Here is a 60,948-nt window from a genome sequence, read left to right as displayed (position 1 = left end):
TATATAGAAAACTTTTAGAAAGATTTGTTACTTAGAAGTATTGACTTTGATGTAGGTGTGTAGCCTTTTATACGAGTATAAATGTTGTGTTGCTTTTGCTGAGACAGATTGAACAGACATAAAACATTGAGGAAACATTTTCAGAATGTCTTCATATCTCTTAACGTTTTTTTGAATCAACATATAACTTTTTAATAAAGTATTTATTCTTTATGGATCTACATATATAAAGAGAAATGCTACCACAAACAAAAGAATATTATTCCTACATTTGGATTTAAAACGTTAGACATTCATTATATCGCTTAACATGATTTGTGTACTATAATATTTATGCTGGTCTGTTTATCAAGTTGTTTAAAATAGTCTATATTGTTTGCATTTAGGATATTGTCTAAGCATAAATATCGTTTAATGCGTTATCTTAGACGGTAATTTTGATAGACAATATTTCGTTAGACACTTTGGTTAAATTTCAAAATAAAAATTATTAGACAATCTTGTCTTAACAATTGGTTCACTCATTACTAGTTGATTATATACTGAAAATGTGTTTTGAAGATCTACATTAATAAATTATATAAAATGGTGTAAATCTTACTTTAAAACTAGTTTTATAAAATTGAATTAGGTTTAAAGTCTTGATAAATTTGTCAAAGGATTGAACAACTCACTTTTAAGAGTTCTACCATACACATCAAATTTGGAAATTTAACAGCGTTTCACCACAATTTATTCACTTTTGAGAAATGGATACACCACTAATTCTAATGTATACATGGACAAAGGCACAATGCAAAAGGTACCCAGGTTGAGATTATGATTTTATTCCAATAATTAAGTGTGTTGGAAACACATTGAAGATGCAAAAATCTACTTATTTGTTGTTTCCTTGAGATGTATCAAGTGTTCCCTAATTTTGAACCTAATTAAGCAGGCACTAAAACAAACTCAGACACATAAATGTGTTGAGAGAGCCATGTGAGTCTCAACTCAAGGAATCACTTGAGGAATTTTGGCCAGTGAAGCTTTAACCTTGTCCTCTGAGAATGAGAGGTCAACCATGTTACCTTGCAAATACTTTTCATAAGCTGGCAGGTCAAAATGGCCATGTCCACACATTGCTGTCAAAATAACCTTGGCCTCCCCACTCTCTCTACAACGAATAGCTTCCCTAATGGTTGCAGCTATGGCATGAGTTGGTTCAGGAGCTGGTATCAACCCTTCAGACCTAGCAAACTGTATAGCACCTGTAACCAAAAAGACAACACTTTCATCCTATATGATCTTAATTTTGCTAAGTACGAATTTTGGATTCTCTACTGAGATTTTTTGTACTGACCTCTTTTGTGTCTTTAAAATATACTGATGTACATTGATTTTGATGTTTTAAGATGTATTAAAAATCCTTTTAACATACCAAAAGTAGCGTATTTTGATCTAACAACACAAAAAAACTCAGCAGAGAAACTTGAGTCACTAAGCAAGTTATTGTGCCAAGTGAGATGACAATGAGAATTACCTTGAAAACATTCTGTTTGTGGAATTGAAATTGCTTCCATTAAACCCAAGTCATAAATATGTGAGATCAATGGTGCCATACCATGGTAACGCAAACCTCCTAAAAATGATAAAAAATGTTAATACAAGGATATACACTAACAAATGTGATGGTAAAAAGACATCATCACATCCAGAAAAGAAAACCTATGTTGATTTTCTCCTTGGAAGTTTGTTAATACCATTAGTCCTTGAATTTGTCAACTTTCTGACAAATTAATCCTTCTGTCATGAAGTTGAACCACGCTGGGAACTAAATTTGTCTTAAAAGTTCATAGATTCATGCATTAAATTCTCATGAAGTTGACAAATTCATTCAAGGACCATATCTTAAAGGGCCAAATCAACACAAGCTACCACACTTCCAAAAATTAAATTCTAGAACGGAAAACCCTATCAGCATAACATATTATTACCAGCATGAATTGGATCTGGAACAAAGTCGTGTCCAAGTGTGTGCATTTTCATCAATGGAGTCATTCCTGCTGTATCACCATAATCATATGCATACACCCCTTTTGTTAAGGAAGGACATGCTGAAGGTTCAACTGCTCTAATAACAGGATTGATTTTCTTATTGAGCTTCTCTCTAAGGAATGGAAAACTTAGCCCTGCAAAGTTGGAGCCACCACCAGTACATCCTATAATGACATCAGGGGTTTCACCAATAGCTTCCATTTGTTTGATGCACTCTTCTCCTATAACACTCTGGTGAAGCAAAACATGGTTGAGTACACTCCCCAAACAGTACTTGGTATCAGCACTTTTAGCAGCAACTTCCACAGCTTCCGATATGGCTATTCCTAAACTCCCTGGGCTTGATGGATCCTCTCGAAGCATTCTCTGACCAGCCTCAGTGATCATAGATGGAGATGGATGTACTTTTGCACCCCATGTTTGCATCATCAACCTCCGATAAGGTTTTGAATCATAGGAAGCGCGCACTTGCCACACCTATATTTATAAACCATTCAACTAAACAACACAGTCTCATAATCTAAGCTACAATAACATCATGTGCACAATTCCATTATGTCCTTCAGAATCATTCAATTACTGCTAACTTTGTTGGCCTTGGACAAAAGTATTGAAGATAAACAAAAGATCAGAACAAGGGTCAAGCAAGAAACGACCATTGATGATTGTTTTTGGAGTGCACAACTAATTTGGTGCAGTTTCAATTACATTTTTCTTGTTAGTTCTAAACAAAGATGCATGCATGATAACACAGTTACACCAACACTACCAGGAAATTAGTAACATTTGATTGAGAAAAACCATTAGTTCAGTTAGTTGAGTTCTCAGTGCATCCAACTCATACCTCACATCCAAGGCCAAATATGCTGCAAGCAAAGGCCAATGCACTTCCCCACTGTCCAGCACCAGTTTCTGTCACAACATTCTTGACACCTTCTTGTAAATTATACCAGGCTTGTGGCACAGCAGAGTTCGGTTTGTGTGATCCCGCTGGGCTTACTCCTTCGTACTTGTAGTAAATCCTAGCAGGCGTATCAAGAAGCTTTTCCAGCCTCTTGGCTCTAAATTCATCAGAGCAGATAATCCTCAGACAATTTCTCCAAGAGAAGTGCTAGAAACATACTATTTAAAACTCGATAGATAATAAAGTTAAATATGGTTTTAGTCTTAAACACAAAATTAGAATCATCCATTTTCCAAACATTGATACATTTTGGTCTCGAAATTTAATATATTTTGATCTCAAACATTAAAAATAAATGGATATATTCCTTCTAATCTATTGATGTTAACTTTTTTTTACATGTTAAATAGTATTTTAGACATTTGAGTTGTTTACACTGTGAATATCAACATAAAACACCATATAACACTAGAAAAAAAGTTAATGCCATTGACTTAAAAAGACTATATCTATTTAAAATTTGAGATTAAAATGTATCAAAGATATAAAGTTTGAGGATTAAAATGTATCAAAATCGGTCGATTTTAAATTTTGTGTCTAAGGAACTAAAAAAAATTAACCACGATCCACAAAATTTTTGTGATTTTCAATAAATTTTAGACAATAATAGCATTTCAAATAGCTCCAAGGAAAAGCGATAGATAATCAAACCTAATGAGAGGGGTTGGGCGCCAAAGCTTGTAAACATCGAGAACTTCATCCGGTATGTCTATGAATCTGTCACTGGTTATCTCTTGTCTGATTAACTCATCAGGAAAAAGGGGTGACAAGTCATCTGGTTTGATTGGTTCAAAAGTCTGAGGATGCAACGGTGGAGGTGGCTTTATTGGAAGATCGGCAATTACATTGTACCATTGGCGGGGAATTCCGATAGATTTATCAGCATCACCCAAAGTTGCTCTCGCAGTGCAGCCACTTGAAACTCTCTTAGGGTGCATTGGCCTTACACTCAAAGCAAATCTCTGAGACCATTGCTTTCCAACTGAAGTTGACAAAAACAAGAACAAGTCATGAGCAATCCCAATTTGATTATATATACCATTTAACAATCAAATATGTAAATCTGAGTCTGACAGTGTATTATGTCTGCACTATTTTAACAATAAAATATGTTAACAGTTGTTTGTCTCCGAATTGGATTTTTTCCACCTATAATAGAAAAATATCAGTTGGGGTCCCCAAATTTTTCATCGTATAAGATCCCATAAGCACAAAAAGCCTGAAAATTCGTGGAATGAGATTTGAGTTTAACTGGTTGTAGAAAAGTAATATACTTGTCATAGAAAGCAAGAAGGAAAGTACCTTTAGAGTGGAAGCAGGGTGAAGGAGTGGAAGGTGGATTAACAGGGAAAACACAGTGAGACATCATCATCATCATCTATTTTTTTTCTCTTCAGAACATGGAAAGCTAGTTACTCAATGTTGCAGAAGTAGAACTTTTACTCTAGCGTTATATAGTACTCTCACTGTAGCATAAGATAAAAAAAACACAAACCAAAAGTTGTCGATTTTAGAATTTGAAAACGACGACTTGCGTGCCGACACGTTGACTGCGATTTTGGAAATGACTTAACTTAAATTGTGCAAACCAAAAATTTTGTTGCCTTTGTGTAAAGATATTTTTTTCCCTTTTTCATTTTCATGTTTTAACTATTTTCTTAAAATCCACCATTTTCATAATTACAATATTAAATGTTTTTCTTTTACTGAAATGGTATACTTTATCTGAATTTTTTTTATAGAAATAAATGAATCAATTTATTTTTTCTTAATTATATAATTTATTTTTAATAATATTTTATGTAACATTCCATTTATTAGCATAATACAATTAAAATAAAATTTTATTTTATGACAATGTTGAGAGACATATTATTCAAACTATATTGTATAACAGTAGAGTTATTGTAACGTGTCTAATCAAAGAAGAAAGATAAAATAATAATGCAATAAAATAAATTTATAATTTTAAAGAGGGAGATAAGGAACAAAATATGAAAAAGGTTAGACCTCCTTTGTTACTCTTCTTTCAAGCCATGTTATCAACCAAAACCCCATTTCTCAATCTTTTTTTCAATTTCTTTCTCCACTTTCATCCATTTCAAAAATTGATAGCACCTTGAATAACTAAAGTCTTAAGATCATTTTGGATCGATTCTATTTCAAAATAAAGTAATTTTATTTTATATCTTTTTTCTTTGAAATATTTTTTTTTCTTGTATGTAGATTTTTCTTTTGCACGTAACTTTCTTACACTCTAAGCAAATCTTTATATATGTATGATCATAAAATCATACTCTTACCGTTGATGAAATTTTTAGTGTATAGATAAAACAAACTTTCATTTTAAAGTTGTATAAAGAAAAACAAACAATGTTTTTAATTAGAAATGCTAACTATAGAAAATGGGAGATTGCGAGAAAGTTCAATTGAATGAAATTTTGAAGTTTTAGGCATTGTATTATGTTTTATGTTGAAACCGACTTTTGGATATTGGAATTTTGTAGCGTGAAGAAAGGCTTAAATTGTTAGCCTATAGGATTTCACTGAAGAATGAATATAAATCATGTTTTATGAGCCTTGAGTAATGGATCAATGTAAAGTAGAAAATGGTAATGAGAGGATGGGCTGTGACTAGATTTTTTTGTTTCTAAACTGCATTAGAATTGAGTTTATACGATGAAATTATATCTATAAATTTTAAATATGTATTAGAATAATAAACTTTTATGTGTTTTTACTTGTTAAGCATATTTATAAGGATTTTCTATGAAATTATTGATGGATGTAATTTGGTATGTAATATTTGGCATGTGGAAATGCATTTAAATGGATGTTGTCATTTGAATATGGACTAAGATGAATTGATAGTAGTGTTGTTGTGTTGGAGAAATTCGGAAGGATTAAAAGTGGTAGAGAACTATCCCTTGATCCTATAGAAAAAGAGTGTGAGGAAGACTTGTAATTTAAAGAACCTATGACAAAGTCAAGGAACAAACAATTGAAAGAAAAAATTTCCTTGAGACTCATGATGCTCCATGAAGATTGGAATTCAAGGGACATGGAGATCATGGATTCGACAATTATAATTATTTTTAATTTTCTTTTAATTGTAAATAATTCAATTATGTTTTTACATTTTCTAAGTTATTTTTGGGTTTGATGTTTTTGGACTTTCTTTTATGGATTTTTAAGTGGCTTAAACATTTGTGTCTATATATATGAACACCAAATACATATGTAGACACTTTTGAGTCATATTATATATATTTATATTCTTTGAGAGAGAATTCTCTTAGTTCTTGGTTTAGAATTTTGATTCTTATAAAAAATTAACATCTTTACGATGAATCTTCATTTGTTTTATCAATATACTAGATCGTGGCGTCCTCATCCCTGTCTTATTTCACATTCTTCTCTGATTTATTTTATTGCCCCTCTTCAAGATTCAAATCTAGAAGCAATCATACTTTTTCTTGTACAAGAGCATATAATCTGGTATTTAGAATAAGGTTCTAGTTTGAATATCCTCTTTTATATTATTTTTATTTCATATTAAAAAAAACATAAAACATTTCTTGAATGTTTGTGTTATATGATTTTGTTTAAATTATGCATTTCTACATTTGATTTATGGAAATTATCTATTTTTATGTGTTTTTCTATATTTTGTAGTCATAATTAACTATTTAAGTTGATCTTGCATAAGTTTTGGTGTTGAAGGCAATTTATTTAGTTTTCTTTGTTTGTGTTGAATTTCAAAATTGAAAGAAAAAAAAAAGGAAAAAAGAAAGAATAGTGGATTTAAGTCCAAAAGAAACAAATATGTACTAAAAGAAAAAAAAGAGTAAGGATCCAAGAGTAAAAAAAATGTAGAGTTCAACACAAAATTATTATGTTGCATTATTGCTTATAATTGTTAATTTATTGAATTATATTCAGTTTTTAAAGAGTCTCGGTGTAGTCTAGTTTAACTTTTTGTGGTAGTCGTATTATTTTTTCTTATTGTTTTATGCGTCTCTTAAAATTTTTTGAAGTTTTGTTTAGATTGTGCTTTTCTACATTTAATTTATGGAAGTTATCTATTTGTATGTGTTTTTCTATTAATTGTAGTCCTAATTAACTATTTAAATTGATCTTGCATAAGTTTTGGTGTTAAAGGCAATTTGTTTAGTTTTCGTTGTTTGTGTGTTGAATTTCAAAATTGAAAGAAAAAAAAGGAAAAAAGAAAGAATAGTGGATTTAAGTCCAAAGGAAACAAATATATACTAAAAGAAAAAAAGGTAAGGATCCAAGAGTAAAACAAAAAAAATGTAGATTTCAACACAATTATTATGATTCATTATTGCTTATAATTGTTAATCTATTGAATTATATTCATTGTTTTAGAGTCTCAGCGTTGTCTCATTTAACTTTTTGTGGTAGTCCTATTATTTTCTATTTTTATTGTTTTATGTGTCTCTTAAAATTTTTTGAAGTTTTGTTTAGAGATTTGTATTTTCTTTGACCTCTTGAGTCAATATTTAGATCTCATAATGTTTTTCATATTGATTTGTCACTATTGGAGTTCTTTGCCAAACATTAAAGGGAATTTGAGTGAAAAGATGTAAGAAAATACTTTAAAAAGAGAGTTTATAAGGATGATATACAACTGAAATTTATGTAAAACACTTAGAAGAGTTATGAGGTCCTAAACACACACACACACACACACACACACACACATATATATATATATATTATTACTAATATTTTCTTGCAGGACACGACTTCTTTCCAAAAAGTGATCCTCAGTCACCTAAGACTGTGACAATTATGGTAGTAATTGAGAAGTTTAACTTACAAATGACTCAAATGCAAAAACACACTCAACTGTAGTTTGAAAGACTCCAAAAGTCTAGCGCAAATGTGAGTGTGAGATTGGAGGGAGTGGAGAGAAGGAGAAGAAAACATGATGATTCATAATGATGAAGAGAAGCATGTTTTTAGACCAAGGAGGAGCCAAAAAGGAGTTTGGGAACCACATGCTTGGGATGGATAATGATGAAGAGGAGCATGGTTTTAGACCGGCGAGACCAAAGACGAGATTTAATGGAGCTATTGACCCGAAAGCCTACGTGACATGGAAATGAAGCTTAACCAAATCTTCACCTCTTATGATTATGAGGATGACGATAAGGTTCTTATGACATCCTTAAAGTTTGAAGGATATGCTATGAATTGGTGGAATACAATTACCATAGACATAACTAGAAGGGGAAGGTTGTTAATCTCTACATGGTAGCAATTAAAGGTAGTTATAAGGAAAGATTTATTTCTCCTTATTATTAAAAGAAGATCTTCAACAAATTATAAAGACTTACACAAGAAAATAAGAGTGTTGAAGAGTATGTCCAAGAAATGGAGGTCACCTTGATGAAAACTGATGTAGAAGAAACACCTATAGCTACAATGGCTAGATTCTTGAATGGATTAAATAGGGAGATTCAAGATGTAGTGTAAATACACCATTATGAGACTTTGGAGGATTTGTTTCACCAAACTACCAAAGTAGAACAATAACTCAAGAGAAGAAGCTCTCATAGGAAGTCTTTCACCTCATGAAGGGATAAGGAGAAATCTAAGAAGGAGGGAGCTACTTCTACCATTCCTAAATTTAATGAAAAAGAGTCTTTAAGCGATAAAGCAACTTTTCAATCTAATAATGATGATTCTTCACATTTTAGTTAAAAAAAATGTTTTAAATGTTTGGGTAGAGGACATATAGAAGCTAAATGTCCCAATAGGAGAACTATAATTTTAATGGAGAATGGGTAGTACATTAGTGATCATTCCATTGGGGAATCATCTAGTAGTGACGAGGAGGATATGAAGTATGAAATACCACATATGGAGATCTTTTTATGGTTAGAAGGTTGTTGGGTAGTATGAATAAGGAGGCAGATGAGATTCAAGGAAGGAATATTTTTCCATTCTAGATGTATGGTTATGGGAAATGTGTGTGCTGTCGTCATTGATGAAGGAAGATTTACAAATGTAGTCAGTAAACAAATAGTGGAGAAGTTTGGTTTAGTGACATCTATACACCATAGTCCTTATGCTTTGCAATTGTTGAATGAGGATTGAGAATTAGTGGTGGATAAGGAGGTGCACATTGCTTTCTCTATAGGTAAATATGTCGATTAGGTAGTATGTGATGTAGTACCTATTCAGGCGAGTCACTTGTTGTTGGAAAAACCTTGGCAATATGATAAAAAGATAATTCATGATGGTCTAACTAATAGTATTATTTATTGTTTAAAGAGAAAATGGTGTCCCTAACACTTTTATCTCTTAGCACGGTTTGTGAGGATCAAATTAAGATGAAGTGAAAAAAAAAGTAAGAGAGAAAATTCTAGAAAGAGGCAAGAAAAAGGAAAGTAAAAAAAATAAAGAGTGGTAAAAGCCTTTTTTTTAGAGAAAAAGAGGTAAGTAAGCATTGGTTAAAGAAGAAACCTTATATTTGCTTATGCCTAACAATACTTGTTTGTCTTTTGTGCAAGTTTCTTTGTTTTTAGGTACAAAACAACTTCTCAAGAAGTACGAGGATGTCTTCCTTAAAGACATATCTCATAGCTTACCTCCTAAAAGGGGTATTGAACACAACATGAACCTTATTCTGAATGCATCCCTTCCTAATAGGTCAACCTATAGGAGCAATCTGGAGGAGACCAGAGAAATACAAAAGCAAATGGAGCAACTCATAGAGAAAGGATGGATTAGAGAGAGCTTAAGCTCATGTGCCATGTCATTCATCCTTGTTCCTAAGAAAGATGGATCATGGAGGATGTGCATTGTTGGGCCATCAATAACATCACCATCAGGTATAAACATCGTATTCCTAAACTTAATGACTTGCTTGATGAAATGCATGGTGCTTGTTATTTCTTAAAGAAAGATTTGAAAAATGGTTATCACCAAATTAGGGTGAGAGAGGGAAATGAATGGAAGACTACTTTTAAAACTAAATTTGGTTTGTATGAATGAATGATTATGTCTTTTAGGTTGACCAATGCACCTAGTACTTTTTTTTGAGATTGATGAATCATGTTTTGAGGAATTTTATGGTAAGTTTGTTGTTGTGTATTTTAATGATATCTTGATATATAGCAAAACACACACTTGATTAACACTTAAAACACTTAAGATAAGTTTGATAAGTTCTTAGGAAGGAGAAACTATATGCCAATATGGAAAAATACATTTTTTGTACAAATGAAGTTGATTTCCTAGGGTTTGTAGTTCGCTCTAAAGGAGTGCAAATTGTTAAAGAAAATGTCAATGCCATTAAAGATTGGCCCACTCCTAAGAATGTAAGTGAGGTAAGAAGTTTTCATGGCTTGGCTAATTTTTATATGAGGTTTTTCAAGGATTTTAGTACCATAACATCCCCATTAAATGAAATTATTAAGAAAGGGATGGAATTTAACTGGGAAAGGAACAACAAGAGGTTTTTGATAGCCTCAAACATAAAATTTCACATTCACCTATCTTAGCTTTACCAAATTTTGAAAAATTTGTTGAGATAAAGTGTGATACTTCAAAAGTTGGCATAAAAGGTGTTCTCATGCAAAAAGGGTATCTTATATATTTTAGTGAAAAGTTGAAAGGAGTAGTGGAAACTATTTCACTTATGACAAGGAGCTATATGCCTTAGTAAGGGCCTTGAAAACTTCGCAATATTATTTGCTTCCTAAGGAATTTGTAATTCATAATGATCATAGATTCCTTAAATACATTAAAAGTCAAGGCAAGCTCAATAATAGACATGCCAAATGGGTATAGAATTTATTGAAAAATTTCCTTATGTTATTAAGCATAAATAAGGTAAGGAAAATGTTGTAGTTGATGCCTTATCTAGAAGACATGCCTTATTGTCCATGGTTGAAACTAAAATGTTTGGTTTTGAAGTGTATAAGGAATTTTATGATGATGATAATGATTTTGGAAAAAATTATAAAGATTGTGAAAAATGAGCTTTTAATGATTTTTATAGGCATGCCTTTCTTTTTAAGGGAACTAATGTGTGTGTTCCTAAATGGTCAATGAGAGAATTATTTGTCAAAGAAGCTCGAAGCTCATAAAGGAAGGGGGGGGGGGGGGGGGAGGGCTTAATGGGACATTTTGTGATTTAGAAGACATTGGATATTTTACATGATAATTTCTTTTGGCCTTAGATGAAACATGATGTGTTTTCCTTTTGTAATAGATGCATTACTTGTAAATGTGCTAAGTCTAAATCCATGCATCATGGAATATTTATGCCATTACCCATTCTTAAATCTCATTGGACAAATGTTTTTATAGATTTTTTTTTGGACTTCCACAGTCCAAAGGAGAAAAATATTTTGTTTTTGTTATGGTAGACAAGTTCTCCAAGATGTCTCACTTCATTCGCTTCCATAAGAGTGATGACTCTAATCATGTGGCCAATTTATTTTTCAAGCAAGTAGTGAGACTACATGGTATTCGAAGGAGCATTGCATTGGATAGATGTAAAATTTGTTAGCCATTTTTGGAAGGTATTGTGGGGTAAGTTAGGTACAAAACTTCTTTTCTCTATAACCTCTCATCCTTATACAAACTAAAGTGGTAAATCAAACTCCTTAAATGTTTTGTAAATAAAAATTTGAAAACTTATGAGAAATGGATATCTCATGTGAAATTTTCTTATAATAGGGTAGTTCATTCTATTACTTGTATGTCTCCATTTGAGGTAGTCTATGGTTTTAACCCTCTAACTCTCATAGATTTGTTGCCTTTGCCTACTATTGATTCTATGACTAACGAAGATGGTTTTGTCAAAAACTACTTTTGTTAGGAACTCACATAAGGAAGAGAAGACATAAATTGAAAAGAAGATAGAGAAACTGACTTCTAAGACTAACCAAGGAAGGAAGAAGACAAAATTTAACCCTGAAGATTAGATGTAAGAAGAAGAAGAGGTTTCCTTCCAAAAGTAAATCTAAGCTCTGCCTAGAGGAGATTACCACCGGACCCATGCTGAATGCTAAAGCTAGATTATACATTCATCAACTAAATATCATAAGAATGTTGTTTATAAAATTCAGTATTTAATTTATTTCCTGAACCTTCAATTTATAAATTGTCATAATACATGCACATGTATTACAAGTATGACATAAGTGCAAACAAAAACATTTTGTGGAGTTAACATTAAAATAAAACTTAGATAGAGTTTTCTAAATACTTTTTATCTGAACATGATCGATATAAAACATAAAACTTCAATTCTAATCCTAGAAAAAGTAACAAAAGTACTTATTTAGATCCTTACTCCCACTTGCATTTAACGTTGTGTATGTGCCTAAAGTCATATCTCAACACTAACTTCCCTTCTAGTGTCCTCAAACAAAAACTTTCCACTAACACATAGCATGCAAACCTTAGCCACTCACTCTGGTTTCTTGCCTCTTCCCTCACTCTCACCATCTTCTCTCTTCCATGACCATGGGCCCATCCTCCACCCTCCTGCACCCATCTCATGTGCTCAACAATTGCTGAACTCAAACCCACATTAGCCTTTCTCCTGTTGTATGGATCATATGCCCTAAACCAAAAGAAACCATCAGCATCACTGCTTCCATTCCTTGTAGCTTTAATGCCAGACACCATAACCATCTCTCTCTCCACACTCACATTCACAGCCACAACACCATCACCCCCTTCACTCTCTTCACTCCCACAAGAGTATACCTCTTCCCACCTTTGCTCAAGAGTCATGCTATAATACATGCACTTCTTCATCTGCTGTCTCATTCTTGTCCCATCTCTCACAAAAATGAATGGACAGTACCATTTTCCTACTGTCACAGGAGGTGAACGTTTTCTTGAGATGGGGAAGTTCAAATCTGGTAGCTGTTCCCTTAGAGAAGCATCAACTCCTAGAGCTTCACTCAGTCTGCATGACCTATATGAGCCTGAGATTTCCATTCTCCACCCTTTTTTCCTTAGGAATGAGGGGGGAATTCCATCAGGAGTTATGGACCTACCAAAGAAACCATCACTCTGGTGGCTGTGAATCTTGAAAATTTGGTACAAGTCCTTCAGATTGAAAGGCTTTGGCCTTTCATCATTCAACATGTCAGTGAAGCAACATGTCACAATGTCCCCCTCTCTTGAGCACTTGTATGCTTTCCTACAAAATCACACAATAGTTCCAACTTTGTCACTGTCAATGTTTTCACTGTACAACGGCACATGTTATCTAAGACATCAAACGTTCACTGCCCTCTGATAAATTTTACATAAACCAGCATTCTGGTTGCATCCAAGTTTGACAAAAAGGCCGAATAAGTTCAAACGAAACTCATTCATAGTCAAATACTCAAATTGCACGAGAAAAACCATCGTTTTTAATTTGGCTTTTTATCTCTTTTCTTGTTCATAATGTGAGAAAGATCATATATTTCCAAAACCACGCCTCATTACTCCTCTAAGAATAATTAAGTGACCTTAATATTACAATTCTGACTTCAGCCTGACTAATTGTAAAACTGGTATAAATAATGAAGCAATTGTTTTGATTGCATCTTAAACTCAATTCAAAATTAGTTTAGCTGTCCAAATATATATATATATACACTGAATGATACTAAATTGTTAGTGTATACTGAGTATATAGAGAGAACGAAATCATAATGCAGTGATGTATACATGGTAACATACCCTTTATGTCTGCCTTTGGCTTTGATGACATAGTAGCGGTTGGAAGATAGAGGGTGATCAGGCACAGATAGAAACCAGACCTTGGTGTTTGAAGTTTGCTGATACTCTGATGCATGAGTGATAGAGAAGATTTTGTCCTGAGGAAAAGGTAGCTTCTTCACCTTCTTATGCCTGCACAGACGCCAACAACACGTGTCTTCTGCTTCTGCTTCTTCATCTGTGATCACAAGATAACCTGAATATGGACCATCTGGTGGTGGTATTGAAAGAGTACTTGGAGATCTTCTATACATAGACAAAGGCCTAGTCACATACATCTTTCTTTTTTCTCACCTTTTCTCTCTATCCAACACTCACGACTCAACCAATGGAGAATTTATCACCATTTATCAGTTTCAGTTCCTTATGAGTGAAGATATGGAAATGAAAAACCACATTAAAGTTCAACAATGGATAACGTATCAATCATTAATTAAAGTTCATGTAAAATTTTCATATACCACATTAAGCCAGAAACAATTTGGCACCTCTATATATACTTCTATAATATTTCTGCTACTATACATTTTGAATGGTAAAGATCAAAGACAATTAAAGTGGAAAAAACAAAGAATGCTGCTTTTACTTTCATTTATTGTCCACCTTTCTTTTCTTTTTCTTTTCACAAGATCAACCATTGTTGTTTTTTCACCAAAATGTTATTATCAATACCAATGTTTGCATTATTGTTGTAGAGTTCTACATTTATAATGAATTTGGAATGTATAGTGACAGTAGCATCACTAAGATTACCATAAAGAAAAAGGTAGTGGCACTGTATTTAGCGAAGCTTCAAGAAATTAGTGGACTGTGACGACTACTAGTGGTTCTTATCTTAACTTTCCAAATCAGCTTTTCCCTACTTTAATAATATCATGCATTAGGATGAAACATATAAGAATCCTATGTCATCTTATGTTTGTACAAAACATTTGCTATATTTTACGCAATCATCTACAGTGCAAGAAGCTACAATAGCCTTTGGTAGTGTTTTCTAAAGTTGCAGGAAACAATGCTGCAATGTTTTTTAAAAGTAGCTGCTCTCTACACTTTCACACCCATTTTATTATATGCTAATACTTTTTACAAAAATAATGTATGAGTTGTGTTTTATTTGCATAAGTAGAAATTATATTGTGATTGGTTGTTAAAAGATGATTTTTGGTATAACCATCTTTATTTTCAATTGAGTTCATAATTATTTTATATGTCATTATCAGATAAGTGTTATGACTTGGAAGATTTGGATTTGAAATATGTGTCATGATGAGGCTATTTCTTAACCTCATAAACTACTCTTGGTTGAGTTAAAAAGCATTGAATTAGTTGAAATACATAAATTACTATATCCCTTGACTCAGCATTTGTCTCTTTGGATCCCTTGAAGTAAAAAGCTTAATCAACCAACTTAGCTTAAATAACTTGATTAAACACTTGTATATAAGTGGTTTAGTGATTGTTGTATAACATGCTTCTATAATTGAAGAGAAAATGAAAATAAATTATAAGTTGTTTCTATTACTATTACAAGTAATTGAAATTATGAAAAAATTTATCGAAGTAAGTTAAAAAAAATTAATGAAAAATCGTGTCCTTTTCATAATTTTGCTAAAAAATGTATACAAGTCTAAAATTATAGGCTAAAATGAGTTATATATTTCAAACCTCATTTTTATTTTTAAGTATTTAATCATTTTTTTCTTTAAATTGAGTACCTAATTAATTAAATAATTTTGTTTAGGCAAATATGTATTTATATTTCTTCTGATTTAGTTTCCTCGGATATTTATAATTTTCTTTTGATTCTTATTGAATATTATTATTTTTACCATAATAACTAATATATTTTGTATCAATTATCTATTATAATACAAGAGACTTAAAAGATTATCTGAAGTGAGACAATCTAACATAAAAGTGAGGAGTAGAACTTTCATCACGTGTAATATTAGAATAACATAAAACAGAACGATTAATTTACTATGTATCTAATTTGAAGTAAAAAAATTTTTGGTACTTATAACAAATATGGTTCATGTAGGAAAATGAAAACTTATTTAAGCCTAAATTATAAATAAATTCTTCTAATATGTATTATTTCCAATTTGCCCCTCATAATACACTCTAGTCCTTCGTTTCACCTAATAATACGTTAGGTCAGAATTTGTTACAAACCTCAATAAAACACTATTGAATTGGACTGCTTCTTCCGCACCTCTATACACTTTTTTCCTGCACCCCATAAAAAAATAATTTTGTTTTTTTCTGTATAACTCAGAAATAAAAAAACTTTCTAATTATATAATTTAAAGTTAAAAATAATTTTTGAATTATACAATTTAGAAGTTAAAACAAATTATACAATTTAAAAATTATTTTTAACTTATAAATTACATAATTGAAAAGTTTTTTGATTTCATTGTACAGTAAAAGTCAAATGACTTCTAGATTATGCAATTTGGAAACTATATATTATTTTAAGTCTTCAAGTTATTTTTAACTTGTGAATCGTGCAATGTAAAAAGCTCCGGGGTGTTGCTCCCTCCACCCCCACACATCTCTTCCTCCACCTCTCCTTTATTATTTTGCCCCTTCCTCCACCTTTCCTTTACTATTTTGCCCCTCAGTAAAATTTTATTTTTAAAATTATTGTTTTTTAATTTTATTCATTTATAACATATTTCATTGATAACCTACGTAGTTCCTTGTATGAGTAAAATATTTTTCTGCAAAGCTTGGTGATCGTGAAAAGAATTATCAAGCAATCTTCCTCTTGTTCTCGGTGCAGTACGTGGTGCAGTGCGTTTGTGGTGTAGTGTCCTTGTCGTGGTTCCTCTCCAGGTACGTAGTCATAATCCTTCCAATAATCCTAAACCCTAAACCCTTCCCATACTTCCAATAATCCTTTTAATATCCAAGCCTATAATCCTTGCATGAGACGCAAAACGTTAGTAAAATAAAAACGAAACGTAAAAGGAACACTGCCTCTGGACGGATGACATCCTTCAACGGATGTCATCCGTCCAGAGGCAGTGTTCCTTTTACGTTTCGTTATTATTTTATTTGTTTATTTTATTTACAGTAATTTATATTTAAATTTATAATTTTAAATGTTATATATGGTTAGTTTTTAAACGTAATAATTTTGTTAAAATATGAATTTGTTATAGATGATTTTTGTATCTTTAATTCTTTAATAATTTGATAATTATATAAAAAATTATTTATTACTCTATTTATATCAAATATATAATTTAATTATATTAATATTTTTATATTTGTTTGATTAATTATTAATTATGTTAATAAGGGTCATTATAATTTTGTAGGTGATTATTATTTAAAATGGATGAATATCTTCATATGGATTCTCAGATTGGTTGTAGTTTGAAATCTGATTTGTCCTCATCAATTAGCAAAGTTGTAGAGAGAGATTTAACAAATAGATTTACAACAAATGAAATATTTCATTCACGGGAGCACTTAATTCAATGGGTAAGAGGAATGGCTTTTGATTTAGGATTTGTTGTGGTAATAGTAAGATCTGACATAGCTACTGGTGTACGGGGAAGAAAAACGTATGTCATACTTGGATGTGAAAGAGGGGGAAAATATAGGAAATACAAAGCTGATGCAGTGGCTAGTGTATACGGCACTCGTAAATGTGAATGTCCGTTTAGATTAAAGGGTAAACCATGTTCAGATGGGGCCGGATGGGTGTTGAAGGTGATGTGTGGACATCACAACCATGAGTTGGCTGAAACTTTAGTGGGTCACCCTTATGCTGGCAGGTTAAATACGAGTGAGAAGTCATTACTGGTTGATATGACAAAGAGTAAAGTTACACCTGCAAATATTTTATTAACACTCAAACAAAATAATGATCGAAATGTCACAACGATTAAACAAATCTACAACGCAAGGCATGCGTATAAACGATCATTAAGAGGGTCTAGAACTGAACTACAACAACTTATGATGTTGTTGGATCGGGATAAGTACATTCACTGGAGTAGGTGTGCTGATGATTCAAAGGTTGTTACTGACTTGTTTTGGACACATCCTGATGCGGTGAAATTGTTAAACTCATTTAATGTTGTATTTATGATGGATTCCACATATAAAACAAATAGATATAGACTTCCGTTGCTTGAGATTGTGGGTATGACGTCTACAGGGTTAACCTTCTCAGCAGCATTTGCTTTCTTGTCTACTGAAAGGCAGAGTAATTTCACATGGGCTTTGGAAAAGATGAAAGGTTTATTTTTAACATCTGAGGGTGGTCCTAAAGTTATTGTGACTGACCGAGACTTGGCTTTGATGAATGCCATATCAAGTGTATTCCCTGAGTCATATCAAATGTTATGTCGGTTCCACATCCTTAAAAATGTTAAAGCTAAATGCAAAATGTTAGTTCATTCTACTGAGGTTTGGGAAGTGTTGATGGATGCATGGGAAAATGTGATGGATTGTGCTGATGAAAGCTTGTTTGCTGAGTATGTGAATGGTTTTGAATACGCAAGCAGATCATGGCCTTTGTTCTTTGAATATGTTAATCAGACTTGGATTATTCCGTACAGCACATACTTTGTAAAGTTCTGGACGAACAAAGTAATGCATTTAGGGAACACAACCACAAATAGGTATGTTGTAATGTTATTTTATTTATTTGTTTTGTAGATAAATATTTATTTGTACTTGTTGAAGTTTTTTTTTTTTGTTTCAGGGCTGAATCTGCTCATTGGAGCCTGAAGAAAGTTCTGGGCAATAGTATGGGTGATTTGTGTTCTTGTTGGGATAATATTCATAACGTCATTATCTTACAACACAACAAGATTAAGGCGTCATTTGAAAGTAGTTTGTTGCTCAGGAGTGACTATTTTAAAGGCTACATATATAGAGAACTTATTGGGCGTGTGTCTCGATATGCATTGGATCTCATTGCTAAGGAATTGAAAATAGTGCAGCAGATAGGATTGGACTCCTCAAAGTGTGGATGCGTATTGAGACGTACATTTGGTGTCCCATGTGCATGTGAATTAGCACGATATGATCCTAGGATGATCCCTATAGGTGAATTTCATATCATGTGGCGAAGATTGCATTTCTCAAATGTTTAATTAAATGAAACTAAGCCTCAGTTATCCATTAAAGATGAGTTGAAACAAGTAGAAGAACGATTCAATGAGGTTGATATTGGCGGTAAAGTCACCATCAAGCAGAAGTTACTTGAGATTGTTTGTCCTACATTGACATCAATGGTCCCTCCATTACATAAAGTCAAGACAAAGGGTGCACAAAAAAGTAAAGTTAAACGAAGTGAAAGGTCTACTATGCGGGATCCATCATATTTTGAGTATGTGGACGCCTTTCATTCAACCATAGAATCTTCATCTGTGAGAAGTAAATTACAATCAAAGCCAAAAGCAATGAAGAAAAGGAGAGTTCCAATGATAGACCAGTTTCATTCTACTACTCACCCCTTCATTGTGGACGTTGTTGATGTTGTGGTTGATGGTCACTGTGGGTATAGATGCATTGCTGCGTTGTTGGGACTCGGAGAAGATTCATGGCCCGTTGTGAGGAATGAGTTGTACAAAGAACTCAGTGCATGGCGTGATGAATATGCAAGCCTAGTAGGAGGCTATGATAGACTAGAAGAACTGAGGTCCTCTTTGTTGGTGCAGTCACTGTCCGCGGTAAGTGTTTCCCGTTTTATGTAGTTTCTTTATTACATGGTTTTTTCTAACAACTTTTATTCATAACAGGCTAACACGACCAAGTGGATGACATTACCAGACATTGGTTATGCAATTGCTAACCGATATAACGTTATCTTAGTGTGTTTGTCATACTCTCAAAATTATACTATCTTTCCACTACGTTCCACACCACCTTCTGATATCACTCAACATCGCTTAATTTGTATAGGACATGTTCATGGATGTCATTTTGTGCAGGTAAGTGCATTTTGTTATGAATTTATTTTAAAATTACTTATCACTCAATTATATTTTGTTATTTGTATAATGTAGGTTAAGCTACAAGAAGGTTGTCCGTTGCCCACGGTGAATATCATGTCCTCAACCCACTGTTATCCTGAGGCACGAGCGTGGACATCTATTTATACTAGTAGGATGCACGCATTTGAACAGTTGATGGACATAACAACATCTTATGTTGACTTAGGTGATTCATGATATTTATATTATGTATGAAGATATGTAGAAATACACTATTATATTTTGTTATTTAAGTACTTATTGTCAGTATTCATGATAATTATATTTTTATTATTCGTGATATTTATGTAGTATTTATTTATATATGATCATATTTATATTACTTGTTGTTAATTAAGTTCTTATTTTTTTCCACTTAAACATATAAATATTTGATCATCTATATAACCAATATAAAAGAACATGTAACTCAAAATGAAAACATTGAAATTATAAGAAATTATAAATTTCTATTACAAATACAAAGATAATATAAAGTCCTGTAATACATAATCAGAAAAAGGAAATATAAAGTCCTATCAATTAGAAGTCGACCGTCTACCACGCACATGCCTCTGCTCTCTCCTAGTCGTGGAATATTCGTCGATGCCTTCATTAGCAATCTGAAGCAGGTCCACTGACACCTGATGTGCAACAGTACCCTCGGTGACATGACGACACGATATCAAGGACTGTAACATTCTCGCCATTCGCCTAAATCTAGCTTGCATTATAATTATATCAAACAATTAAATAAACAAGGTGATCAAAATTTAATAATATAAGCAATGAAAAATAATATACCAGGGCGCCAGATGGTGAAGGTGGAGACGATCTACGATGGGGTCGTGCCTCCCGTGGAACATCGGGGCGTTGTCTAGGTGCAAGAGCCAGTCGCGCGTCATCTGCAGCAACAATAATATAAGGATGCGAAACCCTCCTGAACCACTGAATGTACCCATCAACACAGTCAGAAGGGGATGCTGCATGTCTGACATTACTCACAACGTGAGCTCTCAAGTGCAACCACATATGATCAATGGCCACTACATCTGCATCTGGAACCGTAGTCGGTGATCGTGGAATGTCTTGCTGAAACCCAAATTGCCTCAGCACACGCTCAGGCAAATGACGACAAAGGGTGTCACCAATCCGAATCCATCCAGAATACATACAGATGCCGAAGAATGGCCGAATGCCTCGATGCCCCTCATACGGATGCCATACAACTCCACTGTATGTCAGCGCATCCAACTGTGACCGAATCTCTGCGAGAGTGGAACTCTGTCTAGGGCTCTGCCACCTCATGGCACGTGGTGTGGTATCATCGTAAGAAGTCACCAACCGCCTCCTCCCCAAGCCAGGGAAATGTTCGTATATCCAACTCTAAAAAAATAATTATTCAATTAAATTACATCCATGTTCGAACATGGAAATAAATACATGAAATAAATGTCAAAGTTATAACTGTACCTGAAATAGAGTCAAATATTCAGCCATCTGCTTTGTGGACGCGAGACTCGCATCCCCGAGCTGCTCGTACAAATAGGCGAGTGCAGCAACACCCCAGGCATATCTGCCACACGCGTGTACGTCTCTAAATAACAATAAGTAAGACACGCGTATAGAACTGGCACTCTTATTTGCAAAAATCGTACATCCTACTAGATGCAACAAATATGCTCTAGCAGCATAGTCCCAATGCTGCGACTCACACCTCTGAACATATATCTCTCTAAGCCAGCTGAGTCTGACTTTCGGACCACGTGCGTCCTCCATCTCAGCACCTGTTGTGCCACCATCAACGCCGAGCAGTTGCACAAGGGCTGTACGAGCCTCCTCAAACTCCAACTCCTCCAAATCACACATTTGTCCCATCACGGGCAGGTGAAGTAATGTCGAGACGTCATCAAGAGTAATCGACATCTCCCCTATAGGGAGATGGAAACTACTGGTCTCAAAATGCCACCTCTCTATGAATCCGAGGAGTAACCCCTTATCAACGTAATCATAACAAATCCCTGTAAGAGGCATCAAACTGGAATTCAACACAATGTCTTGAATTCCCTCGTGGCATGGTCCTAACTTATTTACTTTTTTTCCGTGGGAGATCAACTTCAGTGTGTCCCCTCGATCCTACACATCAATATTTAATAAATTTTCTATTAAAAAAAATAATAAAATAAATTTTATTTTTGCACTCACCCGGCCTTGGGAAATAGCATAAGCTACATGCTGAACATAGTGCGTCAGCAATGAATGATCGTGTGGACCTCCAGGAAATCCAGCGACATCCTCTTGTATGTCATGAACATCTGCATGCTCCTCCTCATCGTCATCATCGTTAGGGGCCTCAAATGCATTCTCCTCTCCATGAGTCTCATACGCCTCATATGTTTGTTCCTCAACGGCTCGCTCCTCAGCTATGGGGTCATGCTGGATAGGAGCTGCCCGACTTCTACGAGCAGAAACGGTAGGTCTTCTCCGAGCTTCGCCCTGCGACGAACTCTCTCCTCGAGAACTCTCACCTCGAGAATTAAAAGATGCACCACGTGTTCTTACCATTTCTAACAATAATTTGTTTATTTAATTTCAAAAATTAAAATAAATTATTGTTTCAAATATCATTAATAAACTATAAAAAATGCAATTCAAAATAAATTAAACTAATAATAATTAATTTATTAACTTACAACAAAAATTAAATAAAAGAAACAATTAGCTAATTAATTAAAATAATATATTTAAATACATTTCCATTTAATTATTATTAAATTAATTATTATTACAAATACAAATTTACTATAAATAAAATAAATACAAATACAAATTTACTAATATTAAATAAATTAAATTGATAATATTTATTTTAAGAAATAAAAATAATTTAAATATATAAAAGTTTTCGTATCTAATTCTTAATCAATTTATTTACAAACTACAAATAAAAAAATTTATAAAATATTCAAATAATAATCTAAGTCAAAGAAAATTTAAAAACATTTAACAATAAATATATCAAATATATAAATATATATTTCAGTTATAATAATTTAAAAACAATTAAAAAAGTAAAAAAAATGCAGCAGAGCCGAAACGGATGTGGGATATCCGATTGGCCTTCAACGGATATCCCACATCCGTCGACGGAAGTCGGAAATCCGTCGAAGGCAAACGAATGTCCCACATCCGTTTTAGCCTTTCGTGCACAGTAAAATCGACAAACAGAGCACGGTGAAAGAACCAACCTGGACGCAGATCTCGCTCCTCCACGATGTTCCTCCGCACACGCTATTCCTCCGCACCAGTCTTGCTCCACACCAAACGGTCTTCTACAAAAACGAAAAACAAAGAAGAAATGGAGAAAGAAAATGGAGAAGTTGGAGACGGAAGTGAGAAGTGAGAGAGAGGTTACGGAAGTGAGAAGTGAGAGATGGAAATGAAAGGTTGGTAGATGTAGGTAGTAAATAGAAAAAAGTAAATTTAAATTAATTAAAATATTAAAATAAAAAAAGTAAAAAAATTTAACTTTAAGACATAATTGGAATTATATAAAATTGGGGAGGTGGAGGGAGAAGCATGTGGGGGTGGAGGGAGCAACGCCCAAAGCTCCGAAAGGAAAAATGAGAAGTTTATTTAGAGAGGGGTGCATGAAGAAATGTATAGAAGTGCAAAAAAGAAGTTGTCGAGACGTTTTGCACATTTTTTCCTGGATTGGGTTTGTTCCTGATATATGACTATGGTAAATTTCTAAGTGGGCTTTTTCTTTCTGAATCTCCGTTATTACTAACTACATCCTTATACAAAGAGAAAAAGATTAAATACCCTTCTTAATGGCACCATGCCATTGTTATTGTTATTATCTTTGTTGTGTCACTATTATTGCACCTCCATTCTTTAGTATAATGGAAGAAGAAGAGAGAGCTCGTTTTGAAAAAACTCGTTCATTATGAAACATTAAGGCCTTGTTCACTTGAGTAGATTTGAGGGAGAGTAATTAAGGGGATTTGAGAGGATTTGAAAATAAATTTTTTTATTGATTATTTGAGTGAATTTGGAGGTAAATGAGATTAGATTTGGAAGTAAATTTTTTTAATTTCTCACGTCAATCAAATCCTACACTAATTCTTATAAACTTTATTTCCAAATTCATTCTCACTTATCTCCAAATTGACTCAAATAAACAATAAAAAAATTTATTTTTAAATCTTCTCAAATCCCCTCAATTACTCTCCCTCAAATCCACTCAAGTGAACAAGGCCTAAATGTTTTTTGGAAACTTTGTTCTAGAAAGCTCATTCTAAAGGTATTATATATGTTCTAGAAAACTTGTTCCAACGAAGATTTCCAGAACCAGTAATTCAAAAGTTACCTTTATGAAAAGTAAAATGGCTATTTTCATAAATTATGGAGATGTAATTAGAATTTTAAAACAATTTCTTTCAACGATCAAGCACAAGCAAGGAAATGTTAATGTAGTTATTGATGCTTTGTCTATAAGATACACCTTGCTTGTAACTTTGGAATCAAAACTTTTGGAATTTGATGACATAAAGTATAAAGTAGTTCTATAACATCTCTTTAATTTCTCTTTTAAAAACAAATGTATTTGTATCCTTAGTCACTTTGGTATAAATAAAATTTGAAATATTCTGAAATAACATTTTTATTAGTCACATCATTAAAGAGACATTTCAATTGTGAAAAATGTAATATTTACAACAAAGCCAAGTCTATAATTTTATCACACAGTATAAAAGTTAAATTGTATAACAATAAATATATATATATATCTACAACACCTATATATAATTTTATCACACAGTATTTACAACACCTATATATATATATATATATATATATATATATATATATATATATATATATATATAATCCCTTTACGTATATCTAAATAATCAATTTATTGAATAAATGTAAACATTAATTCATTTTATGCAAATATAGTACGTTTATAAGTTTAACTTTTTCCTTAACATTTTTAGAAATCCAATAAAGTCATAGGTAAACTTTTTCAAATATAAATTTTTATTTTAACAACATTTTCCTTTAACAACCGTTCCTAAAATAATATAAGTAAGAATATTATTAGTAAAAATTAAATCACTTTACCTAAATTTCAAAACTGATGAATATATTAATCTTCTTGTCCCAATGTTTTCTCAATACTAAAATCGAACTTCACGATAATAATAAGATTTTTCTCTATACTTAAAAAAGAATACATATTATAAAAGAATACAACTAAAAAAAAATAAACATAAAACTCAGATCTTGGATAATGACGTAATATACATTTTTTGAATATTTTTTAGAAGTACACTTTATTTCTCATTGTCTAATTTGATTGTTTTTCTAAAAATAATAATAATATATATATATATATATATATATATATATATATATATATATATAGTATACAGATTTAAATAAGTTTCTTTATATAGTTTTTTATTAAATATTTAATAAAGAATTCATTATCTTAAGTTTTTATGTTTTATACGGTAAAATTAGGAATTTTTGTTTCTAGTTAAAGAAAGGTACATTTAAAAATAATCACTTTTAATAAGAACAACTATTAAAGTTTAATTTTCTTAGAGGGTTATATTATTTTACATATTGTTGTAAGTGATTTAACTTCTTAAAAAAAATATTATTTTAAAATTAAAACAATAAAAGTTAAATTGCATAATGATTATATTTTGAAAGGTTAAATATGTAATGAACAAATATAACAATAAAACATTAATTAGCAAAATAAATTAATGACTTTAGTAGTGATAAAATAAGGAAAAGGGGAAGTGTAAAGAGAAATTTTAAATAAGGACAAAACTTGTGAAAACCGAATATTGTAATGAAGTTTGCAAAGAAAAGAGACAAATATAATTGATTTTTCCCTTAAAAATTTAGTGTTATGAAAATTGTATATTTCTGTCCCTAGATGGACACATACAGTTTATGTGTTTTGTTTAAAATTTTCATTTTTTTATAAATTAGTCATAAAATATATTTTCATTTTAGTTTCTTAAATTTTCAGAAATTAATTCTTAAAAAAAGTGGTGGCCCATTTCAGACAGTTATTTTTTCAGGATTGATTTTTCAAAAAACAACTTAAAAACTAGAAGATAATTACGTGACTAATTTTTGCATTTCTTTTTGAAGGATAAGAAAAACAACTGTGTGAGAGACTAAAAAACACGTTTAATATTTAGAAATATTTCTTGTAAAAAAAAAAAAGAATTTGACAGAACGAACTTTTTGCAAAAGATCAAATTGTTATTAAAACATGATTATTTATTTAAATTAAAAACATGTCTTCCATTTTATGAAACAAGGAAGTTCATCCCAATTACCTTTTTTGCCTTTGCTGTGGATTCTTTCTCTGTTCTCAGATCTCACTCACTTCCTTCACCAGAGCCATAGTTCTTGACACCGTGGTTCGTCTCGCCGAGGTTCCTTCTTCTTCTGCTTCAAGCCTCTTCACAGATTTTTAATTTCACCTTTTTTTTCATATTAATCTATACTATCTATTCAAACTCTGTTCATTTTTCTCCCTACCCATAATCGTTCCTGCCCCTTGCTCTCACCTTGGGGTTTAAAGCTTGATGCTTTTCCCTCTCTTGCTTACTGGGTCGTTTTCAAATTTGCACGCCACTCCGAATTTCATTTCCCTTTTTCAATATGGATTTTGAATCTACGGTTGTTGTTTTGGCGTACATTTGCATTGGTGATAGCGTTTATAGTCATTAATAAATGGAATTTCCTGTGCCAATTTCTAGTTACAGAATTTGTTGAAATGGGGTTTTCTACCTTCATGCTTAGTACACTCCTTCTTTCAAACTATTTGATTATTGATAGTGATTTGTTAATTGTTGTCTTTTATGGTATTATGGTGTGGCAATCTATTTCTGAAATGGATCTCTCGTTGCATATCGGAATGATGTGTTTTCGTGAGAAGAGGGTTGGCTTAGTCGTGTATTGGGTTATCTTGGTGTTGATTTTATGTTCACATTATAGTTTTTTCTGATTGGTTGTTTTCTTTTTGTGGTGGCAGTGAGAATGTACAATAATATTGGATCCCAACCTGGGGTACCTCAGCCTCAAGCGAGTTTGCCACCAAATCCTTTCGGAAGTGCGTTTAATGTTGCTGGTTCAGGGCTCATTCGAGGCGGATTGGGTGCTTATGGAGGGAAGATATTAGGATCAAGCTCAGAGTATGTCCAAAGCAATGTAAGACCAAATAACATTGTTGAATTTTCGCCCAATGATACATGAGACTTGAAGTTGTTGTTCTAAATCTTTATGCGTGATTGTTTTATTCTTCATAGCTCATAGTGTAAAAGTACCATTTAGGGTCTAAATTGATATCCAAAGATAAATTGAATGATTGTGTTCATGTCCATATTTATGAAGGCCTATATTTATTTCGTAAATCTTTGGAAGACCTACATGTCTTTTGTATATTCGGAGGTAGTTGTTAATTTTATGTGGTCATTGAAGTTCAAGTTGTTTTGTTTACCCCTATCTTTGTTTGGCTTAAAATGCGTCTCATAATTAAAAAAGTGACGTAACCTCTTAAAAGAAATTCAATCCCTTTTTTCTAAGCTGTTTGTATACCATCTTAGCAATACTGATCTATCCATCCTCAGAAGCTATTGTGCACGTCTTTGGACTTTAGTGTTTGTGGTTTTCTATTTGAAGAAAATTGAAATGATCCATGGTGTATTTTAAAATCTAGTTTATAGATGGTATGGCACTTACCTCTGCTCATGACTGTATATCAATCAATTTAGGCTTGACTGATTATAGAGGGGATACCACTAATGTAGCTGAAAAATGTCATTAAATAGCTCGGTGGACCTTGATTTACAATCTATATGTGCCTCGAGTATGGATAGTCTCTCAATGTTAATACAAGATTTTCATCTTTAAATTAATATTTCAACATTGAATAACAGATAAGTCGGTATTTCTCTGACCCCCAATACTACTTCCAAGTGAATGACCATTATGTTAAGAACAAATTGAAGGTGGTTTTGTTACCATTCCTGCACAGGGTAAGCATTAATGTTTCAATTTTCTGCATTTCTCCTTAAATTTTCATTTGGTTCTCTTATTTTATCTTCATGCTGCTTATTTCTTCTTTTCTGGCTCAGGGTCATTGGACTAGAATAACTGAGCCAGTCGGGGGTAGGCTCTCTTATAAGCCCCCAATTTATGACATAAATGCACCAGACCTATATATTCCATTAATGGCATTTGGTACTTATGTCATTCTAGCTGGCCTCTCGTTGGGTCTTCATGGAAAGTAATTACTCCCCTTCTTCCTCTACCTTAATCCAATAATATAATAATGACATGTGTGTTGTCCAACTTGTTCTTCTCAAATTTAGTTAGAAATTTTGCTCCTCACTTTCCTGTTCATACATGCACTGTCGAATTACCATGGATAAAATGTTGTCAACTATATGCTATTGCCATACGATGAGAGTATGAACTTTTTTTTTGAAAAATGTTTTTATGTTGTATTTCTAACTGGAAAGTTGTTAGAACTTTATCATAAGCCGATTAACTTTTGAGCTTCTTAGATGTTACAAAGATTGCTAACTATATTCTCTTTGTTATTTTTCTTTGATCCCCTCCTCCGGTTTGAAATGGACCGTGGCTTATTAAGATGCTGTAATTGTATACAGGTTTAGTCCAGAAGCTTTGAACTTGTTATTTATCAAGGGATTGCTTGGTTGGTTTATGCAAACTGCACTACTTAAGGTGACACTACTTTCATTGGGCAGTGGGGAAGCTCCCCTTCTGGACATTATAGCATATGCTGGGTATACTTTCACTGGCATATGTTTAGCTGTTCTTGGCAGAATAATATTGGGCTACTCCTACTACTTTCTGATGCCATGGACCTGTTTATGCATGGGAGTCTTCTTGGTGAAAACAATGAAGAGAGTTCTTTTTGCTGAGGTCAGGAGTTATGACTCAAGCAGACACCACTATCTCTTGCTCTTTATTGCTTTGGTTCAGTTCCCATTGTTCACATGGCTTGGCAATATTACTGTCAATTGGCTTTTATAGGGTGATAGTTTTTACACTGTACTAGAAGCAATTCTTAGTGAAAGTTTTTGGTTGTTGATGTTGGAGCATTGTAATATATGAACGTTTTATTTTTCCATTGTTTCTACCTGTTGGTAAGTTTTCAGAAATGCATACAGGCCTTACTCACGTTCTTATTTTTATCGATTCATGGGAATTGAGACTATTCTTTTATAAAATTATGTATACCACTGAAAACAATGTGAAGCTGGAATTATGTAGTTTTGTATCCGTGTACTGTATTTACTTCTAAGTTGGTATGTCTCACGTTATAAGATATTTTTATTTTTGGCCTGCCCATCTCTTAGTTCCGCCAGTGTTAAACGCGGGACTTCATTTTTGCTCTTTATCTCTAAAACTCATTAGGAATGGATCCAAAGATTTGAGTTCTTACAAAGATAAAGTAGGGCCTTACTCCCTGGAAAGTGAGTCACTCCTTACAAAAAGCAAGTATAGTTTCATACCACTTGCAACTGCTCCTGTTGGGTGGGGGAACTATTTTATTATTTATTTTTGTGCCCATTGTTGCAGTCAGGGTCATAACGGATCACGATCCATCTTTTTAAAAACAAAAGTAAATGGAGTTTGCAACCAGAAAAAACATTTAGAATAAAAGAAAATTGTTTGCAAAACTTAATTTTAGATTCAAAAGTCCATTACGCACACAGGGAAGATATTAACATCTGATTACGTCTGTTTTAAGATGGTTGCCTTTGATTAATGTTGTGTTTGTTTGGGTGAAATATTGTTTATAAATATTGACAAAGACATATTTGAAGGTGAAATTATGTTCATATATTTGAAAGTGAGAGAAGATGAGATTTTGTGGGATAAAATAATTTTTGAATATCTTCTCAACTACACTCATTGATAGTATTATTTATGAAAATACATTTTTATCCTCAGTTTTGTTTGTTTATGCGCATGGTTAGTTACTCTTTTAGTCATGTAAAGATTTCCACAGAGCTATAAGTCTCATAACGAAATTCTCAGCTTGACTTGAGTGACTAAACAATTTTGTTTTGAATCTTTTTGACCAGATTGTGTTCAACGAGCCATTAAATATGACAAAGTTAGTTGGTATACATGGTTGGTGAGTATATAAATTTTGAGACGTGGAGAAGCTAAGTTCATTTTCTTTCGTTGTGGTGGAAAAAGTTGTGTTCTAAGTTGTTTCAGGTGAGTTATCTGTGTATGTGGTTCATGGATTCATAGTTCTGTGTTCACTGATAAGAGGTGTGTTGTCTAGTTGTGAAATATGATGCCGAGCTGTATTGCGAAGCTGTCAATATTCTATCATTCACAGTTGCCATGGTGGTGAAAATGAAGATGAACCATACTCGTGGTTGAAGATGAAGGAGAGGGAACCGATTCCCCTTTAGGTGGAATCGATTCCACTATGCAACAAGACACAAAAATGGAATTGATTACAACAAAGCTCGTAACAGATTCCAACAAGGTGTAGCCGATTTTAGCCATAGAGTAACAAATTCCATCACATAATCGATTCCAGGAACTTGGAATCGATTTCGTGAGGTGTTGTAACCCATTTCAGGAGGCTGTAATTGTAACACCCTAATATTTTAAAGGGTATTACTGATAGTTAGAGACTAAATTAATTTGATATCTCATATAAACAATCAAACTTTATTTTAATTACTCCAAAGTACAATACCAAACTTACAAACTTTAAACAATATAGTCTTCACCATTGAAATTTCAACTTATAAGTTTTACACAACATAATCTTCCCAATACAAATTTATTCTTTTTACAAAAAAATCCCTAAAAGTTTTTCCCCGCATCTCTCTCATCTCTAAGCTTTTTCAACCGCATCTGCAACATTATCTAATCACATATAACATGAGTTATATGATCATAGTACAAACAAATAAGGGTAAGCCAACCATATCATAAAATCATTAAACTTGTAATAAAAATATTATAATCATGTGTTTCTGCAATTGATAAAATATCATTATTCCGATGTCATTAATTCATCATTATCAAAATCATCTTTCTCCTTTCCATAAATCTTACAAGTGTACCATGCTTACTCATGAAGCCTTATGGTCAGACCGCTCTCTGCCTGCTTCCTTAAGCCTCACTTATATACTATGTCTTACTTTCTGAAGCCTTATGGTCAGACCCCTCTCTGCCTGCTTTTATAAAACTTACGAATCATATGTTCATGTCAAAGCCTTATGGTCAGACCACTTTCTTCCTGCTTTCATAAACCTCATGTGTTACTTTGCTCATACCAAACTCTCATGGTATAACTCGAACATACTACTCCCGGTAGTAACATCATTTCATAAGTAATGATTTCTCATATCCACCCGAACATTTCATAAAACCAACAATTCATACCCTCTTATCCATCTAACTCAATCATGTTCATTCTTTAATCATGAATTCATAATAACCCGTTTTGGTATCAATAAATTAAACATATTGCCAGATATCATGCTTCATATTATAAACTCATTTTGCCCATAACGAGTATAACTCAACGTATTTTCACCAAACAAAGATCATGGATCAACCAAAATATATCAACATATCTTAGGAAATACATATTAAAGTCTGGGCTCAATGTAATAAAATATATATGAAATTTTTACCATGATAATATTATGCATCTACAATCAACTTGTTTTATTTTATTTTCATCCTAGTATGGATTTTTCTTTATTCCAATTGGTCACCGGAGAGGACCCAGATGTCTGAACGCATCAAACTCACCTTCGACGCCAGCACATATGACTAGTCACAACTGACTGGACCAGGCCAGGGCTGCTCTATGATCAGGGACGTGCCAACTCAGGTTTTTAAGGTTCCTCTATCCTACCAACAAAGAAAGGCCCTCAATAATTAATAATTGATTTATTTAAATTATCTATCATGTTCTCTTATGCTCTAAATTTGAAATGTCAAATTCTAATGTGTTCACTTCCTCTCATAGCAACCTCAAACAATATCTGTACATCTATTTAATACCCATATATAAGCTATTTCAGAACCCTTACTTCAGACCTTCCAACAAGATCAATTTCAGCCAACAAACTCATTCAGAACAGATTAAATTCATCATGTCACAACATGTACAATTTCACAGTTTCAGTTATCATGCCCAATATAATAAAAGTCATAAAATAGTTTCACAAGAGCACACCAGTTCAACATTCATATGCAAATATTTTATAAAATAAATTCATACAAAAATAATTAGCTCCCATTACCATCAAAATAATATTAATATAAAAATTTAGGGGAATCAAGAAGTTGAATCTGGCAGAGCCGGTTAGACAACTTCTCATCATACCAAAAAGATGCAATAAAAAAAATAGATAAAACAATAAAATTTCTGGGGAAACAAGAAGTTGAATCTGGCAGAGCCGGTTAGACAACTTCTAATCCATCCAAAAATACAATATAATTAAATAACACGAACATTAACATGTCTGGGGAAACAAGAAGTTGAATCTGGCAGAGCCGGTTAGACAACTTCTAATCCTTCCAAAAATGCAATAAAATAAATAAGTAAAGCAATAAATAGTTTGGGGAAACAAGAAGTTGAATCTGGCAGAGCCGGTTAGACAACTTCTAATCCTTCCAAAATACAATAAAAATAAATAAGGAAAGCAATAAAATGTTTGGGGAAACAAGAAATTGAATCTGGCAGAGCCGGTTAGACAATTTCTAATCCTTCCAAAATAATAAAAAAATAAACAACTAATAACATACAAATGACATAACATAATCAATATCACATTTTACAACTATCACACTTGGATATCATCACAGAAGCATACTCTTATTTAAATTTCAAGATCATACAGAAACAAAATACTCCATATTCAAGATTTAAGATCAGACAAAAGCAAAATATAGCATATTCAAGACTCAAGATAATATAAAAGGAATACTCAAAGTTAGCTCCCCTTACCTCTATTCCAGACTTAGTTTCTTCTTCTCAAACCGTTCTCCGGAAACTTCCAGAATTTCCCCTCTTCAACTAGAATTTACTCCAACTCTCTTCTCTCACAATTTCTCTAGAATTTTGGTGTAAATTTTCAGCCTCCCCCCCTTGGCTATTTATAGTAAAAAAAATTTACTATTCATTCTTACTATTCATTTTTACTATTCATTTTTTTATTCATTTTACTATTACAAAAATAATTTTTTATTTGCAAATTGGTGAATTCTGATCTCAAAGCTACGTGTAACACTTATCCTTTCCAAAAATAATTTTTTTTTTACTATTCACTTTTTACTATTCACAATTTACTATTCACTAATTTTTTTTTTCTAGTATCTAACAAATATTTTCAAGGATCTTACAGTAATCGTTTTCATGGTGTTCTAACCCATTCCAAACTTCTTTTTTATGTTGATGGAGATCCATGGTGGAAGGGCAAGCTGGAGCTGACACTCGTGCACATTGTGAAATTGGGTTTGTGTGGTGGTGCTGACCTCGTGATGGAACACATGGTTCTTAACTAGTGGAGGTGGTGGAGGTTACTTGGTGGTTCTAGAGGTGAAGTTGTTTTTCATTTGGTTTTGTTTGATATGTGGTGGTCTTTGTAGGTGTTGGAGTTGTTGTGGTGGTTTGTGATAGTGTTGCTTCATTTGCATTACTTTTGCTTGTGATTATGTCTGGAGGTGGTGGATATTGTGTGTGAAGGTGTTGGATCTTGGTGCAATAGTGGTGGTAATTGTATGCACTAATGAGAGATTTGTGTTGGTAAGGTGGCAAGGTACCTACACTTGTTGGCTTAACATTTTTTGTTATTATTTTGACAAACTTATGAGCATGTTTTGTTTATGGTAGTAGATTTCAAACTCAGTTCGTGAGCCTTTAATGACCCAGTTAACTCCTTCATAGGAGAGTTGACAAATCCTTTGTCTCTTCAATAGTGACCATGATACTTTCAAAATCATCCGTTAGATTTTTCAAGATCTTTTTCGCAATCCGGTTAGGAGGCACCTCTTCTCCATTCATTCCGAGTTGGTTGGCCATCTTTTGCACTCGAACTATAAACTTAACAACTCCTTCCTTTTCATCCATCTCCATATGTTCAAACTCTCTTCTGAGAGCTTGTACTCAGACTTGCTTCACGCGATTATCTCCTTTGTATGCCACCTTCAGAATTTAACATGCTTCTTTTGCTGACTTTGCACTAGCTATTTTCTCGAATCTCGATTCATCCACTGCATTATATAGAAAGTACGAAGTCGATCTATCTTTCACCCGTGTCTTTTTTAGTGCAACAGTCTAGTACATTGTCTAATGCTCATCATCCGTGGGTTCATTGTACTCGTCCTTCACTATGTGCCATATATCTTGGGATCCAAGAAGAACCTTCATCTGCAAAGAGCAATTGTCGTAATTGATCTTTTCTGACAATTGTGACACACTCATTCCATTGACTTCCTTTGCCATCTCTCTTACAAAAAAACTCAAACACGCACTTTTTTCCTCACGATGTTTGACTTTCCTCTCTCTCCTCTCTCTCTCTCTCTCTTTTCTCTCTCGTTACTCAGAGCATAAAGCTTTGATACCACTTTGTTAAAAAAACATGATCCACACAAATAATTAGACTTTTCAATTCACTATTGTTTTTTTCATTGAACCTTACAACCTTTAAATAGATGCAAATAAGGCCTTGGACCAAATGTAAATAAGACCTTAGGCCAAATACAAATAATAAAAACTGACAATAAAATAATAACTAACTTAAAATAAAAACTACTTAATCTATTGTTATCTTATATCAATAAAATAAAATAATACTATTCTTAAATAATGGAAAATCAAAATTATGTATCCTTATTTTATTTCTATTAAAATCAAACTAAATATTATTAGACCCAATTTAATAAAATAAGATTTAACTAAAATTATTAATAAATCTTTAAAATTTAAGTTTATTTGAACATATGATATATGGCCTACAAGCTTTGATGATGACCCTGATTCCTGCAATGGCTGCTTGGCGTATCTCTTTGATGAAGATCTCAGAAACCAATCTCTACCTGCTACTTTATTTTGTATGTACTTTTAATTATTATATTTTATGTAATTTAATTATATTATTTTGTTTTTAGAACTTATTGATACATATTGATATATTTTTATTTTATTTTTAGAAACCAAAGTGATGTAGTTTTTTATGAGAAGACAAAACTAGGTGTTCACACCTCATATAAGTTCAACCGGAAACCAATGAAAAACTGCACCTTGTGACAAGTTCCAGTTATGTGTATACCAAGTACAGTTTAACTATATCCTACTAACCAATATATTGACATATTTGACCAATGTAGTAGTTCTGCGAGGGGGATCATATCCTAAGTAGAACGTCAACAATAACAAAAAGTATCTCAAGTAGAAACAGGTACAAAATCTGGAAAAGTTTATAGTAATATAAGTAATATGCACAAGTCTCAGTTGAGGGTACAAGAATCCCAAATGTACAACACATGATTTAGATAGCGAATTTGAAGTTACATTGTTTAGACAATGTATTTCCATTCTTATTTAGATCTCTTTCCTGCCCTGAGACCATTGTTAAAGGAGACAGAAGGAAGTTCTGAGGTGCCTTTGTTTCCATGGCAAGCCTCCATCTTAGGACATTCTGTAATGGTTATGTCATGGCAGGATGGCAGCTCAAAATGGTAAGTGCTTGAACAGAAACATCTAAGGCTTGGAAGCCGGTAAAGGGTTAGCCATTGCAATGCCTGGAATATAATCTTAACCTTGTTTGGTTCTTCTGATAGTTTCTCATCTCTAGTGATGATCTCTTCCATCAACTCACATTCATGTACTGAAAGCTCTTGGAGTTGTGAAAGGCTTATGGCCATCTCAGGAGAAAGCACATTTTTCAAACTATGACAATGCTGAATCTTTAGCTTTTTAAGGTTCATAAAGCTCAAGATTCGACCATCATATTTCCATATGTGCATCAGTTTAGGAAGATCATACAGATGCAGTTCCTGCAGATCAAAATTGTATGGTGTTGTGGTACCCCCTTCATCTTCATTTCCATCCACTTCCTCTGATTCAAATATCTCGACCAGTGAACCACAATCATGCAACTTGAGTTGTTTTAGATGCTGGAACCTATGCAGCATGTTGGATGGAATACAATACAACAGATTTTCACTACCTTGAACAACCAATTCTGTATCACTTCTTAAGTAAGGCTGCAGCTGTTGACCATGCTCAATGCATGAGATTGTCTCCGATGTTTGCTGTGCAACCTGCAATATTTATGCATGTCAATAGAGACTCAAGTAATGCTACATTTGATAAATCTTAGTAGTTCTGAAAGAAAAGCAAAATTCTTATCATGTCATTATGCTTTTATATTAGTAATCACATCAATTGTTGTGATTACATATGGACAATGTATGTACCTTCAAACTCTCATTAGCATGATAGATGGTCATATTAAGGTCTCCCATTATGTCAACATACTCATATGAACCTTTATATATATGGGGAAGCTTTGCTGCGGTTACTGATCCATAGCAGAAGGTAGTCATCTTGGGACATTTTTCAATTATCATTTCTTCACATGAGGGAAGATCAATATTGAAATTTCCCGAGGAGAAACATTTGAGGTTGGGAACATAACGAAGCTCCAGCTTGTTCAAAAGTGGAAATACAATCATAGCATTATTTGATCCTTCTGATTCCTCATCTTCCTTGGTAGTTATTTCCTCCATCATGTGGCAACTATGAACTCGTAGGTGCCTGAGTTGTACTAGACTTCTGGCTATCGATGGAGGGAACAAATTACACAAGTTGCCACAGTGTTGCACATTTAGTATTCTTAGCTTCTGGAATCCCAAAACTCCATCATAATTTTTCCACAGGTTGATCAGTTTTGGTAGACAATACAAATTCAATGCTTCTAGCTTGTAATGTACCATGGCATGCATTTGCTTTGCATCCACACCATGTGATTCAAAGATCTCAACCAGTGAACCACAATTTTTTATAGTGAGTTCCTTTAGATTTTGAAATATGTGTATTACGTTGGAGGGAACTAGTTTTAGCAGCCTTTGAAAACTTTCAACTGTCAAGTGTTTTTCATGGGTGAAGTATCTTTGTATGCATGTATCCTGCTTGATCCATCCAAGTGTCTCTGATGTTTGAAAAGCCAACTGAAAATCATATTCATCAGTAAATGAAACAATAGGCCATGGCTTCAAAAGACAATTATCCAATTTAATCATTGTTAAAAGATGATGAACTGATATAATGGAGGAATGACATTAAAACTGATATAACAGAAAGATCACATTAAGTAAAAAGATAAATAGAAAAAAGAAAAAAAAAGAGATAGGGAATGAGAATGTTACTGACAAGTCCTTTGCAAAGTGGTACAGTAGCATTCAAATCTCCCATCCACATGTTCTTGGTTATACTTCCAATTTCCATGGTGACTGTTTCCAACTTTGGAGTGTATAAAGGGTCATGAGAGAATGTCTGCATCATGTGGCAATTTTTGATCAATACTTGATGCAATGATGGAAAATCAAAGCCATAGGAACTCTGACAGAAGGCCTTGAGTTTTGGTAGGTTTTCAAGTTTCAGACGTTGCAAGCTGTGGAACACTATCTTAATCACATTCCCTTGTGTTTCTTCTGCAGACACTATTTCCTCTATCTCCCTACAACCAGATATATCTAGCTCTACCAAACGCACAAAGCTAGTTGATGTTGAAGGAGAGAACAAATTTCTAACTTTGTTGCAGCTAGTTATTGCCAGATATGTTAGATTAGGAAAAATAAAGCCATTTATCAGTGGATCAACTCTCATGATTCTCATTTCTTCATTACTTGTTGCCTGCAAAAGGATAAAAAGTGAACTCAAAATCCAAAAATCTCATACTTTTTGCTTCAAGCACACTGCTTCTTGGTTGAAATGAGTACCACATATATCTATTTTCATGTTTAAAATATATAAAAAAGGATGATATCTCTGAATTCAGATAACTTTATTGTCTATCCTTATATTACTTAGATATATAACCATATCTATCTACGCAGTTAAAAAGAAATATTATTTTATATCACAATAATAAAATATAAAATATTCAATTAAATGCAAATCTAACAGAATAAACTCATATCTATAAATGTATAAAAATATATTTGCTAATAGTTTATAAACAGTCTGAGGTGTATAAAAGTATTTGTAAAATTATTTTATGAGTTATAACTTAAATAAACGACTTTAATTACTTTTTTAAATTTGTAACTTACTTAGTTTTATTTCATTACTATTTTATATATTTTAATATGTTTTTAAATATTTTTAATTGTTTTACTCATTATTACTTATTTTTTAATTTTACAGAAGAAATATATTTATTTTGATTTTTACATTATTTTTAGTATTTATTACATTAATTTTTTAATATTTTTTGTAGTTTAAATTAAAAAAGATTTACCATTACAAACAACTGATATTTTAAAGTTTTTCTACATAAACTCAAATGAACTCAACCTTTTGAGCTATGCATAATTGTTACTCTGACAATAATTTTATGAGCAAAACTTGGCAATTGTCAGCAATATATTACATACCTCATGGTTTTGATAGCCACTACCATGGATGTTCTCAATGGATGGTGATTCTGATGTACAATGTCTCAGACAAAAGCTTACAGCATTTGGTAGATGGCTCAGTGTAAGAGATTGCAGTTGAGCAAATGAAGCAATTATGGTATCTATTTTCTCCCCTATTTCACCAACAACAACTTCTAGAACTCCACAGTGAGATATGCTGATTCTCTTCAAAGATGACCACTCTAAGGCACATGCCTCTTGGGAAGAGGTAGCATGGTCACTAGATGAAGAATTTTCAAATACTTTGACAGAACTTGATTGAGGAAGAAATAGAGTTAAACTGTCTTCTCCATCTCTTTGGACTAGTTGCTTTATGACCTTACAGTTTGACATTTTTACCTCTTGCAATTTCACTAGGAGCTTTGCTATGGAATATGAGAACAGATATCTCAACTTGTGACAAGAATCTATAGTTAAGACAGTGAGGTTGTTGAATGCAGTGATTTCTACAGAACTTTTAGGTGTTTGTGCAAGTATCAACTTCACTAAACAATTGGTATTAGAGGCATCAGAAAGTTGGTTTTGTTTGAGAAGGAACATGACTTCTAGTGAATCCCATCCTTTTACTTGCATTTGTTCCAAAATTGGAATGGAGGATACTGTTTCTGCTTTGGAATATGTATTGCTGACAGAAGGGACTTTCTCTGTTGATGAAGCCTGCAATGAAAAATGATGGTTAGCTTATTCATTGCAGGCTTAAGAAAGTAAAAATTGTGTGGGTAAGGAATTAAAAAGGTAAAAATTACTTACCTTAAACTTCAAGTTGGAAAATACATGTGGGGTGCAGCCAAGGCAACACTGAAGAAACTTTGGTGAATCCTCTTTAAAAGTACCATTTGCAACATCACATCTTGTTGAACAACTTGATGAGCCATTGAAATTCTCTTGCCTTGCCACAGTTTGAGTAAACATGGAAGATGTCACAAGCTGAGGGCATCCATCAATGCATACAAATCTCAAAGATGGCCACATTACTTCATAGGAATCTGAAATAATACTCATAAGGTTTGGAAGATCAATAAGTGTTAGAGATTCTAATTGACCAAACACAAGGGTTTCCACATTCTTTTCTTCATCATCACCATTTAGGTTTTCTTCTTTTCCAACAATTTTCTCCATGGAATGGCAGCTGTGTATGACCATTTTTTGAAGCTGAGTAAGTGCCCTTGCAATGTTGGGAGTTAGAAGAAACCCTAAGGAATCACATTTTTTCACTTTGATTGATTTCACATTCTGAAAGCCTTGAATGTAGCTTGGAACATTACCCCAAATGTGTCTTAACTTACTGAGCCAAGATATCTCTATTTCTTTCAACTGAGGAAATAAGAAAGCCATTGATTCACCATGAAATTGTGATTTTTGCAGATCAAACACCATATCTAGCGAAGAACATGCATGTAAGAAGAGTTTTTCCAACTTCGGGAACAGTTGCATACAGTTAGATTCGAAAAGAGAAGCAATTGGCATAATTTGATCAACACATTTTGAACTAAGCAATTGACCATCTTCAATTAATTGTTCACTGGATTCATGAATCTGCACACAAATAATTGAATTAGACTTCTGAAGATTACAAAATACATAGTTTGCATAAATTCCTTGTTTTTCAAAATATATAATAACGACTGATTAATCATTTTTGGTAGTTGATGAAATACTAATTTAATTTTTACCAAAACATTATTCTTATTATGAACACTAATATTTTAAAAAATAATAAAAAGAAAACGACAAATACTTTTGTACCAATTGTGATTTTTGTTATGTCTTTTTTCCTTTCAACTAAGCGGTATTTATAGATACAACAAAAACATTTAAGAGTCAATTCTAATTAATTTGATTAAAATAAAATAAATGTAAAATATCATTTATCTATAAATAATATTTATCTTTAAAATTAATATTACATAAAAATATTAGTAACAGCAGGTTTTATTTTATTTTACTTTTAAATTATACTAATATTTCTAATATATGTAGAGTAGATTAACTATTTCAATAAATTTTATAAATTTAATAACCATGACTTAATCTAAAATTTATTTAGTTTCTTGATCATTTTATTAACTCCAAAAATAACCATATTTAATCTCTTCTTATTTCAATCTTTGTGTACTGTTCTTATTTCCTTTAGTTAATTGAGATGATTTTGAATTAATTATATATGCAGTTATTAAAACAGCATATGATTCGAAAATTTTACCAAGCCTTGATAAAATTAATCATTAAACCATGCAATTAATATAAAAGATATATGTTTAAATATTTTAATACATTTTTTTTGAAAATAAAGTTATATTCTGGCAGTTACAACCTCTGGTCCTATATATAATTACAAATTACGTAATTCATCAAGATCAATAAAACTAATTCTAAATAGGTAAATTTTGATTAATATTGTAAAAACTTTAACATTTATTCCAAATACCTATAATTATTAAATGGTTTAAGAAGTGATTATATTTAATGACATTATTTGTGATTCAAGATTTGTTTTTTCAATCAACGAGTGGATTACTGCTCATAGACCAACTAATTATGCTTTTTTTTATGGAAAATGAGATATATACTAATAATACATTTCACAATATTCACGTAGGAAAGGAAATTGGTATTAATAACTTAGACATCCAGTCTATACTTTTTGGTAGCTAGGATCATCTTAAGGAATGGAGCTAGAATAAAAGGGTTTTGTTTTAAAATAAATAGTGTAATATTAGTGGAATTAGTAAATAAGATGTTTTGTCAAAATATGGTGAGAAAATATCAAAAAATAATAATGAACAATAATAAGTTATGGTGTATTGGTTTCATAATTGGTATCTATGCGTTTTTTTATTACATTAATATAATCATTTGAACTATTTTTTAATTTTAATTGTAATTACTTTTCATTTAGTTTTGGTTATATTTATATATTAAAGTTCATTCTTAATTTTTAATATATCATGCATATTTATTCTTGGTTAGTTTTTGATGGTAATGTTTAGAAGGAAGTTAGAGCTTTTACGAACATTAAGATGGTTAGGTCAAAATTGATTTTTTTTATTCCTTACGAGCCAAAACAAGTCTTACTTAATTCATAAGTTATACAAATTTGAATTAGGTTAAAATGACTTACATTTAACTCACTTATATTTTAAAATAAATTTAATAATTTTTTTACCCTGAAAAGAAATCTTAAGTTTTTTTTTCTTTCTTTACATTTCTTTACCATTTCTTTGTTTCACATCTTCCATAATGACAACTACATTGTTGACTCCATAAGAATTCTAAGAAGACTAATTCTTCTCTCACACAATATTGTTCCCTCCAATTTTATCCCATCTTAGCTTCTAGAGGCTAGCCACGACTCATTCATTCTCTGACTCCATGATCATCACTGTCTCAAGACTGATCCTTCCATGATCTTCGCTTCATCATATGCCTCCCTCTGCACTTGTTTCTCTTGCTCTTTCTCTAACCTCCTTGGTGAGTAGTTTTTGGTCTTGTCATAAGTGATTATATGGAGACTTGTTTTTGGTATCGAGATCTAGACTTTGAGTCTATCTTATTACATCTCCATCATCTTTTATTCAGTTCTTCGCCACTCCTTTGCGTTCCTCCACACCCTCCTCCATGTTCCCCCTTCGTAACTCTATATTTCCTTTTCTTTTTCACTTACTACTACACTATGCTTTAACATTTCCTGTTGTGTTACTTGGTTCATCTGTGTCACGATGGGTAGTCAACCCACTTAATCCAACAACCCATGGTGGATTGAGTTGAATTGTAAAATATTTTGGCTCATGATAAATTTCCAATATAAGTTAATTTTGATATTAATTTGACACTTATCTTGTTTTGATTTTGTTAAATATATGTAGAAATCATCCCAATTTGACTTGTTTTACAAATTTTAACGATTATAGAGAGTTAAAGGAGAAAAATAAGGAAAATGGAGGAAATATAGGAAATTCTAGGCAAAACTAACTTTGGCACGATTGAAAATCTTGAGGCTTGATCCATTCGAGCAAACTCACCTTGGAGGGAAACCTTAAGCACTGGACCTGAGGCTAAGCCATGAAGACTCCTTCTCAAAGAAGTTATCTCAGGGGCTACAACACTAAAAGCATGAGGCTTGATTACAAAGGAAACCTACTTGGTAGGAAACCTCTACAGTTGGAGCCATTCTTTCACCACTGAAGTCACGCCTTGGAAAGTTTATAAAAACAAAGTTGCTCCTTTATTTTAAGAGACTTATGAATAAAACTTAGAGAGAAACTTTTTAGAAAGTTTCTCAAACACTCTTCTTTATACTTTAAAGAATACTTTTAGAGGTTTAGGAGATGATGAATCTTCCTTGGATTGTATTCTTTTCATCCATTATGAGGATCTAAATCTCCTAAAGTGTTGAAGGAAAGATGTAACTATTTGAAACTCTCTTGTAGTTAGCATTGTTTTATTTAAGAAAGTATGCTTTTAATTACATGTTTGAATTGGTTTATGCTTGGTGTTGGATGAACTGATCACTCATCTTATTTCACTGGCTTGGGATTGAGTAAGAACTAGTTCCAAGTTATGGTTTAACTAATTCTCTTCTTTCTTTTAGATGCTAAAAATAGATCTAAAGCTCTAGTTGGTTATAAAATCCTGGTCTTAATGCAAGTGATCCATTCAAGCAATCACTGAAAAATCATACTGAAATTTTGTGATCTAGGCTCTAGGTTCCAGAGACGAACCTAGAGTTACATTCAAAGAGAACTCCCAAAACATGATTAAGTGCATCTTTATAATTAATAATTGAACCTTTACAAGAGAGGGACAATGTGGTGAAATCTAGTTTCAACACGACTTTATCATCTTAAAGTCAATCGATTTCAATTACAAACTGTTTTACAACGCATTTTATAGATAAAATAGCTCTATTTTAGTACATGAATTTTGTTTCCATACTCTCTATGCACCTCTTTACTATTTTATTCAAGGTCAAGCTAATTTAGAACAATGTATTTTTTACCAAATTCTTGTGGATACCACACTTGTTTACTACAAACTACCCAATTACTTGCTGAAAAAATTGATTGCTTTGGAATACAAACAACTCACTATAAAGTGAGTAGGGTTGAGATCACTTATTTTAATCAAAGTCGTGGTGAGATCACTTTGACACCCCTAAATTATGGGTAGCTTGAATGAGGTTCTAGAGAAAAACATAAAATAAGTTATGAGCATTACGATGAGTGCATAAAAAAGAGAGAAGAAAAAGAGAAATAATATATATTTTTAAGCAAAGTCTAACAAAGAGTATTATAAAAGAAAATATTTTTACTCATAAAATTAGTTTATTATTTTATTTACATTTTATTTCATAGACTTATAAATCATAGTATTTATTTCTTTGAATAATTAGTTAAATAATGTTTGTATTTAGGTGATACTTACACAATCATTTGGAACTAAAATTCATTGTAGAATTTTTGTGTTGAGGAGTACAAACATAAGCAAGTTTTACTTGCCAACAAGAAGAAAAGTTAGATTCAAATTCTAATTCAAAATCAATAAAGCCTTTCATATTGAAATGAAAAAGCATAAAAAGTGTGACACAAACATTGGAAAAAAATGAGAATAATCTTGGTCATTCATCTAGATTTAAAAAAAAAAAATTTGAACTTTCCTTCTTTTTTCTTTTGCAACTTTTGGCTAACCCTTAGAAGTTCCTAGAATTAGATTTGCATTTGATTTATAATTCATTTTATTGTAAATTGAATAAAGAACTTTGGATGGTTACTCCTACTAACATAAATATCCTCTCCTTGTGTTTAACTTTTCAATATGAAAATTTGAGACATTTTAGAAACTTGTGAGAATGTCAATTTTCTAAATTCTTATCCTTTGTTTGGTTGAATTGGATTTAAGTTAAACTTTTTATAGTTTAATATGTTTTCTTATTCTTTTTGTGATATCATTTGATTCAAGTTTTTCATGAATTGATTCATGATTTAAGAAAAAAAAAATGAGATTCTAACTTTCGTTAGATTCGTGATTCATATGCTTGTATCTTCTTATACATACATGACTCTCATAAACTTAAGCTACATATTTATATGTAGCATAAGAAAGGACCTAAAAAAAAGAATTAATCAAAATTTGAAAACTTAAGCTACATAATTTTGGTTAACTTATGTAAGGTCATAAAGGAAAGAATGATGTGTTTTGTCATTAAGCTACTTAGCTTTTTAGCATCTTAAACCAAAATTAAAGAGTAAAAGAATAAGTTTTATGTGTACTTAAAAAGTACATTTCTTTAAAACTTATCTAAAGTCCACTATGGAAAAGACTCGATCCTTATAAAAAGAAAACTTTGAAACCTTATTTTCATAAACTTAGAAGGAAAACTTTGAAACCTCATTTTCATAAACTTAGACACTTAAACACTGGAGATAATAAAAACTCTTCTTCTTTTAAGCATTCTTCCTATGTGAATATGAGTAGCTAAAACTTTCCTTTCATTGAGATTTAACTGGACATATTATCATGTAATTGTTATCTTAATATTTATTAATTTTATTGATTATTGTTTTTATTTCACCTTTAATGTTTGTGTTGTTATAATAAAATCCATCTTGGGAACTAAATAGAAATTCATCAAAGAAGTATCAACTTAAGCTAAGACTAGGATTTAAACAATCCATCTTGTCATGATTTACAAGCAAACAATGTTTTTTTTTTCAATAAAGTTAAACAATGTTAGAAGTTTATATGTAAACTTCCTTATTTATCATTATTTTTGTATATTAATAAAATAAGTTATATATTATTTAAAATGATTTATAAAAAGCATTCTAAAATAATGAGAAACATAGAATATTAAGATTTTTATAAGATATAAAACGTTGACATGAAAGTTTACGAAATTTACATAGTAATTCTCATTGCTGATAAATTGCTTAAAATTCTAATGTTTATAATAATTATCTTTAAAATAATTATATCTACCATTAATATCATTCAAACACTCACTAAAAAGGGTGATATGAAATTTAACATAAATGTATGGTATACACATGTATATATAAAGAGAGAGAGAAAGAATATCAAACTTACTTGGATTGTCGAGGAACAATGCTCACGAATAACATTTGTATATCCAATCAAGTTTGGCAATTCTTGCAACTTCAATTCTACTAAATTGGAAAACTCAATCAATGACTTCTCGTCATACTTATTGTTACTTGAGATGATGCATTCTATTCCATAGCTTTCAACCACATGCAAACATTGAAGTGTAGCCAAACTAATTGTTCTTGGAAACAATGTGAAGACCGTCTTCAACTTGTTACAATATTCTATTTTAAGGTTTGTAAGGGTTCCAAGGCATTGAGATGAAGTGATGGATTTAACCTTTGCAAAGTCACTTGTTTGACTCATGTAACTAGACACATTGAATATCCCTTTTAAATCATCTAAATTACTTAAAGAAATTGATATAAGTTGAGGAAAGATAAAACCATCAACTACATCTACAATATATTCAAGGTTGTTGCAAAACTCAATACTTAGATGTTTCAAAAATGGAAAACCCCTGTCATTTAACTCCAATATGACACTTTTCATGTTTTTTATAGCAACCAAATTAAGAATTTCAACCTTTTCAAGTAATTGTTGAACTGTCACACTCCTCTTGATATATTTGTAATATACATTATTCAACTTCAAAATATTTGGATGCAAGTATCCTTTTCGAACAATGCCATGAGAAAGAGTAGAAGAATCTCCCAAATAAACCCAAAATCTCTCAATACTTTTGAAGAACAAATCTATGGGTAAATCTTCATTTGTCAAAATTATAATCTCTATGACCTTCAGATGATGAGATAAAGATTGTAACTCAAAAAGAATGTGATTAGTTTCCTTATAAGAAAGACTTCGCACTCTAATATAGAGCTCTTCTAGTTTAGATAAGCTTGCAAAGACATTAGTAGATATTTGAATGAGATCATTGCATTCAGTCAAATCTAATAACCTTAGTGAACTTAGTTGTCCAATTTCTTCTGGCAATTCTTTGATATTTGAGTTAGAAAAACTAAGAATCTCAAGCCTTTTGAGTTTCTTACCAATTATAGATATGTCACTTACAAGACAATCTTCTAGTAGTAGAGTGTGGATGTTGTCTAAAGCTTCAAATACTAAAGCCGTTGAATGAATGTGCACATTTTGTAGACTAAGCACCATAAGCTTATTCACACATTGGAAGAAATTATCGGGAACCAAACCCTTCTTCTTTGATGCTATTTGCAAAAGCTTAAGCTTTGGACAATTTAACACTTTAGGATGTTCTTTTGCTTCTTTGGAGATAAGTGAAATCGCACTGCTATGATAACATGTTTCTCTTTTAGATTGTTCCATTTGATATCCATCACATTGTATCATAAAATCATATTCTTCTGTAGATACAACTGATATGATAACATCGCGTATAACATCATGCATTTTGACACACTCTTCCACATTACCATCTAACAACATGAAACGCCTCTTAAGTTTATCAACAATGGTGTGCACTCTATTTCTAACTTTCCACAATGCATTAATATTATTAAACAATTGCAAACCCATTCCATGCCGGAGTAGAACCTCTATAGGAATGTCAAAATCTTCTGGAAATAAGCAACAAAGGAAAAGAACATATTTTTCTTCTGCACTATCTAAAAAATTGTAACTTAGCTTGATGCTTGAATATACACAAGCTTGCATTTCTAAAAGGAAAGGGATGGAAGATCTTTTTAATTGATCTAATGCATCTTCCCATACATGTTTTTCTTTATTTGCTAATGCTTTTGCCATTGTAACAATGGCAATTGGCAACCCCCCACATTCATTTGAAACCTCTTTTGCTATGTGAAGAATATCAAGCTTGGTTGAAAGATTTCTACTAACTATATCATGAAAAAGGTCCCAACTTTCATTTGGAGACAAAATAGAAACCGTGAAATTCTTTTGACTTCCCATCTTATAACAAACATCTTCATTTCTTGATGTAAACAAAATTTTACAATTCTTATGATGTTCATTGGAAGGAATTCCAATAGACTCAAAATCAAAGTTTACCCAAACATCATCAAGAACTATTAAAATATTATCAACACCTTTCAATCTTTCATGTAGTTGACATGCTTTCCCTTGAATAGTCTCCTTTTCAAATCTTAAGCCTAAAGCATCCGCAATTTGACCTTGAATTTTCACATAATCAAGATTTTGAGAAACCACTACCATTACAACTTCATCAAATAGCTTGCATACTTCTAAAATTTTAATTACTTCTTTCACAAGTGTTGTCTTTCCCACACCACCCATTCCACATATACTTAAGATTTTAAAATCTTCATCTTTCAATGTCTCCAAAACCTCTGTAATAATTGATTTTCTGCTTGGAAAACTTTTGATAACATTTGAGAAGGTGGATCCAAGTTTTGGTGTTGGTAGAGAGTATGATATGATGTCAAATTTCTCTTCATTTAATTTTGTAACACTCATTATCAATATTTTTGCTTTCTTACTTAATGAATACCTTGACACCAAATTTGGAGACCATATATCAAGACATTCATTGTTTTCTACTTGAAAATCATTAATTTTTTCTATTTCATCTATTATTCTTTCCACTTTGAAGAGCCAATCTTGTACAATTGATACAATTTGACGTCCATTTCTTCTATCTTCATCAACCACACCTTGCACTCCTTGCTTTCTACCTTCCAATGTTTTGAGTTCTCTTTTAAGATCTTTTATATTTTTCTTATAGTGAACTAGATATCCAAATTGATTTCCAATTGGTGCAACTAAGGATTCTCCAAGTTTTGTCAGTGTTCCTGTCGCTAATGCAATAAGACACTGCATTTTTGCTTTCAAAGTGTTTGTATTTGAATATCTGTATAATGTTATAATGGAAGAGAACATGGCCAAATTAAAATTTATCAAATCAGAAGAAAAAAGATTTTTATTTGTAAGATATGACAAAATATAAATGAATATAGACACTTTCTATAGTAACCTTTAATACTCAATAATAAAAGAACTTTGATACAAAATTTGTGTTTAAAGTGAAGCATAAGGTGACGTGTGTCACCTCATTTGTTTTTATACAAATTTAGATTATATAATTTAAAATTTATTATTCTATATCTACCATATTTATAAGTTTATACTTTACTTTCATCTCGTTTTGTTTGGAGAGAAAAATGAAAAAAAAGATATATATTTTAGAATTAAATTAAAACAAATTCATCGATAAATATATCTTTATGTATTAAGTATAGGTAAATAATAAAACATATTATATAAAATTTGATTATTAAAAAAAATCATATAAGGAATGTTTTTATCATCGATTAATTTTGCACCACAATCAAACCAGATAGAGAATTATTGATCGAACTATTTGATCTGATGTTATCTTGTCTAGTAATAAAGAAAAAAAAAGAACAAAGAAAAATATAAGAAAAGTTAAAAGAAAATATGGAAATTAAAGGAAAACGACAACTATAGACTATATAGCTCCTAAAAAAATTAGGGGAGAGAGAACTATAGACTATAGCTCGCAGTCTTATCATTATAATCTAATATAATAGATGAATACTAAGCAAATTCTCGAAAAACTTACCTTAAGTAAAGCTTTTTACTTAGATTAAACCAAATCCAAAACAGTGTATATTTGATCTCAAAGTGGTGGTGGTTATAGTACTGATAACTGGCCAAAAGGAAACAGGAAAATGAATAAGATAAAGAAATAAAGCATGAACAACATTAGTAATCAAAATGAAAAAAAGAAAAAACATGAACAAATACTTACATAGATCTTTGAACTGCCTGGTTTGTAACTGTCTGTGTCTCAACTTCTACATATATAAACAATCTGAACAGACCCAAGAAGGCATTGAAGAATTTCCCAGAACATTCACAAAGTCAAAAGCTGAGAAAACTATAAATGGTTGTTTCTTTATGAAAGCGAGTAACGCATAGTCGACAGATTGAATATTTAAATACGTGAAGATTGCTTGGAAAGAAAGTTTGGAGAAGATATAACGCAACCTTCAAGTCATAGTTTTAAAAAAATCCAATAAGTTTAGAATGTTAGTCCAAGCGTTAATGCCACAGGATAGGACCAGTATATATATATTTAATGTATCATTTAATAAATAGATGGTCTTCGCTTTTAATTTTTTTTATATTCATTTTTAAATAGTACGAGACCTTTCATAGTATTTGAATAAGTATTTAATTGAGACTAAGAAATAAGAGTTGAATAATTTTTTCCTCTACTATTTGATGCGTTCTTTCATCGCTTTTTTATTCTAAGGTATAAAAGATGTATATAAGTTTTATTTTCTTTTAACTTTTGAGTAATACGAAATTCTTTAATATAAAAGAAACTAAACTTATAGTTTTAAGTTCAATTATCTATCACTATGAAGAACATATTGTTGTAAAAGCTGACATTTGCTTTTGAAAGTGCAATCATCTATTTTGGCCAGCATGCAGGACCATGGTTGAATATTTTAGCAGTCTTGATTTGATTTCCTAGTCATTAATACATATTAGTGCATGACCAAACACATCTTTGAATAAAATGAGAGTAGTGTTTAGGAATTTAAAGTCAAACACTTGTTTCTATAGAACTAAAATTGAATTCAATTGGTTGCATAAGTAAATGGCTAGTATTATATATGATTTGTCTTGCTTCTGGTGTTCACTATGTTCTATTATCTACTTTATATATTGTAGTAGTATCAACGTGTTAAATATAACTAATCTAAAATTAACTTTTACTTCCTATTTTGAGCTTCAGGCTCATTATTATGCTTCTTGTTATGTTTTTTGTTTTGTTGCTTGTTGATCAAACCTTAACTGATTTATGTTGTGGACAGGTGGTGGTGGTGAAGAATGTCATAAGATTGTGTTCAACCAAGCCCAACAGGGAAGATAACATTATTTTGGTGAAGGTGATTAATCATGTGAAATACAATGTTAACATGGATGAAGTTGATCATGTCATGGATGAAGTTGAATTCTTAGATTGGATAACACATTTTAAAGAGTTTGAAGGTGATGTTAATCACAATAAGATTTTTCTCTTAAATATTTCTTTTTCCATCAGTGTTTTTCTTTATATTTACATTATAATTGTTATTGAATATACTTTATCTTAAATCATCAATAAAATTAATTTTAATTTATGTATTTTACAAATTTATATATTTTGTTTTTTATTATAAAAAACATATTTTATTAAATTAAGAAATTATAAATATAGATGAGTAATTATAAATAAAAAATATTTCAAACCTCTATCAAATAATAATCATTAATAAAAGAGAAAAAAAACTTTCGCAATATAAATTTAATATTAAAAGTCTCTGAAAATTGATTGTAGTGATTCTAAACATAAAGATTTAAAAAACTCCTACAAATTAATTTATAGAGAATAAAAATCTTCATCAATTAAAAAAAAACAGAAAACTTCCATTAAATAACAGATTAGTTTTTTAATACTTGAAAAATATATTTTTAGACTTAAATTATTAAGACTTTGTTTCGATTTTATTAAAAGAAAAAATACGTAGATCGAAGGATGCAAGAGCTAATTTGAGCCCTTCTCTGGTTAAAATACCAATCAGCATTAGTATAGTTAAAAATTTCTTGTTCTAAGAAATTAACTAGTTGAAGAAACTTTTCGTTGGTTTAACAAGGTAAGATAAGTTAGTTGTTCTAAACCCTAACATATCGATATAGTAAGAAAAATAATATGAATAACACCACTTAAATTAAGTTTATAGCCACACTACACAGAAATTATGTCATATATTGTTGTTTATATTGTTGTAAGATGGTTCAATGATTTTCTTTATTTTTGTTTTAGACTTAGTCATAATGTATGAAGAAAAGAAAAAAAACCAAGATAGGTGGATACAGGTAGAAATTAATAAAGAAGACCCATTGACTTGCAAAAGAGACAAAATTAATGCAAGAGAAACTTCGTGGAGAATAATGTTGAAGGAACTGGGAAGATACAATGTACAGCACTTGAGCATCTGACTGATGGATCAAGGTTTAGTATATTCCTCCTTTTATATGTATGTAGAGTTTAATATGATAATTTTTTATTATATACTCATTCAAAATCATCTTTGAATTTGTTTCTCTTTCCATATGATAGAAAGAAAATGGTGTATGCCATAAAGTACACGGAGATTCTTCTTATCAAAGTATCCATTTTGAGTGAAAAACATATTGACAACTTAAATATTTTACTTTCATGATAAAATAACCAAGTAAAATCTAAGTAGAGAGCTATGTCTGACCAATAATTTAAACATTATGGTTACTAAATTGAATTTTAAAATTTGAAATAAGTGATTAAATTGTTCTATAATCAAATTAGGAATCAATTTTAGATGATTTGTTAAATCAAAAGTGTGAAGATCTACAAAATGGTATTTTAACATGAAGACTTAGAAAATGATATTTTAAAAATGATAGTGAATTAAAAATAATGAGACTCTATTATTTTAATATTAAAAGGTTTTAATATAAAAATGAATAGTTATAAACGAGTTTCATTATTTTAAAACACATCATCTCTCTAGAAACTACTTTTCTAGAGTCTTCTGCCTTCTCTCTAAGGGTTCTTGCATCCTCTTCATTTGTTTGAAGATTAGAGACCGCCTATGTGATCCTTGTGGTGATATCTTCAATTTTATTTGATCAATTTCTCAAATAAAGTAAGTCAGTTTTTTTATCAGTTTTTTAGTTCACGTTCTTCAATGCATGTGAGGTTTCCCTTGCTTGTATGGGTTGAGTTTTCTCTTAGGTTTTCTACTGATCAATAGTTCTAATAGTATACTCTGATAATGTTTTTGTGGCATGTACATGTTGTTGTTTGATCTCTTTGAGCTCAGGAGCAAAATAAGGTTGTCTAGAGTCCGTTGGAGTTTCTAACAAGTAAGGAAAACTAATTTGTTTTTCATACATATAATAGGAAGATTTTAAATTTGTTATTTGGTGTGCATTAGATTACATGATAAGTTGTATGTGTTGAATTGATAAAAAGCAATTGTGTATGATTCATGATTTGTCTTGAGATTGTATGAATATATGAATGTTGTGCAAGTATTTAAACAAAAATAAAAATAATCACATGTGTGTTATAAAAACAAGTTAATCCCACAAAAAGAAAACAAATTTATAATTAATTATACGATAAGATGAAAAATATCTTAAAGATATAAGAAAACTTTTAAAATATCAAATAGTCCAATGGTGGAAAGATTATGAACATTGTTTTAGTAAAAAACCAATTCTTGAAATGAAACAAAAATTAAGAATAAGAACGTAAAATAAAATAAAAAAAATTATATTACCTAGTGAATGAGTATAACATTCTCATGTAAAAAAACGTATAAAAAACAGTAATAATATTCAAATACAAGACAAAATAAATATTTAATTAACATTTATTATTTGAGCATAACTACACAACGCTTTTAATAAGATAAAAGCATATTTGGAATGTGATTAATTTCATGATAAGCCAAATAATTAAAAAAAAAGAGAAAAAAGTATGTAGCTAAAAAACAGAAGTTATAATATTAAAAACTAAGAATTATATATATATATATATATATATATATATATATATATATATATATATATATATATATATATATATATATATATATTTATATATGTTATTATATTACTTAAAAAATTATGAATATTTTAGTAATTTAAATCGGAATGAAAATGAAAACGAAAATAAGTATTAAAACGAGTATAGAAATATAGAGGGAATGGTATGTCCATATATATCCACATCCCTAACATCCCTGTATATATCTGCAAAAATCAGTCCCATATCCATACTTAGTCAATATAAAGATTTCTCATCAAAGGAACAAATTCAAACGAAACATATTTATTGTACAATGTTTATTTGGCATCCCTATGGTACAGAACAATAATCAACTGTGTTTGTGCCATTTTTTAATTAGTATGGGTATAGTTAGTAATTATGTGACTGCAAGAAGCAATAGCTTGTGAGAAAAAATGTCCAATATTTCACTTCCAAGGAGTTGTAGTTTTTCTTACGGACCAAAGACAAGCCCATGGGTTAAGGGTCCGATCGTGAGTAACTGCCATCTCTTTGGAACGAACGAACCCAAGAAAAAACCGCCATCTAGGGTTTTAAACTAAACCCTGCAACTGTTAATCCTTGGACCAATTTCTCAGTGCGCTTCGATGGAGAATCCAAAGAAGAAGAAGAAAACCAGTCAAAATCCTCTCTCGGCGTCGTTCCCAATGAGGCCTCCGTCACTGCCGTTGCGCGCCTCGCTGCGGCCAAGGGTGACGCCGATTATGCCTTCGAGTTGGTGAAGGGCATGGGCAAGTACAACAACGCTACCCCGAGGCTGCGAACCTACGATCCTGCGTTGTTCTGTTTCTGTGAAATGCTAGACGCGGATAAGGCCTACGAGGTGGAGGAGCACATGAATGGCGTTGGGGTGAGTTTGGAGGAGGCGGAACTCGCCGCGCTTTTGAAGGTGAGTGCGCGAAGTGGTAGAGTGGACAAGGTGTATGAGTATTTGCATAAGCTTAGAAGCTGTGTGAGGTGTGTTAGTGAGTCCACTGCGGTGGTTGTTGAGGAGTGGTTTTGTGGTGCCAAGGCCTCTGAGGTTGGTGAGGTGGAATTTGATGTGGGGCAGGTCAAAGAGGGGGTTTTGCGGAATGGGGGAGGGTGGCATGGTCAGGGATGGATTGGTAAAGGGGATTGGGCCGTCAACAGAACGAGTGTTGGTGCCGATGGACATTGTTGTTGTTGTGGGGAGCAATTGGTTTGTGTTGATATTGATGATTCGGAGACGGAGAAGTTTGCAGGGTCTGTTGCTGGCTTGGCCTTGGAACGAGAGGTCAAGGCCAATTTTAGTGAATTTCAGGTGTTGTTGATATCTCCATTCATTGCAATGCAACACAATTTTAAATGACATGAATGATGATATATTATTGTTAGAGTTTAGTTTCTGTGCTAGGTAGGTATCAATCAGGAATCTTGATAGGTATGACTTTTTAGGGGTGTTATTGTTAAAGTCAACAAACTTAATATGCATGACAATTTGTGATTGGATTACTTTCGTATACAAACCCTTCGCAATATTGCTGCATCCATTATTTACTCTTGATATTGTTAGTCTAGCTATAATAGCTTGGTTTTGATACTTCTGGTTGATCCCTTACAGGCCTGGCTTGAAAAGCATGACTCTTATGAAGCTATAGTGGATGGAGCAAATGTTGGGCTCTACAAACAAAATTTTGCTGATGGTGGATTTAGCATTTCTCAGGTTGTATTCCTAAGTTATAGAGTTCCTTTAATTTTACTGTCTGAACAAGTTATGTATGTTTATTGCTCTTGCCTGATAATTTTGCTTGATTGCTTTTGCAGCTAATTGTGTTTGTTTTGTTGATTTTGTAATAGTGCAGCTTGATTGTGTTGTAAAAGAACTTTACAATCAGAGTGGGAATAAATGGCCGGTCGTTGTGCTGCACAATAAGCGCCTAAGAGGGCTAATGGAAAATCCTTCCAGCAGGAAACTGGTGGAGGAGTGGATGAATAATGGTGCACTGTATACAACTCCTAATGGGTCCAATGATGATTGGTAAATTTCCAAATAAATGTCCTAAACATTGCATTTTCTTTTCACTGTTAATCTTTGGACAACCATATCGTTTCTTGTTCTGTTTGACTCTTTATTTAAAACTTGAATTTATCATGTTATCTATGCAATATGTATAATCTTGTGTGGGACTTAATTCACATTCGATGTCCCGTATATGATATGTTTCTGCATTAGACAGCTGAAGCTCTTGGTAAAACCAAAGTGGACGTAGACTTGAATAACCGAGAAGGTCTAAATGAAAGCTAAACTTTTTAAGTACTAAAATGTAAACGATTTTAACTTTTGGAGGTTCAAATATTTAATAGTTAATTTAGTCAAAATTCTTTGTTGTGTTTTTCATGAATATGTTATAACATTTTTATTTTCTGTTTGGCACTGATTCATATGTATTTTTAAAATTTAGTTTCAATATGTTAAGTTTAATAACCCATTTACTTATATATTAATCTTTTGGGTTGCAGGTATTGGCTCTTTGCCGCAGTAAAACTTAGGTGTTTGCTTGTGACAAATGATGAAATGCGAGATCACATATTTGAACTCATAGGAAGTAACTTTTTTAACCAGTGGAAAGAAAGACATCAGGTAAGTTATTCATTTTTTTGGCTTTACTTACTTTAGCAATATACGAGTGAGCTGTTGCCTATTCACAATTTAAAATGGGTCTTCTATGGGATCTTTTTCCCTATAAATTTAATTTAAAATTTTATTATATCTGTGTCATGTTTGGGCACTTTTCTGAAATTGATTACTCCTAAGGTTAGTTCAGGAGATTTTTCATTTGGATATTATGTTTTGTGTTAATTAAATTTTATTGTACCTGTTTTATGTGGGATTGGGATTTTTCCGGGAGGGGTGTGTAGTTTTTGTGAAAAAAAGGTGATGCATAATTTTTAATTGTTTGTTATTCCCTTTAGGACATTTTCCTATGTTTGACATAGGAGTAGTTGATTCCGTTTCGAGCTGTTAAGGTTCTTCTGCGTATAGTTCAACATGTGATATGTAGGTTATTCAAGATTTATATGGCTTACCCTTCTTTTTCTTTACTAGTTATCTTGTTTTCTTTACAGGTTCACTACACTTTTATTAAAGGAAACCTAAAGCTTCAGATGCCTCCATCATATTCATTGGTTATCCAGGTAATGTTGGAGTGGCCACTCTACTACTGTTCCTTCTGGGATGCGCTTGCATTTTGTTCTGTGTGACAACTTAGTAGTTTTGATCTTTTGGTATTCGAGGGGAGATGGTAGGAAGTTAGGACTTAGGGACCCAAGATTGAGGACTGAGGGTAAAGGGATTCTATTGTGTTCTGTCAGTGTAAGCTTCAAAACATAAACGAATCACAGACGAAGGAAAAAACATAAGTGTAAAAGGGGCGGCTTTACTTTTCTGGAGCACAGCTCCTGCAGAGAATACACCTATACTGCAATGCCCTCTGCTTTAGATGAAGAAGAGAATAATCAAAACCCACCTCTCTCATTTAGCAAACTTCCCCTAAATAATTAATTTAATTCCTCTATACCTTCTGAACGGGACTCAATAACTAGTTCCCAGTGCCACCTCAATCATTTTCATTGGTGTTTGTGTATATCTTCCTACTATTTGGCCTGAGACAATTATTCTGGTTATTAACAAGAGATTTGTATTGTCATTTAATAAAGTGATGATTCAGTATATTCTTTTCAAACTTTTTTTTACCTCTAATGTTCATGAAGTTGTGCAAGCAACTTTGATCTCTGTCCTTCAGGGATCAGAGTGAGATCCTTTTTGTGATGACAATTGTATGTCTCCTACAATTGGTGTGGATGCAGATAAGTTATTCTTAATTAGTTTGATCTCCAAAATATCGGCATTTGTGCAAATAGTAATGCTTAATATATATTTTGTTTGCATTTTTGTTTGTTCATTTCTTAAGCATGGTATGTTTTCATTGTATTTATTGTTGATAAGCAGAGGGGTAACACTGGAATATACTTGCAAATGCTTGGTGAAATGGTGCTTGCTCTGACATTTGAGCAAGATACTCACGATTTATTTACTAGGGTATGGCTTAACTACATATGCTTCGGATACCCTTTCCATCTACCAAGGAATATAAAGATGCCTGAGCAGGAGCAGTAAACAAACCTACGACGCAAAGATACCTTGGATGCTCTTTCTATCTACCCAATTGGCCAATGTGTGTGGGATGTGACACCCTTCCAAACCCATAGGAATTTCAAGATGCCTAAGCACGATTTTTCTACCCTTTTTTTATTATCAATTGCTTGTTTTTACCTCTTAATTAGTTTCATATTACAAAAATAGCGTAGAAACCGGTGAAGTTGTATGTTTGGAAATTGAAGTTGGATATCTGATGATTGTTATTGTAAGGAACCGCACGTTCCTTATATTTTTAAGAAAAGGAGATGGGGAAGGTGGGCGGTTGCATGCTTGAAGTGGTGGAGGAGGGGCTTCAAGTGGTGTGGACGGCTGGTGAGTGGTGGGTCTCTCCACTTTGACTCCAGCCACCAGAAGCATTATTGTTCCACTATGAAGCGCTCCAACCACCATGAGACCACCTTCATCACCTTCTTAAGTGGGCATGGCACCGAGGAAGCAAAGGAGATGGCTAAGGTTCGTCCAGCAACACACAAAAGGAGATTCACTTCTTCATTTTAAGGATTCTTGAAGGAGGAAAGAAGAAGAGAGGGAGAGCTGGACACTGTAGCAGAGGACTGGAACGGCAGAGGAGGAACACAGTGCAGAGATTGATTCAAGGTTTGCAAGGAAGTCTTCAAGAGGTAAGGGGAGTTAGATCTTTTGTTTGATTGTTGAATCATACTGTATTAATGCAAATGACCCAAGAAACAAAGTAAGAAAAGTCGAACTCAAACTCAAAGGGGAGAGAGAAACAACATTTCAATGGTGGACAAAGAGTGAAGAAAAGCGAGGAACGAAGAGAACCCAAACGGTGGAGAGAGATGGATGCTTCAATGGTGGAGAGAGATGAAAGCTTCAATGGTGGAGAGAGAGTTGAGAAAACCAAACTGCAAGTGAATCTGAAAAAATAAACTGCTAAAAGGAGTTTCTATCCAAATTCATTCCAAAATTGCCCTTCTGAACAAATTCCACCTTTTTAGAAAAGTCTTTTAAAACCAACCAATGAAACAATGCCACGTGACGTTGTCAAAAAGTTGGCAAAATATTGTTGTTAAAGAAACGTTTTCCGTTTTATAAGGTTAGTTGTAGCATTGATTTACTGTTAGATTCCGAATTTTAGTTCATATTTTACCCTAAAGCTTGTTAGTAGCTAATGAGATTATGCATTGGTGATTACCTCCTAGTTTATTGAAAAAAGACATATGTGGATACTTTGAGGACGAGAAAGGCATTTTATTAAATAACCTTTTATGTCTAAAGTATTTCTTTCACTGATGCCATTTTCCTTTTTAACATGATATATATACTTTTGAATTTCTATTCAGTAGATGATTGTTGTGCTGCTTGCCACAGTTGGAGCAATCATGTCCATAAAAAATTTCAACAACCTCTTCAACAATGGTCATCAAAGAATAGGAGTTGCACTATATGGCATTATCTGGCTCCAAGTTTTATTTGGTCTTTCTCGACCACAAAGGTAAAACAACTAAATTCCCTTTCATTGAGAATTTGTGTATCTATACGCATGATTTTGTTGGTTAGGAAGTTAAAGTAATTAGACCTTTTATGTTCTATGTTTATTAGGATTGTTAATAGAACGTTGTTGTTTTCTTTATTTATTTTCTTTAAATATAGTTATTTTTTATTTGTATTGCTTTTAATCTCTTTTTTTTTTTAATTTGTTTGTTATAAAAATGACTAGAACACAAGGTGTTTCTATGTCTTGAGGTTAGAGTTCTCCACAAAGTGGAGGTAGAAGGAAAATTACGACATCTGCTTGTAGGAAAATGTCATCCTAATTAATTTGGAGATGTTGCATTACTACCTCATATAATCTTGATGAGTAGTAGGAGGATGTTATTGAAGAGCAACAAAATGTTGTTAAGTAGCACGAGGATGTTATTCAACAAGAACATGAAATAGTTGGATTTCTTGGATGTCGACATGATACATCATTATTGACGAGCTATGCTGATCATGTTACATTCAAGTTGTAACAGGGCCAAGTTAATAAAGTAGTTGTATATATATATATATATATATAGATATATAGACACACACAAACTCACATGGACTTATTGGGCGTGGATTACGGGAGGACTACATTTGAGTTGAGGTATTTTCGTGGATCCCAAGTTAGACATAGTTGGTTGAGAGATCTATATAACAATTATTGTGAGAACCAACAATGAGAGTATGTCACACACACCTACTTGTTGCATCTTGTGTTGGATGCACAATTTCTACCGAAAAAAGTGCCACTTTTTATTTGTGTATCATAATTCTCTTTAGAGGCCTCTATGTGCTAAATATACTTGGGGAGTTGCTTAAGTAATAAAATTTAAAAAATAATTATTTAAAACAGTTAAATTGAAACAAAAAATTTAAAGAAATAGTCACTTAAGTAATAAAATTGAAAAAATAAATATTTAAATTTAAAAAAACTTTTATTTAAAATATAAAATTGAAAAACAAAAATGGATAAAGAAAAAGAACCCAATATATATATATATATATATATATATATATATATATATATATATAATTATATTATTATATAATATAATAATAAAATATTAAATTAAAAAATAAATTTATATAATAATAACAAGATTAATAAAAATAAAATAAATTTAAAAATAATAATAAAAACATAATTGTATATAAGAATAGTAATAGTAAGAAATGAATTTATATAATAAAAATTGAAAGTAATATAAGTTTATACAATAAAATATTTAAATAAAATTTAAATTATATATTTATAATATTAATAGTAAAATAAATTTATGTAATGATATTACTACTAATAATAAAAATAAGTATTAATAAAAAAGTTAAAAACAAAAATAATTAGTAATAATGAAAATAATTTTTAATTACAATATCCATTTTATTTAATAATAATTTTATAAAATAGTAATAGATAACTTTATAAAGTATCATTTTTCTCATAGAGGACCTGTGACCGTAGTTAACAATTCAGTATTTGAATTTTGAAAAACGCTTGAGCAAGGTCATGCAGACGTTATTTTACAACACTTAGAACGTTGCAAGAAATTCCTAGAAGAAAGAAAATATGAGAAAGCCAATCCGATCGAAAGAGCCGCTGCCAACCATGAAGACAGAGGTGAACTGCGGCCGCCACTTCTATTTGATTTTCTTTGTTTTGTATTTCATCACCTCCTTATCAGAGATTATCTTTAGATAAATTGAGGTTTTAATTTCTTTTTTGTATCAGAGATTATCACTTCTATTTGATTTTCTTTGTTTTGTATTTCATCACCTCCTTATCAGAGATTATCTTTAGATAAATTGAGGTTTTAATTTCTTTTTTGTATCAGAGATTATCAAGATAATCTGGAATTTTCTTTTTGTATTTGATAATAACAATACCTCTCTTTGTTATCTTGTCAAGCATTTTTTTTCTTCCTAAGTTATATATTTCTAGGGGAGAGAAATAAAGACAACCATTAAAACTATTTTAAGAATCTTATATGCTCTAATTTGTACCTAAATTTTTGTATAAATAAGCACTATATTTTCAAGAAATGTTATCAAATTTTAA

The 60,948-nt window shown here is 31.8% G+C and overlaps 7 protein-coding genes across 18 annotated transcripts; 3 read left to right on the top strand and 4 right to left on the bottom strand.

Annotated features, from left to right (window-relative positions):
- Positions 1-791: 791 nt before the first annotated feature.
- LOC108344675 (uncharacterized) lies at positions 792-4,461 on the bottom strand. The gene is made up of 6 exons (XM_017583120.2): positions 4,304-4,461; positions 3,653-3,983; positions 2,882-3,098; positions 1,977-2,514; positions 1,523-1,621; positions 792-1,250 (listed from the first exon to the last, which is right to left on the bottom strand). The coding sequence occupies exons 1-6, from the start codon at positions 4,377-4,379 to the stop codon at positions 994-996; spliced, it is 1,518 nt and encodes a 505-aa protein (XP_017438609.2). The 5' UTR covers positions 4,380-4,461; the 3' UTR covers positions 792-993.
- A 7,750-nt stretch (positions 4,462-12,211) lies between these two features.
- On the bottom strand, positions 12,212-14,227 carry LOC108344981 (uncharacterized). The gene is made up of 2 exons (XM_017583527.2): positions 13,730-14,227; positions 12,212-13,199 (listed from the first exon to the last, which is right to left on the bottom strand). The coding sequence occupies exons 1-2, from the start codon at positions 14,044-14,046 to the stop codon at positions 12,335-12,337; spliced, it is 1,182 nt and encodes a 393-aa protein (XP_017439016.1). The 5' UTR covers positions 14,047-14,227; the 3' UTR covers positions 12,212-12,334.
- A 3,045-nt stretch (positions 14,228-17,272) lies between these two features.
- LOC128193696 (uncharacterized) lies at positions 17,273-19,968 on the top strand. Its single transcript, XM_052867773.1, has 6 exons — positions 17,273-17,817; positions 17,902-18,411; positions 18,495-18,841; positions 18,923-19,467; positions 19,537-19,728; positions 19,804-19,968. The coding sequence occupies exons 1-6, from the start codon at positions 17,273-17,275 to the stop codon at positions 19,966-19,968; spliced, it is 2,304 nt and encodes a 767-aa protein (XP_052723733.1).
- A 341-nt stretch (positions 19,969-20,309) lies between these two features.
- LOC128193695 (protein MAINTENANCE OF MERISTEMS-like) lies at positions 20,310-22,335 on the bottom strand. Its single transcript, XM_052867772.1, has 4 exons — positions 21,976-22,335; positions 21,244-21,906; positions 20,575-21,156; positions 20,310-20,462 (listed from the first exon to the last, which is right to left on the bottom strand). The coding sequence occupies exons 1-4, from the start codon at positions 22,333-22,335 to the stop codon at positions 20,310-20,312; spliced, it is 1,758 nt and encodes a 585-aa protein (XP_052723732.1).
- Positions 22,336-26,103: 3,768 nt separating this feature from the next.
- On the top strand, positions 26,104-29,016 carry LOC108344693 (uncharacterized). 2 transcript variants are annotated; one of them, XM_017583148.2, is made up of 5 exons: positions 26,104-26,240; positions 26,843-27,018; positions 27,747-27,845; positions 27,945-28,096; positions 28,482-29,016. In XM_017583148.2, exons 2-5 carry the CDS (start codon positions 26,848-26,850, stop codon positions 28,867-28,869), a joined length of 810 nt encoding a protein of 269 aa, XP_017438637.1. In that variant the 5' UTR covers positions 26,104-26,240; positions 26,843-26,847; the 3' UTR covers positions 28,870-29,016. The 2 variants fall into 2 exon arrangements, with proteins under 2 accessions (XP_017438637.1, XP_017438638.1); XM_017583149.2 differs by having other exon boundaries at positions 26,114-26,225.
- A 6,218-nt stretch (positions 29,017-35,234) lies between these two features.
- LOC108345284 (uncharacterized) lies at positions 35,235-48,671 on the bottom strand. Its single transcript, XM_017583875.2, has 6 exons — positions 45,619-48,671; positions 39,283-40,068; positions 38,491-39,189; positions 37,265-37,747; positions 36,310-37,062; positions 35,235-36,153 (listed from the first exon to the last, which is right to left on the bottom strand). The coding sequence occupies exons 1-6, from the start codon at positions 48,469-48,471 to the stop codon at positions 35,428-35,430; spliced, it is 6,300 nt and encodes a 2,099-aa protein (XP_017439364.2). The 5' UTR covers positions 48,472-48,671; the 3' UTR covers positions 35,235-35,427.
- A 4,873-nt stretch (positions 48,672-53,544) lies between these two features.
- On the top strand, positions 53,545-60,788 carry LOC108345959 (proteinaceous RNase P 2). Of its 11 annotated transcripts, none has more exons than XM_052867274.1 (7): positions 53,545-54,503; positions 54,804-54,905; positions 55,045-55,220; positions 55,703-55,823; positions 56,309-56,377; positions 58,709-58,857; positions 60,406-60,788. In XM_052867274.1, the coding sequence occupies exons 1-7, from the start codon at positions 53,949-53,951 to the stop codon at positions 60,461-60,463; spliced, it is 1,230 nt and encodes a 409-aa protein (XP_052723234.1). In that variant the 5' UTR covers positions 53,545-53,948; the 3' UTR covers positions 60,464-60,788. The 11 variants fall into 11 exon arrangements, 4 of the variants coding, with proteins under 4 accessions (XP_052723234.1, XP_052723233.1, XP_052723235.1 ...); XM_052867273.1 differs by having other exon boundaries at positions 60,397-60,788; XM_052867275.1 differs by lacking the exon at positions 60,406-60,788 and adding an exon at positions 59,083-59,656 and having other exon boundaries at positions 53,547-54,503.
- Positions 60,789-60,948: the final 160 nt, after the last annotated feature.

Source organism: Vigna angularis, chromosome 8 (assembly GCF_016808095.1).
Source record: "Vigna angularis cultivar LongXiaoDou No.4 chromosome 8, ASM1680809v1, whole genome shotgun sequence".
NCBI classification, from domain to species: domain Eukaryota; kingdom Viridiplantae; phylum Streptophyta; class Magnoliopsida; order Fabales; family Fabaceae; genus Vigna; species Vigna angularis.
The sequence above is the reverse complement of the archived record's forward strand: the minus strand, read 5'-3'. Positions and strand labels throughout refer to the sequence as shown.

Excerpts from the sequence above, each read along its gene's own strand:
- LOC128193695 (XM_052867772.1), bottom strand. The coding sequence starts at position 22,335 with ATGGTAAGAACACGTGGTGCATCTTTTAATTCTCGAGGTGAGAGTTCT. Across the intron at positions 21,907-21,975 it reads ATGCTATTTCCCAAGGCCGG|GATCGAGGGGACACACTGAA; the intron begins GTGAGTGCAAAA and ends ATTGATGTGTAG. Across the intron at positions 20,463-20,574 it reads CTTCACCATCTGGCGCCCTG|TCCTTGATATCGTGTCGTCA; the intron begins GTATATTATTTT and ends AGAATGTTACAG.
- LOC108344693 (XM_017583148.2), top strand. The coding sequence starts at position 26,848 with ATGTACAATAATATTGGATCCCAACCTGGGGTACCTCAGCCTCAAGCG. Across the intron at positions 27,846-27,944 it reads TGTTACCATTCCTGCACAGG|GGTCATTGGACTAGAATAAC; the intron begins GTAAGCATTAAT and ends TTTCTGGCTCAG. Across the intron at positions 28,097-28,481 it reads TCGTTGGGTCTTCATGGAAA|GTTTAGTCCAGAAGCTTTGA; the intron begins GTAATTACTCCC and ends AATTGTATACAG.
- LOC108344981 (XM_017583527.2), bottom strand. The coding sequence starts at position 14,046 with ATGTATGTGACTAGGCCTTTGTCTATGTATAGAAGATCTCCAAGTACT. Across the intron at positions 13,200-13,729 it reads GCCAAAGGCAGACATAAAGG|GAAAGCATACAAGTGCTCAA; the intron begins GTATGTTACCAT and ends GTGATTTTGTAG.
- LOC108344675 (XM_017583120.2), bottom strand. The coding sequence starts at position 4,379 with ATGATGATGATGATGTCTCACTGTGTTTTCCCTGTTAATCCACCTTCC. Across the intron at positions 3,984-4,303 it reads ACCCTGCTTCCACTCTAAAG|TTGGAAAGCAATGGTCTCAG; the intron begins GTACTTTCCTTC and ends TGTCAACTTCAG. Across the intron at positions 1,251-1,522 it reads ACAAACAGAATGTTTTCAAG|GTGCTATACAGTTTGCTAGG; the intron begins GTAATTCTCATT and ends TTTTGGTTACAG.
- LOC108345959 (XM_052867273.1), top strand. The coding sequence starts at position 53,949 with ATGGGCAAGTACAACAACGCTACCCCGAGGCTGCGAACCTACGATCCT. Across the intron at positions 55,221-55,702 it reads AATGGGTCCAATGATGATTG|GTATTGGCTCTTTGCCGCAG; the intron begins GTAAATTTCCAA and ends TTTGGGTTGCAG. Across the intron at positions 55,824-56,308 it reads AGTGGAAAGAAAGACATCAG|GTTCACTACACTTTTATTAA; the intron begins GTAAGTTATTCA and ends TTTTCTTTACAG.
- LOC108345284 (XM_017583875.2), bottom strand. The coding sequence starts at position 48,471 with ATGTTCTCTTCCATTATAACATTATACAGATATTCAAATACAAACACT. Across the intron at positions 40,069-45,618 it reads ATTGTTCCTCGACAATCCAA|ATTCATGAATCCAGTGAACA; the intron begins GTAAGTTTGATA and ends ATTTGTGTGCAG. Across the intron at positions 37,748-38,490 it reads GTGGCTATCAAAACCATGAG|GCAACAAGTAATGAAGAAAT; the intron begins GTATGTAATATA and ends ATCCTTTTGCAG.
- LOC128193696 (XM_052867773.1), top strand. The coding sequence starts at position 17,273 with ATGGCTTTTGATTTAGGATTTGTTGTGGTAATAGTAAGATCTGACATA. Across the intron at positions 18,412-18,494 it reads GGGAACACAACCACAAATAG|GGCTGAATCTGCTCATTGGA; the intron begins GTATGTTGTAAT and ends TTTTTGTTTCAG. Across the intron at positions 18,842-18,922 it reads TCCTAGGATGATCCCTATAG|ATGAGTTGAAACAAGTAGAA; the intron begins GTGAATTTCATA and ends TATCCATTAAAG.